Source organism: Miscanthus floridulus, chromosome 2, assembly GCF_019320115.1.
Source record: "Miscanthus floridulus cultivar M001 chromosome 2, ASM1932011v1, whole genome shotgun sequence".
Taxonomy (NCBI): Eukaryota; Viridiplantae; Streptophyta; class Magnoliopsida; order Poales; family Poaceae; genus Miscanthus; species Miscanthus floridulus.
In genome coordinates, this window is record NC_089581.1 from 45,448,712 (window position 1) to 45,520,800 (window position 72,089).

Genomic DNA, 72,089 nt, shown 5'->3' on the forward strand with positions numbered 1-72,089 from the left:
ATGCCCACTTTGCTGTTCTCTTTTTCACAAATTTTAGTTGTTAGTCATGGACAAGCTTCATGTTTTACATGATGGAGTTGTACACTTCTAGTTCATGATACTAAATCTGTATCTATTTTGTTATCTTAATACATGTCAGGCAAAGGCAGATACATATGAAAAACTGGTGAAAGAAATGGTGCTGGATCAACGTGCTCGGCCTTCTGATAGAACTAAAACCCCAGAGGAAATAGCACAAGAAGAGAAAGAACGTCTTGAGAAGTTGGAGGTTTGTTCGATATTAATTTAGCACTGGACTTAAGCATTGTTGCTCTTATTTAAAGCTTCTCTCTTCCCATATGTTGCATACAGTTTAAGTTTCTTATCTGAATTGTTCTAGTGCGAGTACCTTATGATGATCCAAAATTTGATATGATTATTATGTTTAAGCTTGTAATCCCTACATGTCTAATTTTTTTTTTCTGGAGCTATGAAATACTGATACTGAATTGTCTTGATACTGGTCTTCCTTGTAGGAGGAGCGCCAAAAAAGAATGCTTGGAACTGCTGATTCATCTGATGAGGATGATGACAACGAGGACGATAAGCACATGAAGCTAGGTAACTCAAAACCTATATCTGGAGATGATCTTGGTGATTCCTTCTCTGTGGATGAGTCAATAGGAAAGAAAAAGGGCTGGGTTGATGAAATTTATGAAAGGGAAGGTAGAAAGATTGGTGATGATGCAGCAGCATCTGATGATGGAGATGATGAAAATGCTGGTGATGATGGGGCTGATGATGAAGAAGATTCTGAAGAGGACTCCAGTGACAATGACTTTGGTAATATGTCTGCTAGAGATTGGGAGCAAAGTGATGATGATGAGGTTGATGTAGGAGACGATGAAATGGAGGATTTCAAAGAGAAGGAGCAAGAGATCAATGGCAAAGTGGTGGACAAGGATGCACACAATTTGAAAGGGGAATCTAATGTGAAGCCACAAGTCAAGGATGGCAGTATTCCTTTTGTTATTGATGCACCAAATGACCTGAAAGATCTATCCTCTTTGCTAGATGGTTGTTCAGAAGCCGAAATAATTGAGATTATTAGTCGAATACGTACTTGCAATTCAATAAGGCTTGCAGCTGAAAACCGAAGGAAAATGCAAGTAAGTAAAAATTGAACTCCTTATGATATCACATTTACTTCTGACTGACTTATCCTTTTCACAACTTGTTCTCTAATATTCAGATCCCTTTGGTAGGTTTTCTATGGTGTTCTTCTGCAGTACTTTGCAATTTTAGCTACCCAAAGTCCAGTGAAGTTCAGAATAATTGACACACTTGTTAAGCCTTTAATTGAGATGAGTGGAGAAACTCCATATTTTGCTGCCATCTGTGCAAGAGAGCGACTTATTCATACACGTACCCGTCTATGCGAAGATATTAAGGTTCCAGGTTTGTGAGATAATAAATGACATGGTTTATTGGAAATTTATTTTGTTATGATTGATGTGCTTTTTTACCATGCCGCCTCCTTTAAATATTATTTCCAGGAAAGAGTAGCTGGCCAAATTTGAAGATATTACTTCTGCTGAGATTATGGTCTCTTATTTTTCCCTGCTCCGACTTCCACCATGTCGTTGCAACTCCATTGCTTCTACTTATGTGCGAATATCTGATGCGGTGCCCTATACAATCTGGTCGAGATGTTGCTGTTGGTTCTTTCTTGTGTTCAATGGTGCTTGTGGTATGCTTTTGAACTTATCCTGCGATTTAGTTTCTTTTCAGAATGTGTAATGATTGTTATAACTTCTTCAAGATTTTTACCCAATTGATGAATGGATATTTAGAACTTAGAAACTGGAGCTGAATCTCCTTTTCAACTTTCATACAGCACCAAGGAGGACCTTAAACTAGTCCAGAAGTGATTAATCACTTTCCAATGCCTCCTTTCTTATATTGACATGTGTATATATACTAATTTTTCCATATCTTTTTCTGACAGTAGCAAAACTTGTTTCTTTCCAAAATTTACATCTGTAGGTTACTAAAGAATCTAAAAAGTTCTGCCCTGAAGCAATTGGTTTTCTGCAATCTCTTTTGGTGACATCTCTTAAAGGAAAAGTGGGAACTCATCTGCACAATCAGGTGATTACTAATTCAGATGTTGTTCATATTTTTTGTTAGTTGATTGATATTAAGCAAAAATATCATCTTGGTTATAGATTAACGATCAATTTATGGAGCTCAAGACTTCAAAACCATGGCTCAGTATCCATGATCAAGTACATGAGGTGAATCCAGTGAATATCCTAGAAATAGTTGGCATGGATCCTGACGCCCCTTATTTCTCATCTGATAACTTTAAGTAAGTATATGGTTGTAATGACTTCATGATTGTTCGTAGTGGTTCTTTTTTTTTGTTGTCTTACAGTCATTATATTTTCTGGCAGGGCTGGTGTACTTTTATCTGTGGCAGAATGTTTAAGAGGTTTTGTTATTATACATGAAGGGCTATGCTCTTTCCCAGAAATCTTCCTTCCAATATCCTCTTTGCTGCAAGAAATTTTGGAGAGATCTGAGTTGCCTGGCACGTTACAAGACATTTTCCATGAAATCATTGACTTGGTTAAAAAGAGAAGTGATGAACACCATGCTTCAAGAGAGCCCCTCCGAATGCGGAAGAAGAAGCCTGAACCAATCAAGCAATTGAATCCAAAATTCGAAGAGAAGTATGTATTTTTTTGGTATTTTATGTTTTCAGTATACACCATTCTGTCCTGTTTTGTTCTCAACTTCTCATGGGTCTAATTGTTGGTCTAATTTAGAAAAATGTTTAACTTCTTTTGATCAATTTACTTCTATTTTCTGCAGCTACATCAAGGGTCTTGATTATGATCCGGACCGAGAAAGGGCACAAATGAAAAAGATGAGGAAGCGTGTCAAGAGTGAGATGAAGGGGGCGAAGCGTGAGCTGCAAAAAGATAATTATTTCCTGGCTGCTGTGAAGGAGAAGGAGAGGAGGAAGCGAGATGAAGAGAGAGCTGAGATGTATGGAAAAGCCATGGCTTTCCTTCAAGAACAGGAAAGTGCTTTCAAATCTGGACAGCTGGGGAAAGGAAAGGGCAGGAAAAGGAGGCGGTGATACTCTATATTTCAGGAGTAGTTCGGCCAGTGTAAATATACGGCTCATGTTGCCCCTTGCCACTTAGTTTGTTCATCCTCTTCCCGCGGTACTGGAGGTGGATCTAGATGATTACTGTATTGTGAGCTGCGCAGTCCAACTTAAGTTTGTAAGTTTGTCCTGACTACAAAAGCAGAGGGTCAAGATATCCCCTCTTAGTCTTATGGAGCATTCCCACTTGCTTAAGGCATCGTTCGGAATCTTGCCATGGAACTATTCCTGACAGGAATGCTAGTTTAATTTGTATGATCTTGGATGGGCTGGAACTATTCCTGGGCAGGTATCCTCTAACCGAACGCGCCCTGAAGCTTTGCCTAGAACACTGCAATGCCACAAGCACTTTACAAGGCTTCTCCTTGGTAAACTAATACACTTGGCAAAGGCTTTATTTCTCTTGTACCGTGGAGTTGCTCTCCTCTGTGTTATACTGGTGCCGCACAGTGAAGAGTTTTTGTTATTTCCATTTTTCTTGTACTCTATGAATTGTTAGCCCTATGGGCGTGGCAATTTTGGACACAGTTTTATACTAGAAAAATAATTACTATTACTGTTCTATACTACTACCTCGTTTAAAATTATCTCTTTAGTTTTGTTCCAAGCCGAACTTATCTAACTTTGACCATGTTATAGAAAAATATATTAACATCTACCATATTAAATAAATGCACTATCAAAATATATTTCATGATATATCTGATGAATCTTATTTGCGCTTCTAGATGTTTGTTTAGTTTTTAATGAACTTTGTCAAAACTAAAGAAGTGTAACTTAAAGATGAAACTAAACTTACTCTCTATCCCATATTTTCTCTTTGGGCACGGGGATTAACGAGTGAAAAACGTGTGGTCTAGAAGAAGTGAGACGTAGATAGAGATGTATTGGGAAAAAAAAAAGTACTTTAGGAAGTGAGAATAACAACCAGCAGATAGAGATGTATTAGAAAAACAAATATACTTTAGAAAGTGAAAATAACAACCAATTTGAGACAAATGTAAAAGACTAGAATGATAACCGCTAGGCAGGTTTCATCTCTCAGTTCATAAAACTTTCATGTGTTAGTAACAGTGCAGATCTTTGAAACTCATTTTATCATATGAAACTTTTATCATATCTCTTTATTTTATGTTATCAGCTTATTTAATACCATGAAAATTCTTATGAGACTCTCCTTGTGAGATTGTCGGGACGGCGTTAGAGGGAGTACCATTTGGAACTGAGGGAACAATGATTCGCTCTGTTCGTTTGGACTTGTTTGGCTTATAAGCCATGACTGAAAGTACTGTTGGCTGGTTTGGTGCGAGAGAAAAATATTGTTCGTTGGCTGAGCCATGGCTTATAAGCCAAATACGACTAAACGAACATGCTGAATAGATTTTACCGGTATCCAAAGTACGACTGCTTTTGCACTTGTGTTCTTGTGCATCAAAGGTTAAATTTTGTTGGTACTTGGTGCTGCTCAAATGCTGGGTTCCTTACATGTGGAGAGCAACAAGGTTACAATCGTGCTCATGCCGGCATGGCTCTTGACGCCTACTTCTTCCTAACTGCTTTACAGGACATGCCACTTCTTCGTAGTTGAGACGAATCCACTGGATCCCTTGTGAGTATGGCGTGCTTCTTCCAATGGCCCATTTGCGCCAGCTCCAATGCTGCTTTGCTGTTCAACAATGTCATGCTGCTGAGTGCGGAAACTGACAGGCTCCACTTCTGACCTAGTTCTGACCCCGATGGCGCATTATTGGTGTTCTGATATGCCCTCGTGAATCAGATGTCACCGATCGAAAGCACAATTTTGTGCCATGGGCCAATCATCACAGGTGCCAAAAGCAGCACTATTGATGGGCGTTGAGAGGTCCTAGATTGTGACAAAACATTCTGAACCAACTCTTGTGCTGCCTACTTTTAGATTCTTATTATTTCAGCTACCCTACCCTTATGGCTCACCACTGGACTTTCAGGCACAGGTCAGGCCGCCAAACCTCTAGCTAGGCAATGTTGAGCAGGGCGGGCTCGACGTCACCACCTCATCATCGGCGATTGTAGTTCGCATATCGGAGATTATGTTAGATGACAGGATGATAGACTAGCCACGGAAGCTGGATCTCATGTTGAGGCAGTTTTGTCTGCATTAGACAACAACTTGGTGCAATGTGTCTCCATCACCAAAGCTTCAGGTACGGCAATCACCGCTCTTGCTTTTTGACTACTGACTTGCATCTAGCCTCCAGCCACATAACTTGCAGCAGCCATTGCTGTCATGCATATTCCAGTGGCCCAGGACAGCTGCAATAATTTGAAAGCAAAGCAAGCCGACTCGGCCTCTCATTCGGAACAAGATAAAAAGAAGGGTTTTTTTAGGGAAAAGGTAAAAAGAAGTTTACGGATTCCTTCTCCTCCCACGGGAAAGACTTAAAATAGTTGGGAGAAAAGGCACGGGGCTTTTTATGACGTTGCAACAAATCTGGGATCTAATCATATTCTGTACAGCTTATATTTACGTCCTTTAATTTACATGTTACATGTACAAATGCAGTCATAAAGTGAAAATCAGCATATATTTACAGATGATGATGATATATGAACACCCACCCATGCTCTACCTATATTGACCAAGCCTGCACTACTGGGACAGAATGAAGGCTTCCACCTTCTGAAGATCCTCCGTTTCCTGGATTGCTTCATGGACGAACTTGTTACACGGCGATTCTTGGAAACAATCGGGACGACGCGGTCAGCGCATGAACCCGAAACTGTAGAGAGACCTTGGCCGAAACAAGTTGGCAAAGAGGAACCATGTGGGGGACTCTTTCTTCTGCGCCTCCTGTGGCTCAGGCTGGCCTTTCACCTGAAGGCTGTGGCCTATGGCTTGCCTGATGGAGTCTATTGCCTTCTGATCAACATCCTCTCCTGTGGAACCGCGGACGTAGAACGTGTTCACAGCCATCCTGCCCCTCGTGGTCACCTCTGCTCTTGTGACGGTCAGGCTGTTCTCGCGGAAGATGCGGGTAACCTCAGATAGTAGCCCGACCTTGTCATTAGTGCACAGCTCAAGCTTGACACCCTGGGACAACCAGAACAAGGAAACAAGGTGGTTTTCAATTTGAAGCTGCATGATTAGTGGTTTTGCAGGTTTTTTGGTTATGTGATTTCAGATAAGTGCACGGAATTGTTACCTCAGATACCCTCCGTTCAATGGCTGCTTCAAGGCATTGGATGACTCGCAATCTCTCAGTTTCAGTGTTCATTGGTGATCCATTCACATGCCTTACATAGAATTCCTACAACAGAGCGGGCAGCATCCATATAAATATCAAACAGTTTTCTTTGAACCAGAATTTTAATGGAGTAGATCAATAATGTCAATTACTAGTGAGAGACATCCAGATCAGTATACTCACCTGGTATGCCTGATTGTCCTTGGCATCAATGTTGGCATGGAAAACAACATATTGCAGGTCCGTCAGAGTGCAAACCGTGTCGAACAGAAGCTTGGACCTATCCTTGCATCTGATGGTCACCACCGAGTAGTCCTTGTCGTTCCAGTTCCTCACGGTGACATTAGGCCTCTGAGACTGCCCTGGAGCTTGCAGCTGGAGCTGCTCATAGTCACAGTCGTCAAGCATCATCTGGTGCAGCCTTCTCTCTGTGTGCGTGGTGGCGGTCCCTGACGACAACGCCATGGCGGCGCCCCGGGAGAGATTGCCTCCTCGGAGCAGGGACGACAGCTTCTCCCTGATCCTCTCCAGCCTCTCGGCGTCCGTGACCGCCAGCCCGGTGTCCTCGTCGGTGACCCGCATCACGGCCGCAGCTCGGGTGTTGTGGGTCCAGATCTCAGCGCTGACCACGTTGCACTTGAGGCTGGCAAGCACCGCACTGACTTCAGAGAGCAGGCCTGGCCTGTCCGTCCCTGTTAGTTCAATGACATTGTGGTCAGCTGCAGCGGCGACGTCTACTGATCTCCGGCGGGAAGGAATGTATCTTGAATTTGCACCCAAGGACTGCACATGTTCCAAGAACATCTGTTAATCTTTACTTAGGAGGACACGCTAGAGTACAGAGGAGGGAGGCATAATTGATTGGTTGATATGGTTGCAATGAAAAACAAGGCGCGATTCCGCGCTCGCCTAGGCGCGCCTAGGCGAAGGCTTCCCGCGGGGCCTAGGGGGGGTGAGGCGTACATCTAGGCGCTGGGCGCACCTCCGCGGCGCCTGGGCAGCGAGTAGGCGGAGGAGGCGGCGCCTGGGTGGGAGCGCGCGCGCGCGAGCAGGCGTCTGCGCGGGAAAGGAAGCGGCCGCGCGGGAAGGAAAAGAGCCCCGCGCGCCGGTGCTAGAGAGGATTAGAGAGAGACAGAGAGAGAACCAAGTCAGAGAGTCAAGATCTCCTCCTCGACCCCTTGCCTCCGACCCGAGCTCGCTCGCCGGATTGATTCGCCGGCCACGGTACGTCTCTGGCCGATTCGTCGTGCACGAAGCTTCTACTTGATGCCGTGGACCCGTTTTCCGCATCACCGGCCATCTTCTCCCTCCGTGCAGGCCTCCCCACGCCGCCCCTGGAGCTCCCGTGCGCCCGCTCCTCGCCGGCCGCCACTGCTGGTGAGTTCCTCGCTGCCCCTCGCCCCGCCACTCGGGAACCCCAAGGTGAGGTCCGCCCGCCCCCTGCTCCTCTCTCCTCTGCTCGGCTGCTCCCTTCTATCTTCCTGCTCTGTACGCCTGTGCTGTACTGCTGTGTGCCTGTGTGTGTATTTAACTACTGATATGGTCTATTCTCCACTTGTATTGTCGTAGGAACATCACATTAGTATTGTATCAACTATCAACTATAAACTAAGCATGAACATCACTTTTGTATCAACTAAGATATGTCTATTGGACCTTTTCTCTTTTTATAAAATTCACTCGGCTACTATATTTATATAATGTATTCAACTATATATGCTAAAATACAAAAAAGGTCAAAACGCCTAGAAAACGCCTAGGCGCTACGCGATGGGTCACCACTAGAAACCGCGTAGCGCCTAAAAAAAATATTGTATGGTTGTATGACCATGCATACCTTTCTGATGTAGTCTTCGATCTGTGAAAGGGTTGCCTCATCTTTGATCTTCTTCCCTTCCTTATCGGTCACATTGAAGACTGAACGCCGCAGCAGGAAAGCAGATTACCGAGCTTGTTTAGCTCTGATTGGTTGAGATAAAAATCACAAAATGGAACAAGAATAGACAGGTGCAATCAGATTACCATCCATGAACCATCCACCATCTGAAGTTATGTAGGCCTTGCTTATGACAAGGTTGAGATCAATCATGACCTGGATCACTTCCAGCAGTATCCCATATTCGTTTGCGCTATCTACCTACAAATTGTAATGTAATACCATGGAAAAAACAGCAAAATGGTAAATTCCAAAATCGACCGTAGAATTCAATTCAGCAAATTAACCGGAGGAACGAGGAAGGAACATACATAATTACATACCCTTACAATTGTGGCCTCTGCTGAGGACTCATTGTCGATGACGATCCTGCGGTCAATCGCCAAAACTGACCAGGGTTAAGCTTGACACATGCACTTGCCATCTTTCTTTTCTTTTTCTTTTTCAACAGGCAGTGCTGTACTAGGAGATTGGTTATTGCTGTACTAGGAGATTCAGCGGGATGTGGTGAATAATTGAGAGTGCACCTTGGCGGGTTCATCTTGCGTATGAAGTTGTCGTATTCGTCGTCGCTGTCCCAAGTAGGGCCGTAGCCTTCATCTGCGCCCACAGCCAGTACAGCCACACGTTATTAACCATTCATCAGCTCCCTCCGGCGCAGAGCAGAGCAATCCTCTCCATGTACGGTACAGAACGGCAAGAAGCAGAGATGAAAAACATGTGCGAAGACTAACGAAAATTTTATTTTTTTTAATTAACAAAAAAAAGATATAATAAAGAGGAGGAAGGTGTGAACGGAGAGCCGGATGACGATTCAATTAAGGAATCAAAGAGGCATGGAATGGAATCATCATGGGTTTCGCAAGCAGCCGTCAGTTCCAAGAAGGCAAGAACCAACAAGAGGTCAGGATACAGAACAGAACCGAACCGAACCGAACCCTACAGCAGCAGCGCAGAGGAGAAGAAAGGTCACCGAGGAGACTTGGCGCTGCAATCCGTCCAGGAGCGGCAGGGAAGATGAAACAGCAGCCGGCACAGGCATTGCGGCACAGGAAGAGATAAAAAAAAAAGATTCTTGGGGGACATTCATCCAGAGAGAAGAGGGGGAGAGAGAGAGAGAGACCCATGGTGGACATGGCAGGGGGCGAAGAGGCCGCGAAGCCGGCAGCAGGAGAGGCAGTCCTGTACTCCTACTATGAAGGAACACGAATGCCTTCTCCTTCCTCCTGTTGCTCTCTCCCTCACGGAGTCAGGGTAGTATTTGTGTGCAGTGGGGAATGAATGAAGTACGGGTACGGCCGGACGGGGCGTGTGCGCGCGTGATTGGCTGGCGGCGAGGCGACCCTATTCCTAGTCCTCCTGGAGAGAGAGAAGGACAGGGATAAGAGTCGGCGGCGGAGAAGAGAGGGGTGGCCTGGCAGTTTGGCACTGTGAGCCGGGTGCCCGGGTGTGGCGGTGTGGCGGTGAGGGGAAGAAGGGGAGGCGGAGCCGAGGAGGCAGTTGCTGTGGCGTGCGCTTTCTTTGCTCCCTCCCAATATGTAAATAATCCTGGGACTGGACCACGGTTTCTTCCACGTGCCCAGGGGCCAGGCCGCGCGCCTTTGCACGCACGGCCCCTCGGCTTCTCAGGATTTCTGCTCGCGCGCCCCTTGCTTGAGCGACGCCACCGCCACCGCCACCGCCACCGCCAGCAGGCGGGACGGGAGGCCGGAGGCGGCACTTGTTGGTCCCTGCCTACTACTACTACTACTAGCGCATGCCGTCTCTGCCCTTGTGCCGCGTGTTCATCGTCCTTGACGACGGTGCGGTTTTGGTTTTGGTTTTTCTTTCCACTCGATCACGCACGGATCGTTGTTTATGAGTACGCCTGTACGATTATGGATTGATAAAAAAAGAACTGCTACATTATTATTAGAAGACGAGAAGAATTTTAGGTCCTTGGAGAAGTGGATCCTGGGATTCTCACACGCCATGGGATAAGATGAATCAGCAAAACTAGTGATACGAAACATCAAAGACAATCCTGCCTACAAAAGAAAAACAAAAAGAAAAAGACATTGGGACAAAAAGAAATAAGACATGTAGCCAGATTTTGATGATCATCAAACCATTAAATCATGGAAGGATGTAGTACTATCTTCACATATTAGCCGGACACTAGAAAAACAATAAATCTTGTTCAAAATTTTGGAATTAGTAATAATAAAGAAAATAAACAAGAGTACAAATATTATAAGAAGATTCCATGTACAATGCATACAGGTACCAAGTCGATGTACTAACATAATGCCCTTGTACTTGTCAAAAAAAGTAGTACTCCTTGTGGCCCAGACACTATAACATTTAAATTGTCTCTCAAAATGTGTCACTATATATATATACAAAAACATTTAGGTATCACCTAGATACAGTACTATTTACTCTAACTATTTTTATTCTGAGCCATTATTTTAGTTGTTTCTTACTCATTTGGTGACATGCTTTTCTAAAGTAGAATCTTAGTGGGATTAGGAAAGAATCACACACGACATTGGCCCCGTTCGCTTCGCTGAAAAAACAAGCCAAAACACTGTTTCGGCTGATTTGTTGTGAGAGAAAAATACTATTCCGGCTAAAAAAAACAAGCTGAAAAAGATGGATTATAAGAGAAACGAGCATGATCATACTGTTGAGTACTGGACACGGCCCATACTGTTATTTTGGTCATGAAATTAAAGTAGCGCTTGTGGATTTTCTTTCGGTGCATCTAGCTCAACTTTAAGAAAAGTGGAAGGAAATATATGTCATATATACTGTAATGGTTAGGAACATAGTATCATTTTTCCCTGATTCAAGGGTAATAAACTGATCCGTAACCCTAAAATTTCCCAACATTCGTGGACAGAAAATAAGAGGGTTTACTATATTTTGGCCGTATGTTTAGTTTTCAGGAAAGCATGCATTAGACTACAACAATCAACATATCAAAACACTGATACGTTTGAATTCCTTGTCCATGTCGAGGCCCCTCCAGTTCGTGAAAAGAAAGCAGAACCTTTGTTGAAGATTTCATGCGTGCTGAATTAGCAATAAAATATCATCACCTTCGGTGGAGCAACTCTTCTCCTGATGATGAGTCACGATAGGGTCAGCTCTTCACCTCATTTTTTATAGAATAATGAAGAAGATTCGTGTATGCTGAGACCTGAAAGTGCTGCTGAACAAGACAAGTGGTATCAAGTAGTAAGCGTCCGCAGCGTGGGTGTTTTAGCCGGTTCGATTTCATAAATGTCACCATAGCACCGAGTTCTATACACTGCGTGCTTGATTCGATAAAGACATTGCTCCTATGCAACGAATCCAGTTGGATAGAGAGAGGATCAGCATATGGTAATAAATACGGAGTCAGCTATAAATCGACGCCCGATTCTACATATTAGAGGTTGAATACTAGTAACCATCACATTATTATGGGACCCATCGAACGACCCAACCCTGCGCCTATACATTGAGGAGAAGGCAAACTACTATTCTATATATACTTTATTTATTAGCCCTACCACGTGATGATACGGTTGACAGTGACATGTTACCACTGTCGATCGAACTGAAAGTCTGGAAAGACCAGCTAGAAAACGGGACACCTCACTCTGTACCTCCTTAAAGGATATAACTATTAGTTCCATGTCACCAAAAAATGACGCACGTTTAACTAAGTTTTTAATAAATAATATTCATAATAATGTCTTTAAGTTAATTTATTATAAAAATATATTTTATAATTAATCTAATGATATTTATTTAATATTATAAACATGAATACTTTTTATCTATAATTAATTAAATTTAATGTACTAAAATATAATAGAATTATATTTTTTTGGACGGAGGTAGTTCTCCTCTTGAACGTGACAAGCTGCATCAATAGTAAAAAGGACACAACTCGCAGACAGATAACGGACAGAGGGATTCAGACATGAGCTTATCCATTTAGGCCTGGTTGCTCTCCACAAGTTTACTCCCTGTCTTATCGAATATTAGATACATAAATGGAGTATTAAATATAGACTAAAAAATAACTAATTATATAGTTTGTGACTAATTTGTAAGATAAATATTTTAAGCCTAATTAGTCTATGATTTGACAATGTGGTGATACAGTAACACATGTGCTAATGACGAATTAATTAGGCTTAATAAATTCATCTCGCGTATTACTAAAGGATTCTGTAATTTATTTTTTTATTAGTATTCAAAAACCCCATGCGACATCCCTATGTGACACCGATGTGACATTCAAAACTTTACACCATAAATTTAAACAAGCCCTTATCAGTATTTAAACCCTTTTGGATGGATAAATATTGAGAAATGTCTCATCTGTTTTTACCTTAGGTGCAGAAGACAAAACTCGAAATAAGACAAACTGGTCCAGGAATGCTTATAAATATGTAAGTTGGCTAAGTTGAGATGTCTGTTTGTTAACCATTTCAGCTTATATAAACTGGACGAAAAATGCTGATATAAGATGGATTATATGGCCCCGTTCGGCTTGCTGAATCTTGGCTAAAACTGGCTGAAAAACATTATTCTGGTTGAATTGTAGTGAGAGAAAAACACTGTTCCGGCTGAAAAAACAAGTCGAACAAGCCGAATATGAGGTAAGCCGAACGAGGCATATAAGCGTGTCATCTCGAGCATAATGAGCATTGAATCAGTTAGGTCACAAGCCAAAAAGCATAAGTAATAGACAAGTGGATGTTATGAGTCATGACCAAACCTATTGATTTGTGCAGATTATAATTGTAGAGGACCGTGACGCCTAGGAGAGATGTGAATTAGGCAACTTAAAATTCTAACTCTAAACTATAGTCTCTTTTTCTAACCTTAACAAAACCTATGCTAAAGATAAACTATATAAATGTGAAACTACGGTTTTACTAGTGTGTTGCTATCTCTATCGCAAAAGGAGTAATACAATCAATGTAAATGCGGAAGCTAAAAAGCAAGGTAGAGATATGCAAACTCCCGTCGATGACTTTGGTATTTTTACCGAGGTATCGAGAAGTGTGTAAGCTTCTCCCTAGTCCTCGTTGGAGCCCCTCGCAAGGATCATTTGGCCGGTTGGGAGTTGTATTTATAAGCCCCACTAAGAAAGTAGCCATTGGGGACGAAATTCTGCTTTTCTGCTACTGACCGGACGCTGCTGTCGTCCAGACCGGACGCGTCCAGTCGTCCCAACCGTTAGAGCCGCGATCAACTGATCAGACGCTGCTGGCGTCTGGTCACAGGCCACCAGACGAGTCCGGTCGCAATTTCGCCGCTCTGGAACCTCTCTGTTCTCGATCGGACGCTGTTGTTCTGCGTTCGGTCAATTTGCTGCCAGCGTCCGGTTAATGTTGAATGTGTTGCCGGGATGATGAACAATGCTATCGGTGCGTCCGGTCATTTTACTTGTTCAGCATTCGATCGCTGTTGCTAACGCCTGCTGTAGTCGAGTCACTGATCGAAGCGTCTGGTCGATCACCTTCCAGCGTCCGGTCCAGCGTCCGATCACCTTTATGAGCTCGTATCTTCACAATCTTGCGTCCGGCTTGATTCCTATCTTCATGCTTGGACTTTACTTGATATCTTGAGTCTTCTTTTATGCTTTTAGGGCCTTTCTTAAGTTGTTGATCATCGGATCATCACGTCACCTTCGTCCAAGTCACGTCTTGCACCCTATTGAACTATAAAACAATCACTTGCAAATTTATTAGTCCAATTTAGTCGTGTTGGTCATCAAACACCAAAATCCAAAGTAAATGGGCCTATGGTCCATTTTTCTTACAATCTCCTACTTTTTGGTGATTGATGACAACACGACTAAAACAAGTAAATAATAAAAATTTGGAATTTAAAAACTATCTACTTGCTAGGATGCAATGCAAGGGGCAAGGTAATATGATGCTAAAAGATAGTACTTGTAAGACTAAAAGATATCACTTGAAAACTTATCTTGCCCTTACAAATATCCCCATGTAGTATTATGGATTTAAGCCTTGCTTTTGATCCTACAAATTCTTCCTATTACATAGGCTAATCCATAATCCACTATCATCTCTTTCTCGGACCATTACCACTTGTAAATTATTATTATCTAGCTTTTGGTCCTATAAATTAAGGCTTGCTTTTGGTCCTCTAAATTCTCCCCCGTTGGAATCAAACACCGAAAAGGAAGACATTAGTAGCACAAGGGAGGGTCAAACTTTGTGATCCTTTGTATATAGAGTGAAATAGGTCATAAAATTTAACTCTCGCATTATATAGACTAAGCCCCCCCTAAATATATGCATACATATGGTAGAAGACAAAGCATATGCATGATTGGCAAATTATTGCTCAAGGGAATTTAATCTATATAATGCATGAATAAAGCATATAAATATCAAAATGAAATCAACACGATGATATCGGTTTAGAAATATCACATGTGGAAACCAATTTGATTTCTACCACTTGCAATAGGTGATGGATATTTGAAGTATGATGCTTAACTTCGGGGACTCCATTTTCCTTGCAATGAGACTACTGCTCACATGATAAGCTTGAAAAAGGTGTTAGTCTCAAAGCATCCAACTTGTAGAGTAACCTCCCTCTAAATTTGTGCACACAAGTATAGAATACTTGTAGGAAACATGCACATTGATTTTAGAATAAAAAATATCACTTGAAAGAGGACATCACATGAATGTGAGAGTCATTTTCGAAGGAGATATTCGGGAGAAATTATCTATAATTTAGACTTTGGCACATATTAGATAAACAATCGAAAGACAAGCTATGTGCCGTGCTCCTAAACAATTTTAAACCATGTAGGTTTGCATGAAACCGAGCAAGTCTACCATAAGATATACCTAGTGTATGCATGACAAAAGATATAAGCATGCAAAATGCAAACCTAGGCATGAAGAGTAACTAGATGCTTAAAAATGTCACTTGTAGAAAATTAAATCTAGTACCACTTGAAGCAAATTGAATCTAGTTACCTAACATAAGGAGAATTTAGGTCCATAGTATTCACTAACCCACTTGGCAATGATCTTGTCCATCATGATGCACCCCATGAAATGCATCCATACTTTGCCAAGTCTCTAAATTCTCCGAAGTCCATTGGACCTCTCACTTCCCTTTTGGGATCCAAACCTTCTTGGTGCTCTTTAGGTTGGAAATACTTTCCTTTGGCACCCAAAAACATTTAACCCCATTGTTGGCTTGCTTGTTCACCTTGATGGCCACCACCTTGTCATTTTTCTTCTTTTTTAACAAGTATGGTGTGGATGCCTTCTTGTCCACCTTGTTGGTGTAGGTGTTGGAGAGGTTGCTTGTTTGCTTTTTCTCTTTCTTCGCTCCTCCCTCATTCTTCACCTTGCACTCATAGGACTTGTGACTTTCCTTATGGCACACATAGCAAATCATGGTTTGTCCTTCATCAAGCTTCTTCACTCCCTTGACGGTGTTATCTTGATGAAGTTGGGCTTGCTTCGCCTTGCCTTTCTCTTAAGTCAAGTCCTTGGTGAGGCGAGCTACTTCTTGCTTGAGTTGCTCATTCTCCTTTGCAACCTCTTGTGTGTGTGTATCTACAATAACTTTCTCAACACAAACTTGGTTGCACAAGAGTGAGTCTAAACATAAATCATTTCAAAAAGTAGAATCATCATTTTTAGGCATGTTAAAGATAGAACTTTTCTTTTTAGATGCCTTAGTGGGGGTTGTACCGACAGCTTCAAGATTAACAACTTTATTAGTTAGATCATTACAATGTTTGCACATGGTTTCCATTTTAGCAAGCAAACTTTTATAAGCATCTTGTGATTTAACTAACTTTTCTTTTAATTTTTTATTTTTCTTTACAAGTTGCTCATCATTGATTGTGCATGCATTTATTGTTGCACTAGCCTTAAGTTGCTTAATTTTAGTAGATAGTTCAACATTGAGATTAGCAAAGTACTCATATTGTTCAAGCAAAGTTTTATATGCTTCTTGTGAACTATCTAGCTTTTCTTTTAATTTTTTAGCTTCTTTTTATTGACTAGTGTAAACTTTAGCATAATTAAGATTTTGTTGTATAATTTCATCATAAGAAGGCATTTCATTATTACTATCACTCTCACTAGAGGACGAGCTTTCATTATCTCGTGCCATAAGGCACATACGAGAAGAGCTTGATGATGAGTGCTTGCGGCCTCGCCTCTTGTGATGGTGTTCTTCTTCACTTGAAGAATCATCCCATGACCTTATTGATGTGAGGGTTTAGTTCTTGCATGCCTTCTTCTTTATCTTGGTTGTGTGCTTGTTTGGACAAACTTCCATAAAGTGCCCTAACTCGCCGCATCCGTAGCATCCTCTCTTTCTTTGCTCATTTCTTTGATTGGTGAAAATGAGATCTTGAATTTGGATGAGCACACCCTTGACATTGAGCTTTTGGATTATCTTCTCCACCTTATTGATAAGTTTGATTGATTCTTCATCAAGGTCGGAGATGGAGGAGGAAGATTGATCATCATCACTTGAATCTTCATCAACATCATCATCTTTTTCTTCATCTTCACTTGAGGAGCTTGAGCTTGAGCTTGTCTAAACTTGCTTACCCTTCATCTTCTTTTTCTCACTACATGCGAGAGCTTTGCCTTTCCCTGATGAAGAGGCTTCTTCTTGACCCATCTTGCATGATATTTCAAATGCCACTATCTTGCCAATGACTATGGCCGAGGTCATGGTACTCAAGTCCTCCATGTTGTGAAGGATGGTGATGATGTTTGTATATTTCTTTTGTGGTAGCATGGAGATGATCTTCCTCATGATATCTGCATCATCTATATTTGTTAATCCTATAAAATGAAGCTCATTGATAATTAGATTCAAACGCAAATACATATCACGAACACGCTCATCATCATTCATTTAAAGGAATCATAATTTTGTTTAGCTAGACAATATTTTTGCTCATGGACATTACTTGTGCCATCATGGAGTTCTTGAAGTTTTAACCAAATTTCATGTGCCGTATTTAAAGTGAACACTTGGTTAAACACATCCATGTTAAAAGATTCAAACAAGCAATTTTTAGCTCTAGCATTGAAATACATTTTTTTCTTCACTCTTTGTGGGTTTATCGGAATTCTTAATGAGTTTCATCCCGTCACGAGTGACTCTTCAAACACCCAAATCAACCATCTCAAGGTGACAAGCCATTCTAGCTTTATAGTAAGGGAAGTTAGTGCCATCAAAGTCCGGAAGCCTAGAGGTATCCATCCCAACCACTCTAAATATCGTCGGCTCAACAACGGTTAAGCCAAAGATCCAAATTGAGCCAACTGACTCTGATACCACTTGTAGGGGACCGTGACGCCTAAGAGGGGGGGGGGGTGAATTAGGCAACTTAAAATTCTAACTCTAAACTATGGCCTTTTTTCTAACCTTAGCAAAACCTATGCTAAAGATAAACTATCTAAATATGTAACTACAGTTTTGCTAGTGTGTTGCTATCTCTACCACAAAATGAGTAATACAATCAATGTAAATGCGGAAGCTAAAGAGCAAGGTAGAGATATGCAAACTCTCATCGATGACTCCGGTATTTTTACCGATGTATTGAGAAGCGCGTAAGCTTCTCCCTAGTCCTCGTTGGAGCCCCTCATAAGAATCCATCACAAGGGCCAAGTTCCTGGTCGGGTAACTCCGTGGATAGCCTCGGGCCTTTCCCACGCGCAAGTGGGTCTCCGACGTGCCTTCCGGCAAGCCTCTCTCATATGCTCCCCAATATCTTCACTATCAAGCTTTCGGCCAAAACACCACAGACCTTGTTCCCTACGGTACACGGTGGCAGTCATACCACAAACGTGGTTGGTGTGATCTCGTAAGACTACAAGCCCCTCCATTGTACAACAATGGTGCGTGCAAGCACCGAGTGGTAAGAGGTATGCAAACCTCACTAAATAGTAGGCCTAAACCTAGAGCAAGCGCATACGCGGTGGTCTAATCAACCTAAGCACTTCGCAAAGCACCTACGCTAATCACCTAATGAATCACTAAGCACTATGCAAGTAGGGATCACTAAAATAGTGTATCAACACCCTTGGTATGTTTCCTCAGCTCCACATATCTCATTTGGCCGGTTAGGGGTTGTATTTATAAGCCCCACTGAGAAAGTAGGTGTTCGGGATGAAATCCCGCTTTTTTGCTACTGACCGAACGCTGCTGTCGTCCAAACCGGACGCGTCTGGTCGTCCCGACCGTTAGAGCCACGATCAACTAATCGGACGCTGCTGGCGTCCGGTCACATGCCACCGGACACGTCCGGTCATAATTTCGCCGCTCTGGAACCTCTCTGTACTCGATCGGACGTTGTTGTTCTGCGTCTGGTCGATTTGCCACTAGCGTACGGTCAATGCTGAATGTGTTGCCGGTATGATGAACAGTGCCATTGGTGAGTCCGGTCATTTTACTTGTTCAACGTCTGGTCGCTACTGCTGACGCCTGATGTAGTCAAGTCACTGATCGGAGCGTCCGGTTGATCACCTTCCAGCGTCTGGTCCAGCGTTCGGTCACCTCTATGAGCTCGTATCTTTGCGATCTTGCATCCGGCTTGGTTCCTATCTTCATGCTTGGATTTTGCTTGATATCTTGAGTCTTCTCTTGTGCTTCTAGGGTTTTGCTTAAGATGTTGATCATCAGATCATCGCATCGCCTTCGTCCAAGTCACGTCTTGCACCCTATTGAACTATAAAACAATCACTTACAAATTTATTAGTCCAATTTGATCATGTTGATCATCAAACACCAAAATCCAAAGTAAATGGGCCTAGGGTCAATTTTCCTTACAATATGTCATTAGCCACTCGAGTGCTTTGCAATGAAAATTTAGATGTGTGTGCGCGCGGGGCGCATGGGCTTTTGTTTGTTTCTTTTTTTTTGAACCCAAAAATGGGACATAATTTATCATGCTCAGCGTTCCGGAGTATAAGTATTTTCATGAAGGGCCTGATTTTAGTACTCACATTTACATCTTTATGATGTACATTAACGTGCCTACTTTGCTAGAAATTCTGAATTTTTTTCTTCGGTTGTCGTGGAGTTAGAAAAATTCAATATAAGTTCTCAGATGGTTTACAAGTTCAAATATTCAATATAAGAAAATTTTAATATAAGTTCTCAGATGGTTTACAAGTTAAAGAGATCTAAAACTTTGTAGTTGATAATTTTTTAATTTGAAATGGTTTACAAGTTCAAATATTTAATATAAGTTCTCAAATTAGATTTGACATGATTAACAATGTCAAATTGAGACGAAGTCAACATTAAAGTTGTAGTACTCGACGATATGTATAACTTTGCAGTTAACAACTTTTTTATTTAAAATTATTTTGAGTGTCAAATATATAATATAAATTTTATTGTTAAAAAGAATGTGCTTTGCTGTGGTATACCCAAATAACTGTGAGCCGTCCATTTAATTAGATTAGATGGTTAGGATCACCTATTATTTCATAGGAGGTAATAAGTGAAAATTACATTTATTTAATTTTTAATTTTGTTATATAGGATAAATAAGGAAAATTTTAGATATAAAAATAGTTTTTCTAGATCTAATTGATACATGCTGATCCATGGATATGGTAAATCTTTTTTATTTTGTAACATTGGACATGATATTAAGCTCTTTTGTATTAATGTTGCTTGCTCAAACAATTTTACCATGTGTAAATGATTTTGGACAACTACCATGAACCCGAAATGGTAGTATTAGCTCCCCCTACATATGTGCTAGAGTGTTTGGTTTGAATCTCGCACAATGTATAAATTAGAATTGTGGGAGAGTAATTACTACCAAATAATGCTAAGGTGTATAGAATAAACCTTTAAAGTATGATATCAATTGGAGTTGCACTTTTAACACCATCCTTAGCACCATGAGTAGTTAGACTATAAAAATACTAGAAACCCCGTGAGATCAACATTATAATCAAGTTTCTAGTACCATATGTAAACATACAAGTCTAGCTACCATCCTATACTTGCTAGTTATCAAATCATCATTCAAGTTCTACAACTAGCATACACCACACAAGCATGCATATCAAATTTAAAAAATTTATGCAATGCAAGCAAGCACATGACTATGCACATTTCAAATGCAACTAATCAAAGTTCATGAGCTTGCTCCTCCTACTTGTGTACTTCTCTTATCCAAGAATTTTGTTGATCCATCTCTTTTCTTCAATGTTGCTGGGCCTGTTCGTTTAGAGGAATTCTGGAGGAATTTGGATGATTTGGAGGAATGCTGGAGGAATCTGTGAGAGGAAAACACTGTTCCTGATGAAAAAAGAAGCGGATCAAGCCGGGTTTAAGGACACGTCGCGTGTCCTTAAACCCGGCTTGATCCGCTTCTTTTTTTATCAGGAACAGTGTTTTCCTCTCACAGATTCCTCCAGCATTCCTCCAAACCATCCAAATTCCTCCAGAATTCTTGTCCATGTCCATGTCCATCCTCTACTTCTTTTCTTCAATGTCTCCCAAAGCTTTCATATCTTTGTACAATCTCTCCCCCTTTGTCATCAATTTCCATAAAAAGTGTGCTTCTCATTGATGCAAAGGTTTGCATTTGGGGTAGATGGTTGAGGCTTGAATCTTGCATTTTTTATGGACATCACTTGATTGTTGGAATAACACCACTTGTAGCCCTTAAGATACCACATATAGGATCTTTGACCTTGATACCAATTTATGGGAAACCTCCCCCTATGTCATAGCATGGATCATCCATTTGATAAACTTGAGCTCTTGTAGGTGAGGGATGCATTTTTCATTTGATGATCACTTAAAGTTGAGGATCACTTGTGGAACCATCGTCTTACATGATTGATACCACATGTAGATGTGATACCACTTAAAAAAATTCTAGTATGGAACCACTTGTTGGATTTATCAATAAAAAAAAATTCTTGAACCTTTGCTATCTTCATGAGTACCACTTATAGGATATCACTTGTGAGTTGATCAAGACATCACTTGTGAATTCTTGATGAAATACTTGAGTCTAGATATCACTTGAAACAAACTAGATATCCATTTGTATTATTGTCTTGTGCTTGCACTCTTATTACTTATTATGAGCTTCTAAGTTGACTTGAACTAAATTGATTTGCCTAAGCTTCTAAGTCTGATTTGAACCCTCTCTAAGCTTCTTCACACTCATTTGGAGGTTATCTTATCGAGGTTGTACTTGTCACTTGTTGGCAATCCAAATTAAATCAAGTACATGGGTTCACTAGCTCATGAACAAATTCATATACTAACCACTAGATCAACTAATCATTCAAGCAATAGTGATAGACTATGAATTTAAACATTTCATTTGTTATGTATGATCCTATGAAGCATGTACTATGTGCACTAATCGCATACTAGTAAGGGATGAAATGATCATGCACATTACAATAACACCTTTGCTATCTTAGAGTAGAGGATAGTCATATAGATTTTAATTCATTACTCCAATAGCAATATGAAGTCCAATTATAAGCTTGGTGAAGACCAATCATGAATAATGAAATCCATTCTTCACCCATATGATTTGTGAACCACTAATATGATCAAGTGCACTATCTTGTTGTTGTTAGCTTGCTTTATCTTTTGATCAATGCTTGCATGAGAACTATTTAGAATACCACTTGAATTGTCATGACTAGCTTCCTTTTGGGTGTTGCTTGCTTTTCTTGATCAACCTTTTTGATTGCTTCACCTAAGCATCTCAAATGTTTCTTGGATCACCACTTTCATATTAGCCTTTCAAATACCACACTTGGTTTATCTACTTATAGGTGGCAAGCCCCTACACTAGAGAGAAGTGACCTCTCTCCAGGGATCATTCTTGACACTCACTTAAAATAACTTGATTGATTGATCCAAGTGTTGGACTTAACTTGATTAGTGACCTTGATTCCTTCTTTAAGTCATTTTCTTTCTACTTGTTTAAGTCATTTTCTTTCTACCAAATAATTTCTAATAATCACTAGAACTTAAACTTCGTCTTCATCTTAAGTTTGATCTTGATCTTCTAATTTGAGTACCAAATGTGTGTAAAGTACACTCCACAATCAAATGACATTGTACTCTTTGCTTGTCATGCTTTTAGAGCATCTTAAAACCAAACTTAGGTGCCTCAATTACTTATAAACATGTTTCTAATTTGAGAACCTTTTAATCAAAGTAACTATAGATCAATCCAACATTTATCACTTTTCTGGTAGATTTTATACTCTTCAAAGAAAAATGCATATGTTTCAAAGTACAAATATAAATACCACGAAATTTGGTGGAGATGCGCATCACTAAGTTATATACCATCTATAAAAATTTGAGCTTCATTTGACTTCTATATTGCTACTAGATTTTAATTCTTTCACTACTACTACATGCTAAAAACTGTTGCACTATAGCTGACAAGATCCACTCCACAACTGAAGCATCTCTTATCCAATTCTCATAAAATTTGTACAAAATCTTATATCATAAGTCTAGAGCATGTACACCAATTTTTATGCCAATCCAATAAGCTTTTATCACTTAAACATGGCTAAGATCATAGCTAGCTTAGATTTTCAATATATGACAGATTTCAATCACTTGAGCTATAATTCATCAAATATGAATCAAACTTGATACCAACTTGTTTGAATACTTTCACAAGATATAAATCCATTCAATCCACTCACTAAAAGTCATCTCATGAATTTATCCAACATAAATCAATCCAAACTTGATTACTAAGCAATTATCCATTTAGTCATCTTATAGCAAGCAACATTGCATATTTATCCAATTTAATCAACTGATATGCATCCAAATGAAATGATCAACAAGAGGTATACCTTGGTTAGCTCATGATCAATCAATTTGCAAGCTTCAACTCAAATTCTTGCAAGCCATCAAATATATATATCCAATAAATCATCCACAACTTCAATGTGACACTTGTATGTTGTAGCACTTTTAGACTTCACTTATTCTTGGCTTGGCATTAGGATAGGATTGCATTAAGCTTCAATACTTGGCTCAACATATGATGATTAATGTGAAATCAATTGAATCAAACCTCCAATGATGATAGTACCTACAAACAATCATCCACCTTTTGATGGTATCCAAATAAGTTTGGGTCCTCTTAAGTTAGGAGCAACATACTTAGGCATAGCCTTAGTATGAGTAGCAGGATATTTTGCAATAGCAACCATAGAGGTACCATTACCATCCTTTCTAAGCATAGAATCATCATCAATTGAAATAGGCTTCAGAGTGTTACCTAAGGGACATGAATGTGCCATGTGTTTCCTTTCCCGGCATGAGTAGCACTTTCTCTTTGATTGAGCCTTCTCTTCCCTGCTCATGTGGTGCTTCCCATTGCCTTGCCTCTCATGGATTGCTTGAGCCTTCTTCTCAAGCCTGGTAGGACACTTAGAGGTAAAGTGTCCTGTATTTCCACACTTGAAGCACTTGATGTGAGCATAGACTTTCTTCTCATCTTATGTCTTGCTCATCATCTTGGCATCTTGAGTTTGTATTCGATGCCTTGTCTTTCCACCCCTTCTAGTTTTCTTCTTCTTCGTCATCAAGTCACCACCATCTTCATGATAGATCTTGACTTGTTCTTGGGGTATCTTCTCTTGCTCAACTTATGGCTTTGGTTGAGGCTCTTCTAGTTGCTTCACCAATTGCTTGGTTGGGCACATTGAGGTAAGATGATCCCAAGTGCGGCACTTGAAGCACTTCACATGCTTGAGCCTCTTTTCTTCTTTTATCTTCTTGAGCTTCTCAGTGTTAGGGCAACTATTTGCAAGGTGTCTCGCTTCATGACACCGGTAGCACATGGTATGAGAGAGCTTTCTTTGTTGTAGCTTCTTCATCTTTCTTTCGCCCTTTGTCATCTTCTTCTTGAAGCCAAGGCCACACTTGTCACCATAGTTTCTTTGAGTCTTTAACATGTGCTCAAAGGTGATTTTTGAGTTGTAGCATCTCTCTAACTTGTTGCTCAAATTCTTCACTTCATTTTTGAGCTCAATGTTCTTCTTCAAAAGGTTAGTCATAGAAGTAGAACATGCATCTATATGTAAAGAACATGACATTTCTAATAAATCATCACAAGAGGTGGATACATGCTTCTTGCCTATATCACAAGGGTTAGCAACAATATGTGATTGGTCAATTGACCCATATGATGAGCTTTCACTAGTTTTAGTTTTTCCATTGGAAAGCTCCTTAGTGAGAAAAGCATGGTCTTGTACCAAGTTATCATGAGCAACACTTAGTTCCTCATGAGTCAATTTTAGCTCCTCATGTGAATAAGTAGTAATATAAAGTAGATGCTTTTGTTGTTCACATGTGTTCTTTAGAAAAGAGTTTTAATTTTTTAATTTCTCGGTTTTAGCCATCACTTTTTCTAAAGCTTTGATCATGCAACCATATCTATCTAGAAGCTCCTCATATGAATCAAGATCAATCACATTTGCATTAGTTACCATAGTGTCACCTTGTGACATGAAGCAATGTGATGTAGTTGGAGAGGTTGAAGAAACATCACTCTCATAGCCTGAGCATGATCCATCATTATCATCATCAAGTGTGCATGGAGTATTATCATCATTTGCATCACTTGTAGCATCATCATTAATCTTGTCAAGTGATCTTGTGGTATGATCATCATCATCATTACTTGACCATGAGGTGGAGCAATCTTCCACAATCATAAATTGTGGTCATGCTCAACACACTCATGCGCCTCTTTCTTGGGCTCATCCTCCTTGAATTTGCCATCATCCCATGTGGAGGAATCACCAAAGGTGTGTTTGATTGATTCCCATGTCTCACGAGCGGTTCCCATGTAGTTTACTTGTTTAATCAAATCAAAACTCAATGCATCCATTAGAAAACAACAAGCATGTGCATCAAGTTCAAAGAGAACCTTTTGAGCTTTGGTGAGATTTCTATGTTCTAATACATGAGTGAGACCACTAGAGATAATCCACCGAAACTTTGGTCCCTTTACACAGAAGTGATCAAGCATATAGTGTTTCCATCGTGCAAAGTTTGTGCCATAAAAATGCGTGAGTCACACTCAACATCTAGCCCACTAGACGCCATCCTCTCAGGTCGGTGAAGACCACAAATGAGAAATCTGGCTCCGATACCACTTGAAAGGTCGAGATGGCGGACTAGAAGGGGGGTGAACAGTCCTTTCTAAATTTAATCGCGCTGGCTAACCATAATATATGTGAAATTAAAACAATCGGTCTAAGAAGACTACACCCCTCTATCCAAGTTCACAAGCACCTTGTAAAGATCCTAATTAGCCAAAAAAGGTGTCGGGCTAGCTAGAGCTCACCTATCCAATTCTAGGAGCAAGGTAACACAAACCTATGTCACTAGTATTTTGCACATTGGGGAGCTCCTACACAATTCTATTAAGCAAAAGCACAAAGCTCCTAAGCTCACTAGTAATGCTCAATAACAAGGCAACCAATGCCAAATTAGAGAGCGCAAATACTTAGCTACACAAACTAAGCAATGTGATTAACAATGCTACACAAACCAAATTAGCCACGCAAGGGAACTACTTCTATGCTACACAAGCTAACTAATTACAAGAGCAACTACACAAGCACAATGTATATGAAAGTAATTACTAGCTTATGTAAAGGGATTGCAAACCAACAGAAAGAATAATATTGACACAGTGATTTTTCTTCTGAGGTTCACGTGCTTGCCAACACGCTACGTCCCCATTGAGACAAGCTCCAAGGTTGCCACCGGTCCTCTTGCTAGTGGTGACCCGCAAGTCACACTCTCCCACGTGGAGTGCTTACCACAAGCTCTAGCACTTTACCCGACGGGACCACTTGTCGCCCTTCGCGTCTCGCTCTACTAGAGTTGCTCTTCGTGGTTCCCACGGGGCGAGCACAATGCCCCTTACAAAGCTCTTCTCCGGAGCACCGCACAAGCTTCTTGCGGGCTTCAACGGAGACCACCACCAAGCCATCTAGGAGGTGGCAACCTCCAAGAGTAACAAACACCACCGGCTTGCAACTCAATCATCTAGTGCCACTCGATGTAACCTCATGATGCAATCGCACTAGAATCAATTGGACTAGTGCCACTCGATGTCCTCGCTGCCTCAGCTGCCCACGCTACGTCACCATACGCCACACGCGACCGGACGCGGTGCGTCTGGTCACTTCTTTGCCTAGCGTCTGGTCGAAGACCGACGCCTGCGCGCTCTCTGCTGCCACTGACCAGACGTGTCGGTCCTGCCAGTGTTCAGTCACTCACAGTGACACCTTCTCGCCTTCGTTTCTTCACCGAGTTGATCCTCATCAACTCCAACTTTTTCTCCTTTGTAAATATGCCAACACTACCAAGTGTACACCACCATGTGTATGTGTGTTAGCTTTTCACAAATATTTTCCAAAGGATTAGCCACTCAACTTGCCACGCCACTCGATCCTAGCGACGATGCAAAGTTAGATCACTCGAGTGGCACTAGATGACCGATATGCAAACAAGTTTGTCCCTCTTGATAGTACAACCATCTATCCTAATCCCGGTCATCAACTTCTCTACACACCTATGACCGGTGAAATGAAGTGTTCTAGGTTATACCTTTGCCTTGCGTATTCCATTCCATCTCCTCCAATGTTGATGCAACACATGCACCAACACGATCAACAATGATATGATCCACTTCATATCATCGTGTGATCATATTGGTTCATCGATCTTGACTTCACTTGCTTTTCACCGTTGCCTTCGTCCATCGGCGCCAAGTCTTGCTTAAGCTTCACCGCCACGCGGTCCATCGCTCCAAAGCCTCCAACTTGCCCTTCACGCTTGCAACCAGTCCATCAAGCCAAGTCATGTCTTGATCTTCTTCACCTTGATCACATGACTCAATGTCATGTCTCATATGCAATGAGCTCCTCCATTATCACATGTGTGAGCTTTGCAACATCTCCGAGCCATTTCCACCTTTATGGCATATGTTGCTCATACACATGTACCTGTGGACTAATCACCAGTATATCTCATATAAACACAATTAATCTACCTAGGTTGTCACTCAATTACCAAAATCACACAAGGACCTTTCACATGGTCATACATCTGGAATTCTAACATCTTTTCTTGCAAGCGTGCTTATGTGCATCTGATTGGCACCAGACAAGTTCATCCTGTTTATTCTTGGCTTTGGAAATCTTGCTGCCAAAATAAAAGAAAGTTCTTCTTTTGGCTTCTGCTGAAGGATAGGTTGAGTATAAGAGAACTGCTAAGAAGGAAAATAATGGTGCTCGATGATTACAATTGTGTTTTATGCAGCCTGTCAACTGAGGAAACTCTTGTTCATCTCTTGCTAGCTTGTCCTTTCTCAGAAGCCTGCTGGGCAACACTTGGTCTGATCATTCATCAGCCGTCAGACCCTTTTGGAACTCTGGAATCCTTCAGACACCGACTCCATCAGCCTTTCTTCGTGGAAATTATTGTCACAATATCCTGGTCTATTTGGACGGTCAGAAATGATGCAATTTTTAGACATGTGCAACCTACTGTTCAGAATCTTCAGAAGAGAATTTGCTCAAGTTATTCTTAGAGCAAAAAGTAGATTAGCACCTCTGCTCACTCAATGGCTAGAAGCTTATGTGTAATTGTGTTAATTTTCTTTATTTCCTTCTTTGTCTCATGAACAGTCTTTGTAAGAACTGTCTGTTTTAATTCAATAAAATCAGAGTAGGGGGCTCCCCCTCCTGTTTTCATCGAAAGAATTTATAGGTTTGACAATCTTCCATGGATCAAGTTGTATTGTGCGTGTGTTTTATACTTACAAGAGTTGCGCATTGTCATTGTGTGTTAGAAATTTCTTTGGCGAGTAGAAGAAAATGATTTGGCAAGTGGCGCATCAGCCATCACAGTACATCAAGTGGGCGGTGGATGCCAAGGATCCGCCGAGCATTATCGATGCCATGTCTTGTCATGCATGGCCTTATCCACCACGTCAACTGTCACATGAACAATTTAATATCTAAAATAGTATTCACTCAAAATAAGTTTGACCAAATTATATAAAAATATGCTACTATTTATATTAAATAAATATTATTGGATTTATCACAAAATAAACTTTAATAATATAACTATTTGGAAGTTATAAATATCGATATTATTTTCTACTCCCTCGATTCCAAATTATAAAACATTCCAAAAATCTTGGAGAGTCAAAAAATCTCAAGTTTGACCAAAATTATAGGAAAAATTATGGAGATTTATGACACTAAATAAGTATACTATATAAAGATATAATTAATGTGAAATCTAATGATACTTAGTTAACATCATAGATGTTATTATTTTATCATATAAATTTGGTCAAACTTGAGATGCTTTGGCTCTCCAAAATTCTTGAAATGACTTATAATTTGAGATTGAGGGAGTACAAATTTAATTAAAAACAAAATAGTTTGATTTAGCGCTTGTTTGGATCCCTCATCTAAATTTTAGAGCTCTAGCACTTTCACCTTTGAGGTCTAAAACTCTAATATGAGATGGATTAAAATTTAGAGCTAACTTTAGAAACTTTAGCTCTAAAATTTATAGCAAAGATCCAAAACAGGCCCTTAGACTAAACTAAAACGTTACTTTTTTTTTTGTCTAGTACCAAGCTGGTGGCGAAGTTGAATTCGCCCCCGTCTCTGCGCATCGACGCATATTGTTCGCCTTTAATCTGTTGGCATCTCGAATTTTATCACCAACAACCTTTTACTTGAACTCTTTTTTTTTTTTCAAATGGCACAATGTAGTACGTGTAAAAATTAACCAGATCATCATCTATCACAACTACTGTGCAAGCAGTAGAATATGTTCCCAAGAAGATCTACGCGATCCGGCAAGAAATCAGAGTGTGCGTGCTCCTGGCCGTTCATGCATGTTTCGATCAGCATCAAGGAGTGGCGAGGTGGCGAGTGTGACGACACTGGACCTTCTCCAACAACGTTGTGATGTGCAAGTTAATGACCTCAACTGCTTCCAGCAATTTGTCTTCATTCCAGTAATTATTCTTCTGTCACCGTCTCCACCCAACATTTCAGATTCAGTAAGCTAAAACATTGTGAAAAAGCTCACATCAGCATATCTTACGCATGACACTAAAACTGCTGACGTCAGGCTGGCTGTTGCCGCACCTAAGCGATATATGGGCATATGGCCAAATAATCATCGAATTACTACCCATGGATGTGGATGGAATGTAATTTAATTGCAAGCTTTCGTTCACTTTGAATCTGCGGTAAAATTTATCGCTACTGATTTTTAGGCATGTGTTTACTTCACATCATAGCTAGCTATGACACATTACACTAGCGTTATGCTCCACGTATCATAGTCACTTTCATGTCAAATTTTATTATTAGTGTGGCATCTGGTTTGTTTTAGATGCATTATTGTTTAGGAGAACTTTTCCCCCAATTCTTATAACTTTTAGCAAAATACAGACACAAATGTTTATATACACGCTTGCAGTGGTGGACCCAAGATTTCAAACTTGGGTATGCCCAAACCCCAAGCTAAAGAAAATATATTACAAATTGAGCCAATATCAAAGAAGAACTTGAGTTGTTGCCTCAGAATTTGGTTAACAAAGATACAGAATCAAGATCTGTTTGCACTTCCAAACGCCTCCAGTGGTGTGCGCCTGTGCTGGCGACCAGCGTGCCCTCCTACCCGCTGGTATCTAGCGGGGTGTGAGGCGACCCACGGTTGACCGCGCTGGGGTTTTAAGGTAGTCAGGGGGGTGGCCGACATCTTTGCTTGGCAGGCGCTAGGATTTCATCTCGTGGTAGTGTCCATTGGGCTCACAGCTCTTGAGAGAATGGACTAGAATCAGTCTGGCTGTTTTTTGATAAATAAGATGAAGAGAACTACAATATTAAAGCTTAACTATATCATACATATGTGTATACTTATATCTACTAATTTTTGTGACAAAATGTTGGGTATGCCCTGGAATACTCGAGCACAACAACAGGTCCGCCCATGCACGCTTGCACACTCACCACCATAAATACGCATATTCATATCCTGCTGTTTATGCACACATCTGAGAAACTTAGCCGGTAGACCTTAAGATTAACAAATACGTGTTTCTATCGACAAGCACGTCACATAATAATTACCAACAATTTGAGCATCCGTGTTGAGTTGGATACTGACCCGAATGATAAAGTTCCACTACATTTTAAAACTTGCAACTACGGTAATCATGAAAACACTAACTTTATATAGGTGGATTTGGTTTGACAGAATACATTTTCAAGGTATCTTTAGTCTATTGGTTTCTGTAAATATATTTCAATAAAAATAGTAGTCCTATCTATATTTGAAGAGGATATTGGCCAAACCAAATTTATAATAGTCCTACCTCCTGTCAACTATTCACGCCACACGAAAACACCTTGCTTTACTTCTTTCTTAATCTTAAGTACAAATGTCACATGCTAAACTTTTCAAAGTAAAATGGCAAGACCTCTGCTATCCTAGTATTACTAATTAGAGGTCTTAAAAGGAGGTTCCACATTAATTATCATGACACACACTAAGAAAAAAAAGATAAATTACAGAAATTATTATAATAATAAGAAACATATAACCTTTAATTTGGTAGACTCTAATCAATCATCATCAATAATAATTGAAGGATTTATTCTACTTTATAAAAAAATCGCTGCTTCTGTCATTATAAAAATACATAAATTTACATTAGATTACCCACCTCTACCATTATAAAAATTAATTCAAATTAAACCTCTAAATTACTTGTCTTTACTATTATGAAAGATAATTTAAAATAACCGAATATGTTTTTTTTGTAAATTATCAACCCTTATAGCTAAGAAAGATAATGCAAAGTAAGCCCTAAGATTGCCTCTATATCCCACACCTGCCAATATGAAAATAATAAAAAGCAATCACTTTAGTTTGTTTATAAATCACCCTGTCTGCATGTACTAGAGGACCATAGCCCATTAAGGTATTCAACAAACAATCACACACAATTGAACAAAAAAACAAATCTATTCTCTCTCTTTTGTCATAATCTCTTTCAACCTCCATGTTGATACTCATCGCTTGATCCGATGATCAAAGACGATCAGGTAACGTCACCGAAGGTTTGTGCGACGCACAACAAAGGTTTCAACTCATGAAGAATTCATGTCAGCAGCAAACGTTTTGAGGTGTAATACAAATACCATAAATTATTATATGACAGAAATTAAGGCAAACAAACAAATGGTTCCGCAGGTACGAAAGGACATTCACAATTCATATCCAAATGTTTAACATGGCAGCATTGCCACTATGCAATCCCTTGGACTTTGGAAGCCCATTTCTGTCAAAGTATTAGCCACTTGCAATTCGTTGCCAGCATAAGGTAAAAATAATAAGGACATATGACTCAGAAGGTTTCCATGTGTAGCTCAGAGCATTGATACATAAATTTTTTCAAACCTCTGCTTATACTAGTAAGCTTCTTAGGTCTTAGTTGCCGTCATATGACTCAGAAGGTTTCCATGTGGATATTGCTTTCAGTACCCTTCCCATCCATCCCAGCAGTAGCCACTGATCATCTTCGTTTATTATATATTCTTTGTGATATTGACCCACCATATCTCTTATTACTTTCACAATGTCCGGATTCAGTGGGAGCTGCTCAAGGCCAGCCTTCTTGTTTCGTAACTTCCAGTTCTTATAGCTCTCTGGCCTCTCAATCCTTTCGGATCCTTCACATGAAATGGCATCGAGAATTGCACACTGATAGATATCCCTCTCTAAGGTCATTCTTGCCTCATTGTCTCGTGGAACAGTTCTATCAAGGATATCAAATAATGCAGAGTAGTGGTACATGACTTCTTTAAAACGTGGTAAAAAGAAGGGGGTACTATATGATCCATTCACTACCCCGTGCACAAAAACTTTTGGCTTCATCATTCTGATGGTATTGAGCACCCTGTTCCTGGCACTATTAAGGGATACTGTCTCATCACCAAGGTTCTTCATTCGGAATAGGCAGTTAACTATCAGCACGTCATCTTCCTCAATGTTGAGATCCTCTATACGGATGGTTTCCCATTTCGATGATATTCCTTTGTATTCAAAAGGCACATTGAACATGCTAGCATAATCAGCTAATAGCTGCCCTGCGTTCTTATTCATTTGATTTGGTCGAAATCCTGGCTGGGGTAGCTCAATACCTGTGATTCGAACCTTAAGAGGCCCATCTTCCCTCCTTGCGAGTTGCTCAAACAGTGATGGCCATTGAAATCCAAAGCAAATGCCAAAGTCGATAATGTGAACCTTTGGTTTTCCCTTTGAGACATCAAGGACTGTCTTATTTGAAAAATAGTATGGTGCCCGCATGAAAGGACTTATTGCTAAACCCAATTGATATACCTTTAAAGTGCCCACAGCATTGCAGGTTTCAGTCATCAACTCCAGCCAATCGTACTTGAAGGCAGTCAACTAGGCAAGATGCTAGCCTCTGGGTATCATCCCCGCTTACTGAGGAATGCTGTCTTATGATGTTCAGTCTATCACTAGCTAAGGTATAGTCATTCACAGATACTGCTTGTGCACAATGGATAAGAAGGGTTCTTCGATCCACCACCTCTTTCTTATGTTGCTTCTTAACTCGTGTCTTCTGACAAGCTGATGGTCTTCCTTGAACATTCTGTGAATTTCTGTTTGATTTGTTTGTCATCATTTCTCGCAAAACAATGCCTTCATTCGTAAGCTTATGCTCAGAGAAAAGTAGGACCCTGTCAAACATCTCATCTCGGGTTGTCTCGTTGAATGAAACAGCAAACTGCTTGCTACACCTTCCTTCTAACAATTGAAAATCTTCTGTACGTGAATAATTTCCAGTATGAACATCAGATAATGCATGCTTGCTTTTATCTGCAACATTCAGTTGAAGTGATTGATTATCTCGGCTACGCTTTTCAGCAATTGAAAGGCCACCAACGTTCAAACCAAGCTCCTTGCTGAGTGTACCTTGAGTGAACTGTTTTTTCTCTTTGACAATGTCAGATAGACTCCATGGAGCTTCAAAAACTTGCACGTTGTGATTAGAATGACTAGTACTTGAGTCAATAGCAACAGAGCAAATGCTGCATGATTTGCTGATGCTGTCATCGATATTTTTCAGATGGTCACAGTTACAAAGTGGTAGTTGCTGAGGATAAACTGGATTATTCTGTCCGAGGAGTTTGTAGAATGGCTCTTCCATGGCTCTAAGTGCATATTCTCCATGATGTAATTTGACCCTGTCATCGCTGTACTCCTGCATCAATAGCTTGTTTATGTAGTCGAGTGTTATATCCGAGGTGATCCAACTGTTCCCAGAATTTTTTTTTTGAAACGAACCGGCAGGAGAGCAGCCCGCTATATTAAAAAGAAGGAACGTCCAGACGGACACTGTACAAACTCAGTCAACTTGACTCTGTACACAACTAGAAAATCAAAAAACACAATAAACACAATTGAAGACTAGGAGAGAAGTTGAAGGAAAGTAGAAAGTTGCTTTGCTCCCGCCAAGATCCACAGTCTCGCCTCGTCTTTGATTCTCTGAAGAACCATAAAATTGGTGGACTCTGTGTGCTCAAAAACTCTCGAATTCCTCTCCTTCCAAACTTCCCAGCAAACTAGTATAATGAGCGAACGTAGGCCTTTCCTCCTCGTACTCGGCGCATTTGACATCGCCGTCCACCAGTTCTCAAGTGTCTCGCTATGTGGCCATGCACTCGGGTGTAGGTTGGAGTTTTGTGCCCAGGTGGCAATTTCCTTCCAGAGGCGCTTAGTGAATCTGCAGTCCCTGAAAAGATGCAGGCCTGTCTCCGCATGAAGCCGGCATAGTGTGCAGGTTCCTTGGTTTGGCCACCTCCGAGCTTCCAATCTATCAGCGGTCCAAACTCGGTTTTGAATCGCAAGCCAACTGAAGAATTTGCATTGGTTCCATACCAATCTGATTTTACATTGCTACTGACCTCACATGGATCGGGACCATATATTTTAGTTGAAGAGGAAGTGCTCGATGCAACATGGACATTACTGTTAGAACTACTTGATTGTAACACCCTAAAATTTGCTACTTTGGAAATGTAGTTAAATCGATTTAATTACGAATTTTTGTGCACATGAAATATTGGAAAAAGAATATTTTTTATTATATTAAAATTCATCATAAGGAGTAGCAACATGGATGTGCATACATGCCGGTGCATTTGATTTATTGCAATGAGTGGTTGAATCCAAAATTCAAAATAAATTCAAATCGTTTTGAAAATAAGTTTGAAAAGGGCTCGGAAAAGAAAAGAAAAAGAGAATTGGAAAATAAAAGAGTTTTCAAAAGTTTGTAAAAGTTCAGTATTGGAAATCTCCCAAAAGTTCTCATCTTGAAAAGTACATTTGAAACTATATTTAAATTTGATTTATGTCATATTTGAATTTGGATTGAAAAAGAAAAATGGGAAAAAGTTTGAGAAAAGGAGAAAACCTCTCCTCTCTCCCTTTCGGCCTACATGGCCCAGCTTGCTCCTTCCCGCCGGCCCATTCCCATGCAGCCTCGCAGCAGCCCAGCCGCTCTCTCCCACCTCAACTCCGTGGCTCAGCTCACCGAAGGAAAGCCTAGCGTGCGCCCTCTTCCCTTTCTCTGGCTAACAGCTCGACCCCGCGCTCTCCTCTCGCTGACCGGTAGGGCGCATGTGTCAGTCGTCTCCCACCTCTAACCTTGCCCGAGTCGGGAGTCCGCTGCTGCTCCAACTCCGCCCCGTATCCGCCTGATTTGGTGTGATCTCCACGCCAAGCTCCCTATAAAAGCCGGAGACTCTACGCCGCATCGCCCCGCATAGCTCTAGCGCAAGTCGCCGCTTCCACCTGAGCTCGTAGCGCCGCCGCCGCTGCGAAACCTAGCGCCGCCGTCCGTCGTCGTCTTCGTGCCTCCTCTTCCGTCGAGAATACCATAGGTGAGCTCCCTATCATCTCCTCGCTCGCCCGGTACCCTCGTTTTGTGCAATCGTGAACCGTAGGCCGTTTCCCGCGCTCCCCGGCGACCTCATTGCCGTCGGCAATGGCTGCGCCGCCGCACTAGTCCTCCCCTCCGACCGGTCGTGCCCCCAACCAACCACAGCCGTCCAATCTGAGATATATGGCTCAGATTAAAACATACCAGTTCGTCGGTATTTTTGCTAAAGAGCCCCTGCGTTTCTCTATTTTCTAACCCGCCGTCCCTGATTTTATTCTAAAGAGCCCCTACCCGTTCTCCTATTAGTACCCGCGGTCCATTGGCAGGTTTAAAAATCAGATTTTATTTATTTCAATTCAAAAATTAAGTTTCATCTATTTACAAAATTGCCACTATCTTCTGTAGGCCATATCTTCTTCGTTTTAACTCCGATTTGACCCGTTCAAGTTGAGTTAGATTCGTATTTTCATAATCTATGTATTAGTAATATGTAAGCCACAGTTTTTAGAAATAAAATTTGATCATTTTGTTCTTAACTTCGAATAGTTATAATTTGATCCCCGTAACTCCGATTAGCGTGATCTTCGCGTCTATGTGATCATAGTGATGCGTAGAATCGTGTTTCAAACTCTTCAACTTCTATTTCATTGATTGGTGTACTGTTCTAATATAGATGTAATTGTATGCTATGCATGTATGTGTATGGATGTTTGTGTGGTGAGTACATCCAGTCGGTGAGATATACGTGGTGATCGAGAAGAAGAAGAAGGACGTTTAATATTAAAGCTTACCGAAGGATCGGTGTTTTAAGGCAAGTATAGCATGGGATCTTCCTTGTTGTCCTACACACCTTTAATCATTTAATTCATACTGCATGTGTCTACCTTGACTGCCACTAAGGATTTCCTAGTGCTTTGTTACCTTACGCCTTGTTACCTATGGGGTATTGCATTGGGTAGTATGATGCTAGTGCTCAATTAAAGACCATGTGAAAGGATCTAACAATGCCTAGAGGGGGGTGAATAGGCGTATCTAAAAATTAACTGCAAATGCTAAGTTCAAATTTGTCAGTCAATGTCGGAAGTCCCGGAGTTTGGGTCGGAACTCCCAACGTCGTTAGAAGTTCTAGCACAAACGTTAGCAGTCCCGATGTCTACGTGAACTACAAAAGCAGTGCCAAATTTAACTTTATGGATAAATAATCTTACAACCCCACTTCCTTGTGGTTTAGTGAAGAGGTTAGGTCACTCCCTTGATATCGTAATGCCTTTAAACCATAGATCGAGTCCAAACCCTAAAATAAAGTTCAAGAGAGAGAGACAAACAAATACAAGTAATCTCTAGCAATCACAACAACAAGCATACGGGACACAAGGATTTATCCTGAGGTTCGGCAACCCCACAAAGGAGCTCTACGTCCTCGTTGTTGAGGTGACCACAAAGGTCAGAGTCTATTCCACCTCCTTGTCTCTCTCAAAGCGATTACAAAGGTCACTTGAGCTTTCCACTAAGTAATCAAAGGGTAATACAAACTTCCCAAGGCTCTTCCATAAGATGGAAGCTCTTGGCCAACGCCTAGCCGGCTAGGGGCAAAGCCCCAAGAATAAGAGACATAAAACTAACTGGCTTCACGAAGAAATCAAGTGCTCAAGCTTGCCAAAGTGATTCTCTCACTTAATCCACTCTCCTTTCGCTCAAAACCCTAAGGGAATCAAAGATTGGAGCAAAGGAGGGAGGAGAGGGTTGCCTTTCTTGCTTGGGAGCTATTGGGACGAAGTTGGGTCAGCTGTGAATGAGTCCGTAACGGTTAGAAGTGAAGAGAGGGCTATTTATACTCTTAGTAAAAATCTAACCATTCAGATCTATGTTAGAAGTTCAGACGCAGATCTTGGGACTTCCGACGTTAACAGAAAACACTGTTCACACAGGGCCAGAAGTCAGCACGTGCAACTCAATGTCGAAACTCCGACAAATGTCGAGACTTCTGACGTGCGCAGTCAGTCCACCAGCAAAGCCCCAAGTGTCGGGACTTTCGACTGGCGCAGACAGCCGGCCAGCAGAGCCACATGTGCCAGGACTCCCATCTTTGGTCGGGACTTCTGACTGTCGGGAGTTCCGACTCACGTCGGGACTTCCGACGTCCACAATCACCGCGCCGGCTAAGTGACTGGGAGTCAGAACTTTCAGCATGAGTCGTGACTTTCGACAGTTGGGAGTTCTAGCTTACGTCGGGACTTTCGACACCGACAGTCACAGAAAAATATTCTACATGCACGTGGAGTGCTAGAGAGTCTCTCTTTTGATTTTATTTTTATGCTTGAGCAGTCTATCTTCCTCAAACCAACTAAGTTTGCATCCCTCTTTATAGTGCGGCAGATCCTAAACTCAAAAACAAAAATAAAACCTTTGGAGAGCGTTTTGAGTTCATCCGCCTTTACAACTTCAAGAATTGAGGGATACTATTTTATCTTTATCAACTCTTTGAATCTTTAATGGGACTAATAGCTGCGACATATCTCATTAAGATCACATTAGTCCCTAGTTTGGATGTCATCAATACACCAAAACCCACATAGGGGGCAAATGCACTTCCAATCTTCCCCTTTTTGGTAATTGATGACAACCAACTTAGTCTTTTATAAGAATGAAAGAATTTAAAGCTTTTGAACCCCAAAATTTATGAAGAGCTCCCCCTTGATGTATGCATGAATTTGAATTTCAATTAGAATCATCTATATATGATTTGCATACATCAAGACAAAAGCTCCCCCTAAATTTTACAATCCGTGGGGTGCAACAAGTGTGTGTGAACAAATAGATATCCATGAAAAGAAATGCAATATGACATGTTATTTCACACAACAAGTAAAAAAAAGAGTATGATGGCCAAGATTTCAAAGTAAAAACTTGAAGCAACACTTGGCCATCCAAAAACCATCCACCATCACAAGTAGAGACAAGCACAAGCTAATAAGATAGATAAAAAACATTACTTATCCTACAATCATTCATCACAAACACATATAAATAGATGTCCATCACAAGCTAGCCACCACATGACTTAGTGCATACAAGCTAAAAGTTTTAAAGTCTCAAAACAAAATTACTAACTAACTTATTACAAGATATCATGAAAGCCTAACACTCCCCCTTTGTCAACAAGTGCCAAAAGGGGTAGGCCGCATGAAGAGCCAACTAGTCTTCATCATAGTCATCATCATCATCGTGGTCACTGTCCTCACCACCATCGTCATCTTCTTCATCATCCTCCTCTATGTATTCCTCATCTTCTTCAGTCACCTTGCCCTTGCCATGAGGGTGAGAAGTCACATCATCTTCATATGCCGCACAAGCCTCATCATATAAAGCCAATGGATCACGGGGAGGCACAAACGGCGACGGAGGAGAAGACACAATGCCTACATGCTGTTCCAACCAATAGAGCCTCTCTTGCATATCGTGCTTATGTTGAACACTAGCACAACACTGTCCAAACATGTATGTCATGAGGAACTTGAACTTGTTTGGCTTCTTACCAGAGGAGGAAGAAGAGAGGTGCTCGGCACTAGAAGAGCGAACAACAACAACAGGTGGTGAGCACCACGCCGAGAGTGAGAACCCGAAACACCTTTCCCTTTTGCTTTGGCTACAACACCTTTCTCCCATAGTTCTTTTGCAGTAGTGATCGACGTCTTGTTGGAGATCTTGAGGAGGTTGTGCTGAGTGTCTGTGGGGAACCGGATGCCGGACACTTGCTCAATCACATGCATAATGTATGGGGCATAGGGAAGATGCTTCATCGGATCCTCAGTAGCATCATGTATCTTGTTCCAAATATATCTACTGATGAAAAATTTCTAAAAATCATCTCCAAATCGCTGAAGCACCTTCTAAGAATCATCACGAAGGAAGGTGGAGTCACCTTGCTTCAGATATAAGATCTGTCTCAGAATGTTATTGAGGACATAGTAATAAGGCTTCAGATATACTGTCTATCCATCAGCTGTATGTCCATCAAGATACATATGTTGGTACTCCTCCAAAGTGACATCCTCATACTCAGTCAATTCAGGTGTAGTGTGGTCGGCTTGACTTAAACCAAGAAGGCGAGAGAAAGTAATGAAGTCCACCTTATAGTGCTTGCCTTCAGTGGTCCAATGAACAAAGTCAATAGCACTGGTAGGGTCTCGCTCATGATGATAGGAAGCATAAAACTGACAAATAAGCTCATTGTTCCAATGCTTCCTGAATTCCAGCAAGTAGGACAGCCCCATTGAGCGTATATCACAAACCATCTGCTCTAGCTAAGGCTCCTTGAACTTACCAAGAGAGTATGCATCAACGCACTTCATCTAAAGGACCGATGGCTCCCTCTTCTTCAAAAACTTTAGATAGATGATGGAATCATAAAAGTCATAATGGAACGGGTGCCAGAAGCGATACTCAAGTCAGAGATCCTTCTCATCCTCAGCATAAAGGTTTCTTCCCCTCCCAGACCTGATGTCCCTAACCCGATGACAGTAGTCAACTGGTAGAGGAGGAGTCCATCCACTAGTAGGATTAGGAGCCATGGTGGGCTCCTGCATGATCGGCGAAACACCTAGGAAGGGAACAAGCTCAGTGACGAAGTCCGGGCCACGAGCCGGGGTGCAAATCGGTGGAGCAACAATGGTGCGTCTAGCACACTCAAGAGCTTCTTCTTCAGCATCAACAATTGGAACATCTCCAACATAGGCCAGAGCAGGAGGAGGAGCGACAACAGATGATCCTTGATCATCACGGCGATGGGCACAAGAACCACCGGCAGCAGCAAGGGGACCACCAGCAGCAGCATGGGGATATGCCACTTTAGTGTGGCTAGACAGCTTGGGGACAGCGGCATGGTCTTGATTCTTCTTGGACCTCTTCTCCTTGTGACGCGATGGACTGCCACCGTCCATGACCACGAAAAACATGAAGGGGAACTAAGAAACAAGATAACAAGAAGCAAAGGAACATTGACAAGTGAAGAAACATGAATGGAGTGTTCACTATTGGGTTAGGAGTCTCGACCATTTTTGGGAGTTTCGATAGTCGGGAGTTCTGGCAGACGTCAGGAGTTCCGACGGTCGGAACCTCCGACGATCACCGGGACTTCCGACACACATGGTGATCATCCCATTCATGGGGCTTCAAATCACGACACACATTCATACAAGGAAGATAGAGGAGTAGAGAGGGAGAAAGAATAGAGGCAAATCACAAGGTACATAGCATTAGGGTTAGGGCACCATGGTAGTTCCTTGAATCGAGGAAAGAGGAGACAGAGAAAGATGAAATTCATAGACAACGAATGAATCGACGAGCCCTAGCACCACCACGAATAGAATCCGCACCACACCAATGAGCCGAGGAAGAAGATCGAAGCACGGGCGGTGGGCGGAAGAGCCGGCAGGACTCCCGGTAGTGCAACCGGAAGGAATGGAGGCCGAAGCTTCCGGTAGGCCAGAAATGCAGGCGGGCAGGCTAGGCGTGAAGTGGCGGCACGAGGAGGAGTGAGGGTAGCACGAGGAAGGGTGCGGGCGGCGCGAGGAGAGGTGAGGGCGACGAGAGTTCGGGGAGGAAGAAAATAACCACAGTAAAATAGGGCTGGACTAGGTATAAATGGCGCAGTCAAACAACGCGGCGTGGTCAAAACCTAGATCTACGTCGGGACCCCCGGCACTGGGTCCAAAACTTCTGGCAGTCGAGAGTCCCGGTGTGAGATGTGACTTCCGGTCGTCGGGAGTTTTGACCTACGTCGGGACTTCAAACACAGGGAAACTAAAAAACACCTCAACTTGAACTCACTATACCATGTGGGGAAAAATATGATGGACACTAACATTTTCACAGTGATTAGATTTCATTCAATCAACACCAAGCAATAGTCACTCATGAAAATTATAAAATAGATTTTGAAAGTGTCACACAATATTTTCTTGATTCTTTTCTCCTAACTAGATCAAACAAAGTGTGTGTGAGACATCAAACCACATTACGAGAATCAATGATATTTAGTTCACTCCTCAAAGCACAAAATCTTGACTCATCTAGGGGCTTTGTGAAGATATCGGCTAGTTGTTTTTCGGAGCTCACATGGTGAATGGCGATATCTCCTTTAGCTTCGTGGTCTCTCAAAAAATGATGCCGGATGTCTATGTGCTTTTGTTTGAGAGTGGTTTACAGGGTTGTTTGCCAACTTAATGGCACTCTCGTTGTCACACAAATGTGGAATCTTGGTTAACTCACATCCAAAGTCCTTTAAGGTTTGCTTCATCCGTAGTAGTTGGGCACAGCAAGCATCGGTCGCCACATACTCAGCTTCAGCGGTGGACAAAGCAACAAAATTTTGCTTCTTAGAGCTCCAAGACACTAAGGATCAGTCAATAAATTGGCAAGTCCCGGTAATACTCTTTCAGGTTACTTTGCAACTGGCATAATCCAAATCAGAATAGCCAAGTAACTCAAAAGTGGAGCCCTTAGGATACCACAAGCCAAGATTAGGAGTGTGCACTAAATACCGAAAAATTCTCTTAACGGCCATTAAATGACATTCTTTCGGATTAGCTTGAAATCTTGCACACATGCACACGCTAAGCATAATATCGGGCCTAGATGCAGAAAGGTAAAGAAGGGATCCAATCATGGAGCGATATACCTTTTGATCGATGTCCTTTCCTCCTTGATCAAGATCAAGATGTCCATTGGTTGGCATGGGTGTCTTGATGGACTTGGCCTTGTCCAAGTTAAACTTTTTCTACATGTCGTTGGTATACTTGGTTTGACTTATGAACGTGCCATCCTTGAGTTGCTTGATTTGAAATCCAAGGAAGAACTTCAACTCTCCCATCATGGACATCTCGAACCTATTTGTCATAATCCTACTAAATTCCTCACAAAAGGCCACATTAGTACTACCAAATATTATGTCATCAACATATATTTGGCAAATAAAGATATCATTATTGATTTTGCGAGTAAACAAAGTAGCATCGGCCTTTCCTATCTCAAAACCTTGTTTGAGTAGGAAATCCTTCAAGCAATCATACCAAGCTCTAGGGGCTTGTTTGAGCCCATAGAGCGCCTTGTCGAGCTTGTAGACGTGGTTTGGAAACTTGGGGCCTTCAAAGCCTGGTGGTTGCTCTATATACACCAACTCAGATAGGGGGCCGTTGAGAAATGCACTCTTCATGCCCATTTGATATAGTTTAAAATCATGATGAGCAGCATAGGCAAGTAGAATGCGAATTGATTTTAGCCTAGCCACCATGCATAGGTCTCCCAAAAATCCAAGCCTTCGATTTGAGTGAATCCTTGAGCCACCAACCTTGTCTTGTTCCTTGTTACCACGCCATGCTCATCTTGCTTGTTGTGGAAGACCCACTTGGTTCCAATCACATTTTGCTTGGGCCTTTCCACCAAGGACCAGACTTCATTCTAAGTGAAGTTGTTCAACTCCTCTTGCATGGCTATCATCTAATTCAGATCATCAAGTGCCTCTTCCACCCTATGAGGTTCCAAAGGAGAAACAAACGAGTAATGTTCACAAAAACTTGCTAAACGAAAACATGTAGTTACCCCTCGTCGAATGCTCCCTAATATGTTATCAACGGGATGGTCCCATTGAATGGATTGATGCACTCTAGGATGTGGCACTTGAGTTGATCTTTGGATGGGGCCATCATCATCAACATCATGGTCATGATCGATTGGAGGATCACAACCATGAGCTTGTGGAGGGTTGACTTCACTTCTTTCTTCATTGTTGAGTTGATGTTGAGCTTGCTCATTGTTGACACCATCTTCATGAGAATGACCTTATGCTTCATTTGATTTCCCATCTTGATTATTTCTTGTTGCGGAAGCTTCACCATGTTCATTGGATGAAACATGATGAATGGTTGGATCAAGTTCATCATGCACAACATGATCTTCATCTTCGTCTTTGATGGGCTTTACTTCACCAATGGCAAGCTTCTTGATTGCTTTGTGTGTAGCTTCTTCATTACCTACAATCTCAACATTGACTTGTTCCTTTTGAGAGCCGTCGGTTTCATCAAAAGTCACGTCTATCGCGATTTCAATCAAACCGGTGGTTTTATTAAAAACACGATATCCATGTTCGTTAGTACCATAACCAAGCATGAAACCTTCATCAACCTTTGGTGCAAACTTAGAGCTTTTTGGATTTCTTATTAAGTATGAAACACTTGGATCCAAAAACTCTAAAGTAGCGCACCTTAGGCTTTTTATCGGTTAGAAGTTCGTAGGTGGTCCTTTCTCTTTTCTTGTGAAGATATAAGCTATTGATGGCATGTCATGCCATGTTGACTGCTTCTGCCCAATAGTTGGTTGGAGTCTTGTATTCATCCAACATTACTCTTGTGGCTTCTATGAGCATTCGGTTCTTCCTTTCCACAACACCATTTTGTTGTGGAGTGTATGGAACCAAAAACTCATGCTTGATTCCTTCTTCATCAAGAAACTCTTCAATGTTGGTGTTCTTGAACTCCATCCTATTATCACTTCTAACTCTCTTGATTTTGACATCAAACTTATTTTGGGCTCTTCTTGCAAACTTCTTAAAGATACCTTGGACTTCACTCTTTTCACGCAAAAAGAATATCCAAGTGAAACAAGAATAATCATCAACAATAACAAAACCATATTTGTTACCACCAATGCTTATATAAGCGATGGGTCCAAATATGTCCATGTGAAGCAACTCCAATGGCCTTTCGGTTGTCACAACATTCTTGACGGGATGTTTAGCTCCAACTTGTTTTCCCGCTTGGCATGCGCTACAAATCCTATCTTTCTCAAAAGAAACATTTGTTAGTCCAAGGATGTGTTCACCTTTTTGAAGTTTGGCTAAGTTCCTCATCCCAACATGGGCAAGTCGGTGATGCCATAACCAACCCATGCTAGATTTTTCCATTAAACAAGTTTTAGGATTTACTCTATTTGATGTGAAATCAACTAGATAGAGTTTCCCTTTTAAATGACCCGTAAATACAATAGAGGAATCCTCCCTTTTATAGACTTCCACACCCTTATCCATAAAGAGACAATTGTAACACATCTCACAAAGTTGTGAGATGGACAACAAATTGTATCTCAACGAATTCACAAGTAAAACATTTGAAATGGAATTATCATTTGATATAGCAATTTTACCCAAACCGAGGACTTCTCCTTTTCCATTGTCACCAAACACAATATTCCCACTTCGATCATGACTTGGTTGGAATGACGTGAACATGTCCTTCTCTCCGGTCATATGATTGTTGCATCCACTATCCAACACCCAACTTGTTCCACTGGAGGAATATTCGTACAAAGACAAATTAAGCTTTTGTTTTAGGTACCCAAAAAGATTTGGGTCCTAGGGGGGGTTAGTCACATAAAACTTGGACACCCAAACACTCCTCATAATTTCCTTTCTCTTTTGGGCACCAACATACTTAACCATAATCTTGCCATCCTTGCCCCAACAACACATATAGTCACTAGCATAGCACTGTGGAAGTGGTGCTTGTGGTTTGGGGGTCTCTGATTGCTTCATCTTGATTGTCTTGTCACTTGTAGGTTGGATCTTTAGAATATAGACCTTGTTGTTGGCCTTGCATATAAGCTCATTAAGAGCAACACCCTTGTTGAACTTCACACAAGGCACACCATTGATCATGTTCCTTCCATTGGTCTTTCCATCATACCTTTTGTAACCAATGCCTTTCTTGATTGATGGGTGCCTTGATGATTTGTATATAGTCTTATTGGATTGCTCTTGACACTTGCACCCATTCTTCAAGATCATCTTCAACCTATGAATCTCCTTGTCTTTCTTCTCTAACTCAACAAGGTTAGTTGTATATGTATTCACATCAATTTTATAGCATCTTTCACAACCATTGCTAGTGGAGACATTAGAGTCTTCGGTTGCCTTAAGAGAAGTTGAAGTGCTAGCCTAAAGAGTACTATAGTTTAGCTCAAGATTTTGGTATTTTTCTTCCAAGCATGTGAGGCTTTCTTGAGCTATACTCTTCTCATTCTTGAGGCTAGCTACTTGATCATTAATCGAGGAATATTCCTTAGTCAATTTCCCAATTGAGACATTGGCTAAAGACAAATTTACGGTTAACTTCTCAACCTTCATCTTTTCCTCGGCGATAGATGCTTCAAGTGCAAGGTTTTTCTCTCTCTCTCTTGAGTGATTATATCTCCTTGCAGCTCTAAGCATCTATCCCTCTTTTCTAATTTCTTCATTAGCATTTTTATTTTAGTGAAGGCCTTTTTACCAAATTTCTTTATCATGGTTGCTTCAATTTCTTCTATGTTCTTATCACAACTATCATACTCATCACTAGAGGGATTGGGTGTAACATGTACCTTCTTCCATTTTGCCATGAGGCAAGTTGGAGTGTAGTAGTCATTGTCGATGAGGTTGGAGAAGAGCTTCGGTGGTGAAGATAGGTTGGGGAACAGTTTTGGTGGTGAAGTTGATTCGGGGAAGATCATGGTCGGTCAAGAAGAGTGGTGGATGGTGATGTTTGTGGCTCCCTTCTTCTTCTTCTCATCATCACTTGAGTCACTATCATTTGACTCCCATTCTTCCCCAAGATGAGCTTCACCTCTCTTCTTGCCTTTGTTCTTCTTGTCTTCATCCTTATCATGCTTGTGCTTCTTCTTCTCATTAGGACAATCGGCTATGAAGTGACTGGTTTGACCACATCCATAGCAAAATCTCTTTTTGAACCTTCTCTTTCCATCACCATAGGTCTTGCAGTTGCTCTTCTTCTTCATAAACTTTCTAAGATTTCTCATCACAAATGCAACCTCCGCATCAGAATCTTCTTCTTCACTTGAGAATTCATCCTTCACTTTCTTATTCTTTTCTTGACTTAAACCTTGACCTTCATGTTGTTGAGTTGCTTTAAGGGCTGCACTCTTGTTGTATCCCAATGCATTAGGATTTTGATTATGAGCATTGATTGCATCTTCATCTAGACACTCATGATGCTTGAGTTTTAAAAGAACTTCTTGGGGTGTCATCTCATCATAACCGGGCCTTTCCATGATCACGGATGCTAGCATGTTGTTCTTTGCTATATAGGTTCTCAACATCTTTCTAGCAACCTTGTTGTCATCCCATTCGGTGCTTCCAAGAGCTCTTATGCGGTTGATCAATGCCATGAGCCTATCAAACATGGATTGTGTTGTTTCATTTTGCAAGAACACAAATCTTTCTAATTCACCATGAAGTAACTCAATGTTGCCTTTTCTCACACTTCTATCTCCTTCAAATGACACTTTCAAAGTATCCCAAATTTATTTTGCACTTTCCATTCCATTCACTTTTCTAAACTCATCCGGAGCTAGGCTTGACACAAGCAATGCTACGACTTGTGCATTTTGATGGAGGTTGTGCACTTCTTCTGGAGTTATCTCTCTATCTTCATCGGTAGGAATCATCACACCAACATCCATAACTTCCCAAAGTCTTACGGCAATGAGATGCATCTTCATCTTGTAAGACCAATCGATGTATCTTGTTCCATCAAAGTGAGGTGGCTTGCTAATGTTGATGGACGGAGTATGTAGCGTTGAACCTTTTATGAGTTGTCCATAGTCAAAGCTCATGGTTGAATATATTCCCTTTCTATGAGCATGCTCACCGGCTCCAATATCACTAGCGGCATCTTTGTTTGCTTCATTCTTGTCACTTGTTGTATCATTCTTGCCACTTATTGCATCATCAACCTTTTTGCTCAATTCTTCCTTCATCTTGCTCATCTCATCTTGCATCTTCTTCATTTCATCTTGAAAGAACTTGACTTGAGCAGCCATCAACTCTTCAGCTATTTTCTTGGCCATCTCGGCGGCAACGGCTTGCATCTTGTCAGACTCCGACATTGTTTCTTCTTACGTGGTGAAGCGCTAAAAGAAGACCTAGCTCTGATACCAATTGAAATGATCTAACAATGCCTAGAGGGGGAATGAATAGGCGTATCTAAAAATTAACTGCAAATGCTAAGTTCAAATTTGTCAGTCAATATCGGAAGTCCCGACATTTGGGTCAGAACTCCCGGCGTCGTCAGAAGTTCCGACACAAACGTCAGCATTCCTGATATCTACGTGAACTACAAAAGCAGTGCCAAATTTAACTTTGAGGATAAATAATCTTACAACCCTACTTCCTTGTGGTTTGGTGAAGAGGTTGGGTCACTCCCTTGACGTCGTAATGCCTCCAAACCGTAGATTGAGTCCTAACCCTAAAATGAAGTTCAAGAGAGAGAGACAAACAAATACAAGTAATCTCTAGCAATCACAACAACAAGCACATGGGACACAAGGATTTATCCCGAGGTTCGGCAACCCCACAAAGGAGCTCCTACGTCCTCGTTGTTGAGGTGACCACAAAGGTCGGAGTCTATTCCACTTCATTGCCTCTCTCAAAGTGACCACAAAGGTCACTTGAGCTTTCCACTAAGAAATCAAAGGGTAATACAAACTTCCCAAGGCTCTTCCACAAGATGGAAGCTCTTGGGCAACGCCTAGCTGGCTAGGGGCAAAGCCCTAAGAGTAATAGATGCAAAACCAACTGGCTTGATGAAGAAATCAAGTGCTCAAGCTTGCCAAAGTGATTCTCTCACTTAATCCACTCTCCTTTCTCTCAAAACCCTAAGGGAATCGAAGACTATAGCAAAGGAGGGAGAGGAGGGTTGCCTTTCTTGCTTGGGAGCTGTTGGGACGAAGTTGGGTCAGCTGTGAATGAGTTCATAACGGTTAGAAGTGAAGAGAGGACTATTTATACTCTTAGTAAAAATCTAACCATTCAGATCTATGTCAGAAGTTTCGACACAGATCTCAGGACTTCCGACGTTAATAGATAACATTGTTCACATAGGGTTAGAAGTCAGCACATGCAAGTCAATGTCGAAACTCCCGACAAATGTCGGGACTTCCGACGGTCAGGACTCTCGATGTACGTCGAGACTTCCGACATGCGCAGTCAGTCAACCAGCAAAGCCCTAGGTGTCGGGACTCCTGACAAGGGCCGAGACTTCCGACTGGTGTAGACAGCCGGTCTGTAGAGCCACAGGTGTCGGGACTCCCAGCTTTGGTCGTTACTTCCGACTATCAGGAGTTTCGACTCACGTCGGGACTTCCGACGTCCACATTCACCGCGCAGGCTAAGTGACTGGGAGTTAGAACTTCCAGCATGAGTCGTGACTTTCGACGGTCGAGAGTTCTAACTTATGTTGGGACTTCCGACACCGACAGTCACAGAAAAATATTCTACGTGCACATGGAGTGCTAGAGTGTCTCTCTTTTGATTTTATTTTTATGCTTGAGCACTCTATCTTCCTCAGACAAACTAAGTTTGCATCCCTCTTTATAGTGCGGTGGATCCTAAACTCAAAAATAAAAATAAAACCTTTGGAGAGCGTTTTGAGTTCGTCCGCCTTTACAACTTCAAGAATTGATGGATACCATTTCATCTTTATCAACTCTTTGAATCTTTCATGGGACTAATAGCTGCGACATATCTCATTAAGATCACATTAGTCCCTAATTTGGATGTCATCAATACACCAAAACCCACATAGGGGGCAAATACACTTTCACCATGATCTTGTAACTTGACTAATGGTACATGCAATAAAAATTAAAAGATGTTTTTAGCAACATGGAATCAGGGGGCTAGAGCATTGGACTATTTTTATGGTGCTCTAGATTCCTCTCCCTAAGGACTTATCTGTAAGTGATCATCCGGGACTTACTGTACAACTGTGAGGGCTACATGGCTCTGACTTTAGCTTAGTATGAGGACCTTTTCTAGCTTGTTAGTGGTTACCTTTATTGGCGTAAGAATGGCTTACTGAATCGGGTATTGTGCGGCCTCTGTCCCCTTATGTATAGGCTGCGCGTCATTGTGCCATCAGGAAGGGGGGCTCTACATCTGTTTGCCGAGTGAATCTAATGGCCCTAACTTGATAGACGAACCTTTGAAAGGCTTCATAGTGAACCCTGCCGACCTTCCTTGGAAGTGGGTCAAGAGATTAGCTACCTCGGGCAAAAGTGTACAACCTCTGCAGAGTGTACAACTGGTATATCAGCCGTGCTCACGGTCATGAGCAGCCTTGGAACCCTTATGGAATAGATGATGAACACTGATGATACTAATGATGAAGATGCTCACTAATGATTACTGTTTATGCTATTCATTATTCATGTTTACTTGATCATGTGTTTATATGGGCTCGTGAATAAACTTGTTACCACCCAATTGCTAAAAGATGACTCATTAAAAGCTAATCATAGTTAAACCAGTGTCAACCTTTTGAGCCTTATGAACCCCATGTTATATTTGTTGAGTACGACATGTACTTACGCTTGCTTTATTTTTTAATTATTTGGATAAAAATCCTGGATGAATACCCGATTGCTAGAGTTTTGAGGAATTAGGCTTGTGATCAACCAGTTAGTTGTCCCTGTGGATTTGGAGTCTTCACCCAAAGATCAGAGTTGTCTTTCTGTTGTTTGCTATCTAAGGTTATATTCTTTATACTAGGTACGTTATATATTAAGCATTATCTATTGATATTACCTTTATTTGTAGCTATATGTGAGAATTGACTTTCTGATCTCACATATAGTGTGTATCTGGTTTTGCTCTTAAAACTGGGTGCTACATTGATACTGGAGGATAGTTGGAGTTTGGAGTGTGCAAACATAACTCCAAATCGTTATGTCTGTTGGTTCAATCATCGATGAATATCTGGGAAGTGGCATAGCACCCAGGATTATTCACCATGGTGCTTAGGGAGTCCTAAAAACTTGAATTAGATTTGTCATTGGACTCCATGGATTTGGTGTTTGATCATTGAAGAAAGTCAAACGTGCAAGATTATCCTGAACTGCATTGTCAACAATGAAATTACTATGTAAAACCAAAACAGAATGTTATATGAATCTGGAGTTCCTTTTTCCACCCTAAATATAGTAGCTAATTCATCTTTCCATAACATTTTTCTTATATGTGAAGTTGTGAAACATTAAATTGATAGCAGAAGTTATCGATGTTTCATGTATAGTTATTAGTCTAAGCAAATCATACTATTTATTTGTTCATATTCTCCATGTAAGATGAAAGGTCCAATCTAACAACAACAAATAGGCTGAAGAGAATGTGCACTGTGTCGCAGTTCCTTTTTGTAAATGTCGTGAACAACATGAGAACCTTTTCATGGGACAAAATGGCTTGATCATCAAATCAGGAGTTTAAGGAGTCAATTGAATAAATTTGTAGCATGGAGCAACTTGTAAAATAATCTTTTAGAAGTTAAAACAAAATTTGTCATGAAAATGAGAACCTTTTAAACTTTTTTGAGGTGATATTTTTAGGTGAAAACCTCCTTTACCTTGTGGTGGTACAGTTAATTAGGCATAGTTTACATGGTAAAAGAATATCTTCTCAGTAAGTAACATGAGAAGACCAAATAAAGTAGTAGAAACTACCACAGAGAATAGTTTCTGATATTTGGCATTAGAACTCAGCTGTTGAGCTTAAGCTTGAATCACCTTTCATGTTATGGCTCTGTTAGATTGTTCAATATTGCGCGCACATACATATTAGTCTCTGGAAGATGCTATATGTTATATTTGCTTTACAATGAGCAGCACAGCAGAAGAGAAGAGGGTGACTGTTATGTTACCTTTGTTTTCCTACAGGAAGGTACCGTACCACTGAATCTGCAAAGGCCCCAAGACTGGCCAAGATTAAATGACAAACTGAGCCATCACGGCAGGGCAACTAGTTGGAGCCAATCTCAGTTATATATATGGTGCGTGCAAACAACTATGCTGTTAGATAATCTACTGCTACCTTGTGTGGACACAACAAGGGAAGGTGACACCGAAAGGCCCCCTGTTGTGATACTGTAGCCGCTGCAGATGCAGGCGTCGCATGGCTCACCTGCAGCACTATAGCCACATGTAGAGGCCGACGCAGAGTCAGCCCTGCTGTGTTATCTAGTTACTGTTGCAGCATTTGTGTTGTACTAGGACTAGATGGATAGAGTTGTATAAATAGACATACACGGCAACTCAGTAAAGAGAGTTTAGATTTACCATCTCCTAGATAGGGCTTCGGCCAATGCTGGTGTCTTGTACTATGTGTGCATGCTCTGTTCTCTCTTTTTCTTCTAGCTCTAGCTATAGTGTGTGGGGACGAACAATGCTTGTTCGTAGTCGGCACAGCACCTGAGCCGGTGATCCTGTGGGCCAACAAGTGGTATCAGAGCCGTACAAGCGCTGTCGCTAGACTAACCGCTGGCGATGATGGGCGGTTCGGAGATGGGCGATAGTAGTGGCACTGCTGTGGCTGTCCAGCCACGATTGGAGGTCATTGTTCGCATGATGCGGGAGGTCAGCGGCACTAGTTTGTCGACGCTGACTCGCACCAACTATGGAGAGTGGTCGGTGACCATGAAGGTCAAGCTCAGGGCCCGATGGCTCTGGAATGCTGTTGACAAGGGCACCGACAATGAAGAAGATGACGGCGGCACTTCCTCCTGCTCGTGGATGATTACAGTCACTACATGTGGCTGTAACTCCTGATGAGCAAGGACGAAGCGGCGACGGCAATCAAGAAATTCAAGACGCGTGTGAAGGCCAAGAGCAGCAAGAAGCTCTGCGTGCTGAGGACTGATCGCGGTGGCGAATTCACTTCGGTGGAGTTCGTTGCGTACTGCGCGGATCAGGGTGTGGGGCAACACCACACCATGCCGTACTCGCCACAATAGAATGGCGTGGTGGAGAGGCGAAACCAGATGGTGGTCGGCATGGCCCGATCCATGATGAAGGCCAAAGGCATGCCGGCAAGGTTTTGGGGGGAGGCAGTGACCATGGTGGTGTTCATCCTCAACCGCTCTCCGACCAAGTCCCTGACAGGCAAGACATCATTCGAAGCTTGGTATGGGTGCAAGCTGAGCGTGTCCTTCCTTTGGACATTTGGTTGCATCAGCCACGTTAGGAAGACGAAGCCAAACCTCACCAAGCTGGAGGATAGGAGCACACTGATGGTGTTCTTGGGCTACACGAAGGGTACCAAGACGTACTGTCTCTACGACCCACGTGGAGACAAGGTTCTTGTCTCGCGTGACGTCGTGTTCGACGAGAAGGTAGCTTGGGACTAGAGCAGTCCGAGCACGGGGGAAGCTGGCAGCTTCACCAACACTTTCGTCATCGAGCACTTGGTCATCCACGGTGGTGGAGACGCTAGGGAAGAGGTGCCGAGCACTTCGGTGGTAGAGTCGAGCACTCCTAGAGCAGTGCCGAGCACTTCGGGAGGAATGCCGAGCACTCAGGGAAGAGTGCCGAGCACTCCTAGAGGGATGCCGAGCATGCCAGGAGTGGTGCTAGGAGGTTCTATAGTGGTGGCGACCACTCTAGGACGGGTGCCGAGCACTCCCATGGTAGAGCCAAGACGTCTTGCAGTGGTGCCGACCACTCCAAGACTGAGGCTAGGCACTCCTACAGTGTGGCCGAACACTATAGGAGTTATGATGAGCTGTCTAGAAGTAGTGCCGAGCACTCCAGGTGCTGTGCCAAGCACTCCGGCGGAACAGGGAACTCCATCGATACCGATCGAGTTTGCCTCACCTCCAAGTGACATCACTGAGTTCGTGGATGCCTACCACGAAGGTGAGGAGGTGTGGTTTCGCAGGCTGGACGACATCGTCGGCAGCATAGGTCCCTTAGGTCTGGCGGGTAGGCTGCTCAACGACGTAGAGCTGCTACTCGTCAGTGCAGAGGAACCACCCACATTCGCACTAGCCGAGCGCGATGGAAACTAGCGATGGGCAATGCTGGAGGAGATGAAGGCGATTGAGGAAAACGAGACTTGGCAGCTCGTCGATCCACCTCTAGGATGCCGTCCGATCAGCCTGAAGTGGGTGTACAAAGTCAAGCGGAACGAGCTCGGCGCCATTGTCAAGCACAAGGCGTGCCTCGTCGCCTGAGGCTTTGTTCAACGTGAGGGCATAGACTTCGGGAGGTCTTTGTGCTAGTAGCGCGCATGGAGTCGGTCCGTTTGCTACTTGCTTTGGCAGCAGCAAAGGACTGGCGTGTCCACCACTTGGACATTAAATCGGCCTTCCTCAACGGCGAGCTGGCAGAGATGGTCTTCGTCAGACAACCTCTGGGTTTCGCCGTCAAGGGAGATGAGCACAGGGTGCTCCGACTGCGCAAGGCGCTCTACGGGCTGTGGTAGGCCCCACGAGCATGGAACACCAAGCTTGACGTCACACTGGGCGAGCTTGGGTTTCAGAGGTGCGCAACCGAGCACGCGCTCTACACACGGCGATGGGGGGAAGGAGGAGCTCGTCGTCGGCGTGTATGTGGATGACTTAATCGTCACCGGCGTGCGCACGAAGGACATCAACAGCTTCAAGCGCGAGATGGCGGCTTGTTTTCGAATGAGCGATCTCGACGCACTCTCCTACTACCTTGGCATCGAGGTGAGACAGGGGAAGGAGGAAGTCACGCTCGGTCAGAGCGCGTATGCCTCCAAGCTATTGGAGAGGAGCGGCATGGCTGAGTGCAAGCCATGCGTGACTCCGATGGAGGAGCGGCTAAAGCTGACAAAGGCCAGCACCGCGGTGAAGGTGGATGCAACACTCTACCAGAGCATCGTCGGCGGTCTACGCTACCTAGTCCACACGAGGCCGGACATCGCGTTCGCCGTGGGCTACGTCAGTCACTTCATGGAGGATCCCAGAGAGGATCACTGGGCTGCGGTGAAGTGGCTACTATGCTACGTCAACGGGATGGTGGATTAGGGGATCATTTTCTCTAAGACCGGCGGGAGTAGGTTGCAGCTCACAGTGTTCAGCGATGCAGACATGGCGGGGGACATCGACGGACGACGGAGCACCTCTGGCGTGCTCGTCTTCCTCGGGTCGGCCCTAATTTTATGGCTATCGCTGAAACAGAAGGTGGTGTTGCTATCTACGTGCGAGGCAGAGTACATAGCGACGGCCACAGCGGTGTGCCAAGTTATGTGGCTGCGCCAGTTGCTGGGCGAGCTGACCGGCGTGGAAGCTCACCCACCAGTACTGATGGTGGACAACCAGCCCACCATCGCCCTCGCGAAGAATCCGATTTTGCACGACCGGAGTAAACACATCGATGTGAAGTTCCACTTCCTTAGAGACTATGTTGATGGATGGCAGATCGTCATCGATTTCATCGAAACTGATCGGCAACTTGCGGACGTCCTCACCAAGCCGCTCGGACGTCTTCGACTCACGGAGCTGAAGGAGATGATCGGCATGGATGGGGTACAAGGGTTAGCAGTAGGATTAGAGAAAAATTGTTAGATAATCTACTGCTACCTTGTGTGAACACAGCAAGGGAAGACGGCGCCGAAAGGCCCCCTGCTGTGATACTGTAGCCGTTGTAGGTACAGGCGCCGCACGGCTCACCTGCAGCACTGTAGCCACATGTAGAGGCCGACGCAGAGTCAGCCCTGCTGTGTTATTAGTTATTGTTGCAACATGTGCGTTGTACTAGAACTAGATGGATTGAGTTGTATAAATAGACATACACGATAATTTAGTAAAGAGAGTTTAGATTTGCCATCTCCTAGACAGGGCTTTGACTAACGCTGGTGTCTTGTACTGTGTGTGCATGCTCTGTTCTCCCTTCTTCTTCTAGCTCTAGCCATAGTGTGTGTGGACGGACAACGCTGGTTCGTAATCGACACGGCTAGTGGGTGCTCGACAATACTAACGAATGCTCGACAAGACCGATGAGTGGTTCACTCATCTGAGCCGATGATCCTGTGAACCAACATATGCTAAGGCAAGCGAGAACGAGTCAATGTCATATGGCTGACGCTGGCAGTATGAGCCGTTCACTGGCGAGTCTGACGTGGCTCCAATGTTGATAGGACGAAAGCTAGGGACAAGACGAGCTCAAGAGCATAGGTGTCGTTTCAGATGTTGCCATTGCCGCTGGTGTGCTCACAAGTTTGGAGCCTCGGACTTGCAGTTGGGTTGCCGCCTTGCCGGCGACCTTTTCCTTTCCTAAATCCCTTTCTTCTGCTGCTGTGACTCCAGGTAAATCTTGCTCTTCGCATTGTTATGTCCGTTGGTGGTGGTGCGCTTGGAGTAAGAGAAGGCGCCGCTTTGAGCCAACTACTTTATTTGCAACAATCTTGTACTCCTACTAGTTTGGATAAGCTTTGCAACGATAATGCGATATGAGGATGATTGATTTCTTGTTGGATGTTTAGAATGTTTTCCCTACTTCCTGCTATTGATGCGTGCTCTTTCAAGGCATCAGATGGTGCGATGTTTGGATTCCAAGACTAGAGAGGGCGAGGCACCAATGTGTTGGCAGTTGGTTTCTGCCTCAAATCTTGAAAGGCTCACAAACTGGGTGTCAAATATCAAAATCTCTCCATATTCATCACCATAATTTGGTGCCATCTCTAATATTATGGTCACGAATAACCTCAACATTTACCTGAACTTTTCAGACTGCCACGATGTATAAAAGCTTACCAGATCGTCATCACAACTGTGCAAGCAGGAGAGTACGTTCAGTTCAGAAGATCTACGTGATCTGGGCATCCAGCATGAAAGCATAGTGCCTGATACTGGCCGTTCATGCATGTTTCGATCAGCACCACAGAATGGTGAGGTGGCGAGCGTGAAACTGGCTTTCTCCAACAACTTTTGAGTTCTCTTTAGTCTTTATTAGGAAAGTGATCTGCAGGTTAACGATCTCTACTGTTTCTAGAATTTGTCTTTATTCTCAGTAAATTAGTCTCCTGTCAGTGCCTTAACCCAACATTTCAGGTTCAGTAAGCTAAAACAATGCCAAAACCTCACAACAGCATATCTTGTGAATATACCAATGTGTAGCAGTTGACGCATCTAGGTGATAGGAGTGTGTTGCCAAATCATAAAATTGAGCACCCATGGGTGAAATGGCATTTAAGGTTTGTTTGCCTGAGTTTAGCTTTTGTTCTTTTGGCTTGAAAGTTGGCTTTTGCCTTTTGGCATCTAGTTGTTGGTTTTGGCTTGAAAGTTGGCTTTTGCCTTTTGGCATCTAGTTGTTGGTTTTTTGCTATAGGTTTTTATAGTAAATTTTTAGCTTCTCATTCCACCAAAACTGAAAAGCTCTTCGGAACATATTTTTCAGCTTTTAGTTTATCTTTTCAAAAGCCAGTTTTCTAGCTTTTAAAATGCCAGCTCAATAACTAGGTTGTTTGTTTCAGCTTCTGACTTCTGGCTGGCAGAAGCCAAGGATGAAGCAAACATGCTCTTTAATTGCTAAGTTCTCGTTCCTTTAACGTCTGCACTAAAATAATCTATAGCTATTCATTTTTCATAGCCTTCAGATGTAAAATTTAATTCCCATGGCCTCTGAGCCATATATATGCATATTTTGAACTTCGACTTGATGTACATAATGAAACTATTAAACTCAATATAAGTGGTTTGGACTCGACATCATGCACTTTCAAGTTATCTTGAATTTACTGTTTCTTGTAAATATATATTTTAATGAAAACAGTAGTCAAGCCATAATAATTTTAAAGAAAAGAAAGGGATATCGTTGGCCAAAGTTGAAGTATTTGTAACTACGTAGTGAGGATACTAGCAATATACGGTGTCAATTCATACTAATGGTAGTATGAAAATTGGGACAAACAAACTTATTTTACCTCTCTAACTTTCGTCAAAAACATCGTATATTAATGGCCAGAGATAGTACAATACTTTTTGTTTGAACTTTAGTACAATACTTTATTAATCCTACTACAATTGTACTCTTCCGTATAGTCGCGAAAAAAGAATCATTCGGGCAAAAGTAAGTCACCTCCTCTGACGATCCCAGGCACTTTCATGGTCGGTGGTCGCCGTCAAGATCGCATCCAATGCTGGACCCGACGCCTCTCAAGAAGCTGCGTGGTTTGTCTTGACTAACGCGGGCGCGCTGCGGCGAGGTGGTGGAGGTCGAGGTAGCTCTCAGGGTGTCTGACATCAACGACGGGTGGATACTCCGGAGCTGTTCGATAGAATGCGTGACCGGACCGGCGACCGGCCACTTCTGGATGCTGACGGATCGGAGAAGACGGCTAGAGCCAAGGATAAGATGCGGCCGTTCCAGACTCCACCAAGGTACTTGTCCATTCCACGCCTCCTTCGTTTCTTTCATGCTCTGCGGACATGACTGTGCCTCGTTGTTATACCGCTAGTAACTACCAACTGGTGATCTTATCTACTAGTTACGAGGATCCACAATTCAGCATTGCCCATAGCATCCTCAATTCTTTCCTTTCTCCCTCTACTCACATAGAAATTGAGCATGCTTGGGTGTAAAGATACTCTGAGTATTGCCTATGTATGAACAAAGGTTAAATAATTAAACTTACACAGAATTCGTCCCACCAGCAGGCAACATTTTGAGGTGTAATGCAAACGCCATATATTATATGACAGAAAGGAAATTGAACAAATTAGTTCTGTAGGTAAGAAAGGATATATTGGCAACACAAATTCAAATGTTTAAAAGCAGCACTGCACTACGCAATGTATTACCAACACACAGTAAAAAAATTAAAAATATATCATAAGTTCAGAACATTGATACATAGGATTGTCAAACCTCTGCTTGTACTAGAAAGCTTCTTAAGTCTTAGTCGCCAACATATAACTCACTAGGTTTCCATGTGGATATTGCATTCAGTATCCTTCCCTTCCATCCCAGTAGTAGCCACTGATCATCTTCGTTGATAACATAATCTTTGTGATATTTTCCCACCATATCTCTTATTACTTTCACAATGTCTGGATTCAGTGGGAGCTGCTCAAGGCCAGCATTCAGGCTTCGTGACTTCCATTTCTTATAATTCTCTGGCCTCTCAATCCTTTCGGATCCTTCACATGCGATGACATTGAGAAGTTGGCACAGCAACATGCCCCTCTCTATGTGCATTCTTTTCTCATTATCTCGTGGAACAGTTTTATCAAATATATCAAATAATGTAGAGTAGTGGTACATGACTTCTTTAAAACGTGTTAAAAAAGGGGGGTACCGTATGATCCATTCACTATTCCATGCACAAAAACTTTTGGCTTCATCATTCTAATGGTATTGAGAACCGCATTCCTTGCGCTGTTTATGGATACTGTCTCATCACCCAGATTCTTCATTCGGTCTATGCAGTTGACTATCAGCACATCATCTTCCTCAATGTTGAGATCTTCTATACATATGGTTTCCCACTTTGATGATATTGCTTGATATTCAAAAGGCACATTGAACATGCTAGCATAATCAGCTAATCGCTATCCCATGCTCTGCTTATTCATCTGGTTTGGTCGAAATCCTTGCTTTGGTAGCTCAATACCTGTGATCCGAACCTTGGGCGGCCCATCTTCCCTCTTTGCAAGTTGCTCAAACAGTGATGGCCGTTGAAAACCAAAGCAAATGCCACAATCGATAATGTGCACCTTAGGTTTTCCCTTGGAGACATCAAGGATTGTCTTATTCGAGAAATAATGTGCTGCCCTCAGTAAAGGATTTACCGCTAAAGACAACTGGAATACCTTTAAAATGCCCACAGCGTTGCTGCTTTTAGTGATCAAGTTGCAATACAGCTGACTCCCAGTTCCAGCTAATCGCACCTCAAGGCAGTCCACTAGACACAATGCTAGCCTCTGGGTATCATCTCCAGTTATTGAGGAATGTTGCCTTATTATGTTCAGCATGTCGTTTGCTAAGGTATGGTTATTCACAGATACTGCTTGTGGACAATGGATGAGAATGGTTCTTAGATCCACCACCTCTTTCTTCTGTTGCTTCTTACCACGTGTCTTCCACCGAGCTGATGTTCTTCCTTGTTCATTCTGTGAATGTCCGGTTGATTTATTTGTCATCATTTCTTGCAAAACAATAGCTTCATCCGTAGGTTTATGCTCAGAGAAGAGTAGAACCCTGTCAAACATCTCATCTCGGGTTGGCCCATTGAATGAAAAGGCAACTTGCTTTCTACTCCTTGCTTCTAACAAATAAGAATATATCTTCTCTGTGTGAGTAATTTCCACTGTTAACCACAGATGATGCATGTTTGCTCGTATCTGCAACATTTACCTGAAGTGACTGATTATCTCGGCTACGCTTTTCAGCAATCGAGAGGCCATCAATTTTCACACCAAGCTCCATGTTTCGTGTACCTTCAGTGGAACGTTTTGTCTGTTTGACTATGTCAGACAAACTCCATGGAGCTTCAAAAGCTTGCAGCAAGTTGTGATTAGAATGATTATTACTTGAGTCAATAGCAACAGAGCAGGTACTGCATGACAGCCCGGAAGACTTGTTGATGCTGTCATCGAGGTTATTCAGATGACCACAGCTACAAAGTGATGGTGACTCAGGATAAGCTGGATTATTTTGTCCAGGAATTCTATAGAAAGGCTCTTCCATAGCTCTAAGGGCGTGCTCTCCATGATGTGATTTTACCTTGTCATCATTGTCCTCGTCCATCAACAGCTTGTTTAAGTAGTTGATGGTTATATCTGAGTTGATCCAACTGTTATTAGAAGAGTCTGCCACACTGGTTCCATACCAATCTGGTGCCGCATTGCTACTGAGGTCGCAGAACTGAGGACCATCTGTTGCACTCGAATAGGAGGTGCTCGATGTAATATGGTCACTATCATTAAAAGTATTTGATACAGGAGGATAATGATGCATGGATCTTGGTTGGTCCAAAAATAACTCCAAATCATTTGACTCATCGGCTGGATCAACGAAGGCATAGAACCCAGAAGTAGCCGACATGTTGCTTTGGAAATCCTGAAAGTTAGAACTAGATTTGTCGTTGAACTCCATTGATGGGGTTCTTGATCCTTGCCAAAAGTCAGACAGTCCCTTGCAAGTCCCCTGTAAATAATGAACTTAATATGTTAAATGGAAACAGGTAACAAACTATGTCATATATATCCTTGTACTCTAGTTTTTTATCGTCAAATATAATTATCAGTAGTGATTACTATAATTCCTTAATAATCTCTAGGAAGAGAAATTCTGAAAACATGCAATGGATCACATTATTGACATACTTATATATAGTATATATATGATGCATGTAGACTATGGAGTGTCAGTCTCCTAGCTAGTCAGAGCAGTTTGATTTTCAGGAACTTTTTAGGAGTGTAAAAGGCCCAATCCAAGCACAAAAATTAGGTTGAAGAGAATGAGCTTGCTAAACTTTTTTTTCTAACCCTCAAAAAAAATCTCAGAAGGGTTTAATAATCTTCAAACTTTTGAGTTCAAGGAGTAAATTAAACAAAGCTTTTTAAAAAATTCGAAAGGTGATAGGAACTCTGCCTTTCAATTAAGATAGAAAAGAGAGTGTGTTACATACAAGCTCTAGCCATGATATCAAAGACAGGAGACCTAGAGAGGCACACATATATTCCACATCCCAAAACACTGCTGGGCAACTGCAAGAGACAAATCAACACAGGTGATATGAACGCTCTCCTACGTTGCTCAGTGTTCTTGTAAATTGAACAAAGGTATAGACTGCAGGAACTTGGAAAACATTTCTTACAAAATTAAGAAGATCTTCATGAAAAATGCATGACAGTTTAAAACAGTAACCAACTAAGATGTCACCTTTCAACTTTGATGTTAGAGCGAGAGAGGGACTCTCTCTCTCTCTCTCTCTCTCTCTCACACACACACACACACACTCATCGTGCTTCACAATAAGCTAGTATGTATTTGTCAAGAAAAGTAAAGTAAAAGTATTCCCCGACCATCTTAGTCACTGGTTCTTTGATCACTTATTCAATTTGGCACACAAGTAACATTATATTAGTCATGGCATTAATTCAACATGGACTCGATCAAGAAATGGCTGGGAGATAAGAGGGCCTTATTATATTTACCATTGTTTCCCTACAGGGATATATAGCGCCTGATGGGATCAGCAGGCCTGGAAATTGAATTCCATACGTACGTGGAGACGGAACTGCTGTACTGTTGTGAGATATGAATGGAAGACTGATCTATCTTGCTGCCGTGAGAGCGAAGCTTCATTCAAGTACCACGATGCAAGTCTTTTATAGGGAGGATTTGGCTTCTGGCTGGGGCTGGTGCCGAGGCAAGCGAGAGCGAGTCAATTTAATTTGTCAGGTTGCAGTATGAGTTTGCTCACTGGTGGGTCTGACGAGGCTCCCCAACGTTGATAGCTACGGTTAAATTCGTCCTCCAGTGCCCATCAGGAAAGCCAGGGACAAAACGAGCTCCAGAAGCGGAGGGGTCGATGCAGATGCTGCTTCAGAGGCAGCTATGCCTGGCACTGGCAGATGTGCCATCGCCGCTGGCGCTGGGGTTGTGCTCGCAGTTTGGAGCCTCGGAGTTGCAGTCGGCTTGCCGGCGACGACATGTTTGCTGCTAGCTACCTCCTCAAGTAAACCTTTCTTTGTGCATTAGTATTTGTAATTATATCTGTCAGTTGGTGCAAAAGAAGAAGAAGGCGCTTTTGAGCCAGCTAATTTAATTTGCACGCGAATCTCTTGTACTAGTTTGGATAAGCAGCTTTGCCTAATTTGTGACTTTAACACGTACAATATCATGCTCTCTTGATCGGAAGTCACACGAACAATACACAAATTACTTTTATTAACGGCTCATAGGAGTGAGTGTGCGTGTTTGTTATGGACGTCTCCGTTATACTATGTAATTTTTTTTAAAAAAATCGATTTTTAGTGAGTACTACTGGAAACAGAGACTTTGCCGAGTGCAAAATTCTTTGCCGAGTGTCAAAAATCGGGCACTCGGCAAAGATCTTCTTTACCGAGTGCTGCACTCAGCAAATAATTACATTCGGCAAAGATTTCTTTGCCGAGTGCCGGAAACTCGGCAAACACGGGCACTCGGCAAAGGACTTCTTTGCCGAGAGCCAGACTCTCGGCAAAATCTCTACACTCGTCATAGGCTACCCGTGAAACGGCGCTCTGCCACGGCCTTCTTTGCCGAGCGTCTGCGGTTAGGCACTCGGCAAAGATTTGTTTTTTTTTGTTTTTAATTTCTTTGCCGAGTGCCTCAGATCTGGCACTCGGCAAAGATTTAATTTTTTTTTTAAATTCTTTGCCGAGCGTCTCAGATCTGACGCTCGGCAAAGAAAATTTTTTTTATTTTAAAAATACTTTGCCGAGTGCTCCCTGGACGGCACTCGGCAAAGATTTAATTTTTTTTTAATTATTTCTTTGCCGAGTGCTCCTGTGGATGCACTCGGCAAAGAGGAAATTTTTTAAAAAAATTTAAAACATTCTTTGCCGAGTGCCTGATGGCTGGCACTCGGCAAAGAGACCCTTTGCCGAGTGCCATGCCGCGGCACTCGGCAAAGTTTTTTTGTTTTTTTTTGTTTTTAGCCTCCAATTTTTTTGTGCAGCCTTTTTAAAGCACCAGGAACTCCTAGTTACAATTTGGGGATTTTTTGTGGCTTTTTGTTATATTTAGTTACTTTATTTCGTTTACTTGAATTTTTCCGGAAATTAGAAATTTGAACTGCACGTGGTACGAATAATGGGGTTTAATTATTCGAAAATTGATAGTCATGTTAGTGAGTGTTGTGAGAGGCCGTATCCAGGAACGGACCCAAAATTTCGGACATCTTGTTCACGAAACATGTCCGCGAAATTGCGTGTGAAGTGTTTATAAATTCTATAAAAAGCAAACGAAGTCCGAAAATCATGAAACTTGTTGAGATGTCGTGATATCATATGTGGAGGCTATCATAAAAATTTCAGAAGATTTCGTGCACGTTGTCACGTACGATGCTTACAAACCAGGACATCCCCCAGCCGCGCTGCCCGCGCACCAGGCCGCGCCGTGCCCCCGGCTGGCCCTTCCCCCGGCCACGCCGCCCTGACCCCGGTCGGCCCTGCGCCCCGGCCGCGCCTTTTTTCTGGCCTTGCCCTGCCCCCGGCCGCGCCCCGTGGACCACCCGCCCCGACGCCATCCGTGCTCGACCCCGTCCCCGACTCCGCCCAATCCCAACGCCGCCCACCCCTACCCCGTCGCCCGTCAGGTATGCCTTCTCACTTATTATTGTCGAGGTAGTGGTAGTTGTAGTAGTATTAGTTGTACTAGTGGTAGTATTAGTACAACTAGTGGTAGTATTAGTAGTAGAATTAGTGGTAGTAGTAGTAGAAGTAGTGGTAGTAGTAGTAGTACAACTAATGGTAGTAGTTGTAGCAATAGTGGTAGTAGTAGAAGAACCAATGGTAGTAGTAGTAGCAATAGTGAAAGTAGTAGTACAAGTAGTGGTACTACTTGGATATATTCTTCTGCATGGATTGATATCCAAACTACATGGCTTCTGTTGAGCCATATGTGCTTGTCGGCCATCGTGCCGTTGTTTTTTGCAGGTTTTGGAAACCTCACCGTGCAGGAGAGGTTCTGCCGATTTTTTTTGTAAATAACAGTATTTTGTTCCATTTTTGTAGAGAAGAGCCCGTCAGAGTTGAGTCGAAGTTCTCGCCACCGTGTCGGTCTGCCTGCACCGCGTCGTCTCGCCACTGCACCGACCCGCCACGGCCCCGCTAGCCTGACTCCGTCGCCACCCTAGGTATAACCCCTCTTTTCGTATCATTGTCATAGATCACGTAACCCAGTTAGGCGTCTCCCATTCAAAAGAGATACGGTTGGAGGTATGCAGATCTTTGCATATCTATGACCGTATCTATTTCGGATTGTCCACGCTTTTTGGACAGCCCGCGGATGCGTAGATGGGTTAGTTTCCATGTTCTGCTCTAGTCCGAGACAGAGTTTCGGCATCACCTCCCTGTTGTTCTCCGGATACATACTCTTCTTTGGCAGGACGTGTATCTAGAGAACAGCGGGGAGGTGCTGCCGAAATTCTGTCTCGGATAGGAGTAGAGCATGGAAACTAACCTCATCTACACATCTGCGGGTAGGGTTAGGACCTATCCTCACCTATTAGACAGTAGGAACACCATGTAGATGCAATTGATGGTTACATTACTCGCCGATACATATGTTAGAGGATGGATGACCGTCAGTGGATGTACACGGGCTGGAGAAGTTAGAGTGATTACACCACGGAATGGATGAACAAGACCGATGCTTTCTTGAACAGTGCATTTGGCAACGCTGCTAAAGGACATTGCCTAGTTTTGTGTCCCTACAGCAAATGTGGAAACAGGAGAAGGGTAAACAAGGTGAAAATGGGTAAACATCTTGTGAAGAATGGATTTACGCCGGACTACACCCGGTGGGTCCACCATGGTGAAGCCCATCGTATGAGAGAGGAGGTGGTGAGACCACGGGTGGAGGCTTTTGATGCTGATGCTGGGGTAGCAGACATGTTAGATGACTTTCACCAAGGATAGTTCGATGAGGGATGTGAGAAGGAGGAGATGGAAGCAGCCGCATAGGCGTTCTACGATATGATGGACTCGGCACAGAAACCCCTTCACGATCGGTCAATGGTGTCTCAATTGGATGCCATTGGACGCTTAATGGGGTTGAAGTCTGAGTTAAACTTAAGTCGACCTGGCTTCGATAAGATGTTGGCCGTGATTGGCACCTTGCTTCCGGAGGGCCACATTCTGCCGAAGAGCATGTACGAGTCATAGAAACTCCTTCGAGCACTTAAGATGCCGTATGAGCAGATACATGCTTGTCCAAAAGGGTGCCTCCTATTTAGGAAAGAACACGAGCATGCAAAGTTCTGTCCAAAGTGTAAATCCTCTAGGTACCTGGAGGTAGACTCTGATGATGGCCAGAAGAGGCAACTTACGATCCCCATGAAAATCCTACGGTACCTTCCGTTCCTACCGAGGATCCAACGGCTATACATGACCGAGGAATCCGTGAAACAGATGACATGGCACAAAAATGGCAAATGGTACAATCCTGACAAGATGGTACATCCATCCGATGGTGAAGCTTGGATCCGCTTTAATGACAAACATCGTGACAAAGCAGATGAGGCTCGTAATGTACATGTCGCATTGGCAACAGATGTGTTCAATCCTTATGGAATGATGGCTGCCCCATACACATGTTGGCCCGTCTTTGTTATCCCCCTTAATCTCCCCCCCCCGGTGTCTCCTTTCAACGACATAACGTATTCTTGTCGTTGATAATTCCTGGACACCCAGGGAGGAATATGGGTGTGTTCATGGAGCCCGTGTTTGATGAATTGGTCCGTGCTTGGGACGAAGGGGTATGGACATACGATCGAGCTACAAAGACAACCTTCAAAATGCACGTTTGGTACCACTACTCCCTGCATGACTTCCTGGCGTATGGGATATTCTACGCCTGGTGTGTTCACGGGAAGTTCCCATGTCCAATATGCAAGGAAGGTGTGAGGTTTATTTGGTTGCAGAAGGGTGGCAAGTATTCGTCGTTTGATAGACATCATCAATTCCTACCTCTTGACCATCCATTCAGACAAGACATCAAGAACTTTACGAAAGGCGTCAAAGTGACAAACCCTGCACCACGGATGATGAATGGTGCCGAGGTTCATGCTCAGATAGGTGCTCTCGTGCCCAATGAAGAAGGTGGTTTTGTGGGATATGGTGAGCAGCATATGTGGACTCATATCTCGGGCATGACGAGGCTCCTCTATTTTGATGACCTTCTTCTACCACATAACATTGATGTAATACACACTGAAAAGAATGTCGTCGAGGCACTTTGGGCAACACTCATGGACACTAAAAAGTCTAAGGACAACCCAAAGGCTAGAGTAGACCTGGCAACGTTGTGCGATAGACCAAATCAAGAGATGTAACCTCCTAGTCATGGCAAGACCTGGAGAAGGCCTAAGGCTGATTTCGTCTTGAAAAAGGACCAAAGGAGGGAAGTACTTGAATGGATCAAGAAGCTAATGTTCCCTGATGGGTATACAGCGAATCTAAAGAGGGGAGTTAACTTAGGCACTCTGCGAGTCAACGGGATGAAGAGTCATGACTACCACATATGGATTGAGCGGCTTCTTCCGATGATGGTTCGAGGCTATGTCCCGGAGCATGTCTGGCAAGTGCTGGCAGAGTTGAGCTACTTATTCCGCCAGCTTTGTGTCAAGGAGCTCTCTCGGACCGTCATTGATGACTTGGAAAAAGCGGCACCCGTGTTGCTCTATAAGTTAGAGAAGATCTTTCCACCCGCCTGCTTCTTGTCGATGCAGCATTTGATTGTGCACCTCCCGTATGAGGCACGGATGGGGGGGCCCGTGCAGAACCGTTGGTGCTATCCAATCGAGAGATGTCTGAAGACTCTTCGCAAAAAATGTAGAAATAAAGCCAAAATTGAGGCTTCCATTGTAGAGGCATACATTCTAGAGTAGGTGTCGAACTTCACAGAGAAATACTACGCTGAGAAACTTCCTAACGTTCATAATCCATCCCCTCGTTACAATGCTGACGAAAATGAATCGAACCTCAGCCTTTTCCAAGGGCAACTTGGAAGCGCAAGTGCATCGACCACTAAGCAATTGAAAAATGAAGAGTGGCGCATTATCATGCTATATGTGTTGACCAACCTTATTGAGGTGCAACCGTTCATTCGGTAAGTTCTAAACGAACTTGTTTCATTTCGCCGTATGTCCTTGTTTCGTCGTCCAACCCCCTTGTTTCTTGTTGGTACAGGGAATTTCTTCGTCAATCCTGGCATGGATCAAGGCAACCTACCCCGCAAGAAAATGATACCCTTCTTTCACGGGGTGCGGGACCAGGGAGCCCCGATTTCATTTGTTGGTTCAAACAGAAAGCCCAAACTGATGCGCCTATAAGTGATGAGTTAAGACAGGTTGCAAATGGCTGTGCCGTTAGGGTCAAGTCATTTACCGGTTATGACGTGAATGAATATCGTTTTCACACAGCAAGCTACGAGCAGAGTCAGCCCAATCGACAAACCACAAACAGCGGAGTTGTTACGCCCGGTACTGATGGACTCGACTATTATGGAAGAATTGAAGAAATCTACGAACTATCATTTTATGGTTCCAAACCTCTTACTCCTGTCATATTCAAATGCCACTGGTTTCATCCTGGTGTAACGAGACAGACCCCTAAGCTTGGGCTAGTCGAGATTCGACAGGATTCCATCTATCCAGGAAAAGATGTCTACATTGTGGCTCAATAGGCCGTCCAGGTTTATTATACGTCATACGCGTGCAAAGATGCCGAGCATCTTAAGGGTTGGTCTATTGTGCATAAGGTATCGCCACATGGTAAACTACCTGTCCCAAACGATGAAGATTATAACTTCAACCCAAACACATATGATGGAGAGTTCTATCAAGAAGAGGGGCTATAAGGGAGGTTTGACATAGACTTAACCGAAGAGATAGGAATGGAAGTAGATAATGAAAGGGATGATGACGAGGACGCTGGAGACGAGGTGCGAAATCTAAAGGATATACAAATGCTTGAGCGATTACATTTCGGCAATGACAATGAAGACAACATTCCTCCTTCGGATAGTGTTGATGAGTTGGACAATGTTGATAGTGATGACGAGACCTATGATCCAGCTAATTTCAATCATGAAGATTATTTCTAATACATGTAATATTATGTTTTTTGTAATTATGTTTTGTTCATTTTTGCATATATTTCTAATACATGTAATACTATATTTTTTGTAATTATGTTTTGTTTATTTTTGCACCTATTTCTAATTACGTCTTATTTTTCTTTTTTATTGCAGGTGATTGAACAAAGATGGCGGGCGACCGTCATAGGTCTGTGAACTCAATTTACCAAAGACCACGCCGGTCGCAGGAGGGGGCGGAGGGGGCGGCAGAGGGATCGAACAGGAGGAGGAGGACAGCTAGCCGCAGGAGGGGGCTGTCTCCTCCCACGCCATGTGAGGAGGACCGCCAGCCGCAGGAGGAGGTGGCGCCCGTGGATGAGTCAGACAAGGAGTTGGTTCGGCAGACGGAGGAGGAGGAGGAGGAGGTGGAGGAGGAGGAGGAGGAGGAGGGGGGGAGGCGGCAGGCATGGGTTCCGCTTCCTCCAACTCCTCTTCGAGTGTCTACTTGCGAGGTCCCGCGAGCCTCCCACAGGTTCCGCTTCCTCACCAACGCCCAGTGATTCGCCCCAAAGGACAAAAGTAAGTAACTGTATATGTTATCACCACTACTTCATATGATATGATGAAAAAAACTAATAATTTTTCTTAATTACTTGTGCAGGAACTGGGTGGTTGTGTCGGGTGGTAGCGCACGGCTAGTCAACGGCATCCTGGGTCTTCTGTGCAGGCAGCACTTCCCCGGCATTGTCACGTACGCATCGAAGACGGATCCGGCCTACTCGTTTGACCACTACGTCGTCGCCTCTGATGCGGAGTACCCCAACAAGGCGGCGCGGGTGAAGGCAGAGTTTTGGGTAAGTCTCCCTTGCACAACATTGCTCAATACGTCGCATTCATTAGACTTTTCTTGAAATAATGAATTGACACATCGCTTTTGTATGCAGACTTATTACAGATGCGAGGAGGAATTTGATGCCAGGGCGGAGCAGGCGACTACCAAAGCCTGTAAAAAACTCATCACCGACATGCATCATGAGGCACGCATCTAGGACATCGTAACCTACTATGGGTCGAAGCTTGGAGAGAGGAAAACCAAGAAAGACGCAAGAGAGATGCAGCTGACCCGGGAGCAGTACCTTGAGGTAAATGAAGAACATCAATATTGATTCGATTTGAGATTAAGTTGGTTTAATTTGATCTTCTTATATGTCCAATACTTGATGACGTGTAGGTGATTCCCTGGTGGTGCCAAGCGTATCCCGAGTGCTGGGCGATGATGGTGGACAGGTGGTTCACGGAGGAGTACCTCAAGATGCACAGAGATGCCCAGGACCATCGTTTACTGATGCAAGGTCTAGCACACCATCAAGGCAGCCGCAACCTCGCCGGATACAAACAAGCATGGGTACGTGATTTGATTTATCTATTGTCACGCTCAGTTCTGTCTGATTTCTAATCATCGTGCTGTCTTTCTCGCAGTCGGCGTCACATAGTGGCCAGGCTTGCTCGGACTTCCAGGCATGGTGTATGGCCCACAAGGGTAAGGCAATGTCCGACGTCTCCTTCAACCTGGAGGACCTGCCCGAGGCATACACGAACCCGAGCGTCCACTCCCGCATCAGTGAGTACACTGAGGTGGCAAGGTCGCTCCATGGGGCAGACCACGATCCGAGTACCCAGGACTTCGATGGAGAGGCCATCATGAGAGCGGGGCAAGGCAAGAAGCATGGACGGTTCTGGCTTGGCGACGGCGTCATCGACACGGCCTCTACTCCCTCTCTCTCCTAGATCTGAGCACGGAGCATGAGCGAGAGCCCAGCCATTCGCACACGACCGACCGCTGCACAGCACCGGGTCGACGCACTCGAGGTTATTCCTGTTTTACTCGTCATACATTGATCTTTACACACCTTAATTAGCTTTGCATTACTGAAACATTGGAGTGAAATATTGCAGGCCCGGCTGGAACAAGAAATGAAGGAACGTCAGGAGCTGGGGGCCTAGTTGGAGGCCGAGCGGGCCGAGCGACAGGCCCAGGCGTAGAGGCTGATGGACATTACAGATTTCCTACAAGGGCTTGGGCAACGTATGGGCTTGTCTCTGCCACCTGGGCTGTTGGTTCCACCTCCGCCTCCGCGTCCTGTAGCTGCAGCTACTCCTGTGAGTATCAAAGTTTTTTACTTTCACTTGTGCTTTGCTTGTATGGCCTCTATCATCCTAGATTAGCTATCAAAATAATCTTGTCTTACATACAATCTTTTCTCCTTTGTGCAGTCTCTATCTGACGGTGGTTCGAATAATCCACCTCATGCACCTACGAATGATGCATCTGGGCCTTCACCACAGTCGCAGTGGCCGAGATGAGTGCATGTTGTATTTTTTACATTTGTTGTTCACTTGATGATGGACTTGTGATGCACTTATGGACTTTGATGGACTTGTAAACTTATTTGGATGGACTTGAGCACTTATTATTATATATTGTGATGGATGTGATATGGGCGGATGGATGTGTGGATGGATGAGATATATATGTGATGGATGAGATATATATGCGATGGATGAGATATGTATGTGATGGATGAGATATATATGTGATGGATGAGATATATATGTGATATATGTTTGTATGAATGTATTTGTCATGATGGAATGCAAAAAAAAATTTGCTGTTTTGGGTCACTTTGCCGAGTGTTGCACTCGGCAAAGGACCCCTTTGCCGAGTGCAATGGTCACAACGCTCGGCAAAGCTGGCAAAATGGGCGACCAGAAAACAGATTTTCCAGCTTTGCCGAGTGCTGTGACTATAACACTCGACAAAGAAATTTAAAAAAAAATTTAAACTTTGCCGAGTGCCTGCCGTGGTGGCACTCGGCAAAGAGTTTTAAAAAAAATCTTTGCCGAGTGCCTAGAGTGGTGGCACTCGGCAAAGAAAATTTTCAAAAAAAATAAAAGCTCTTTGCCGAGTGTCTTCCGGGTTGGCGCTCGGCAAAGAATTTTTTTTAAAAAAATAAAAAATCTTTGCCGAGTGCCTGGAGGTTTGGCACTCGGCAAAGAAAATTTTCAAAAAAAATAAAAGCTCTTTGCCGAGTGCCTTCCGGGTTGGCGCTCGGCAAAGAATTTTTTAAAAAAAATAAAAAATCTTTGCCGAGTGCTTCCGGGGCACTCGGCAAAGAAAATTTTCAAAAAAAATAAAAAATAAAAGCTCTTTGCCGAGTGCCTCACGGGTTGGCACTCGGCAAAGAAATTTTTAAAAAAAAATTAAAAAAATCTTTGCCGAGTGCCTACAGGGTTGACACTAGGCAAAGTGACCGTCAACGGGACCAGCGCCGTGACGGTCGCTTTTCTTTGCCGAGTGCTTCCGGGGCACTCGGCAAAGCCTTTGTCGAGTGCCCGATAAAATACACTCGGCAAAGAGTGCTTTGCCGATCAATTTTTTGCCGTGTGTGCTTTGCCGAGTGCCGCACTCGGCAAAGGCTTTGCCAAGTGCAATATAGCCTTTGCCGAGTGCCTCAGGCACTCGGCAAAGAACCTGAATCCAGTAGTGGAGGATGGTTTTTTTTACCACAGGTGTAGTAGGCCATGTAAAAGTAGGCTATTTCCATTTGTGATCGGCTGTGCCGCTAGTAGAAGGCCGTACCACAGATGCACCCAATGTTCGGGCCGAATTTACTACTACAGTAAGTATTTGTACAGGCGGTTGGCGATAGTACGTAGATGCGATTTTGTCAACCGCCCCTACCACACTGTCTCTACAAATCAAGGTTTGTAGGGGCGGTTCCAAATCGATTTGTAAATGCGGCCTCTACAAATGTATGTGTAGGGGCGACTGGTAAAATGATTTATAGGGGTAACTGTAACACTAGCCGCCCCTATAATTTTTATTTGTAGGTGCGATTCTTGGAGGTTTAATCTAGAACTGCCCCTATAGTATATTTTTTCGCAATAAAAAAATTCAAACTAAACTGCCCCTACAGTATATTTTTTCGCCAAATTTTTTTAAATTTCATCAAATCTGACCCGAACATATATACACACATGCATACATAATTTAAATATTGTATC

General features: G+C 42.7%; 2 protein-coding genes and 2 pseudogenes across 8 annotated transcripts in view; 1 reads left to right on the top strand and 3 right to left on the bottom strand.

Moving 5' to 3' along the window:
- The window catches only part of LOC136538663 (uncharacterized), a 7,092-nt gene extending 3,762 nt beyond the window's left edge, over positions 1-3,330 (top strand). For both annotated transcript variants that reach the window (XM_066530626.1, XM_066530627.1), the window contains exons 7-14: positions 140-268; positions 516-1,148; positions 1,245-1,437; positions 1,536-1,729; positions 2,026-2,130; positions 2,208-2,350; positions 2,436-2,714; positions 2,857-3,330. In XM_066530626.1, the coding sequence (XP_066386723.1) occupies positions 140-268; positions 516-1,148; positions 1,245-1,437; positions 1,536-1,729; positions 2,026-2,130; positions 2,208-2,350; positions 2,436-2,714; positions 2,857-3,127 (1,947 nt within the window). In that variant the 3' untranslated portion in view covers positions 3,128-3,330. The remainder of the gene's footprint in view (positions 1-139; positions 269-515; positions 1,149-1,244; positions 1,438-1,535; positions 1,730-2,025; positions 2,131-2,207; positions 2,351-2,435; positions 2,715-2,856) is intronic.
- A 2,271-nt stretch (positions 3,331-5,601) lies between these two features.
- Positions 5,602-9,816, bottom strand: LOC136523087 (ACT domain-containing protein ACR4-like). 6 transcript variants are annotated; one of them, XM_066516868.1, is made up of 8 exons: positions 9,441-9,816; positions 8,845-8,917; positions 8,629-8,686; positions 8,404-8,518; positions 8,219-8,298; positions 6,565-7,164; positions 6,340-6,444; positions 5,602-6,227 (listed from the first exon to the last, which is right to left on the bottom strand). In XM_066516868.1, exons 1-8 carry the CDS (start codon positions 9,451-9,453, stop codon positions 5,898-5,900), a joined length of 1,374 nt encoding a protein of 457 aa, XP_066372965.1. In that variant the 5' UTR covers positions 9,454-9,816; the 3' UTR covers positions 5,602-5,897. The 6 variants fall into 6 exon arrangements, with proteins under 6 accessions (XP_066372965.1, XP_066372970.1, XP_066372981.1 ...); XM_066516873.1 differs by having other exon boundaries at positions 8,641-8,686; positions 9,441-9,815; XM_066516884.1 differs by lacking the exon at positions 9,441-9,816 and adding an exon at positions 9,291-9,434 and having other exon boundaries at positions 8,641-8,686.
- Positions 9,817-31,912: 22,096 nt separating this feature from the next.
- Positions 31,913-35,268, bottom strand: LOC136536458 (scarecrow-like protein 34; annotated as a pseudogene).
- A 22,862-nt stretch (positions 35,269-58,130) lies between these two features.
- On the bottom strand, positions 58,131-63,471 carry LOC136536459 (scarecrow-like protein 34; annotated as a pseudogene).
- Between the last annotated feature and the right edge of the window lie 8,618 nt (positions 63,472-72,089).

Bases quoted from the DNA above. Each gene is read 5' to 3' on its own strand.
- LOC136523087 (XM_066516868.1), bottom strand. The intron at 7,165-8,218 runs GTATGCATGGTC...GAACATGTGCAG, and splicing joins TCGAAGACTACATCAGAAAG to TCCTTGGGTGCAAATTCAAG. The intron at 6,445-6,564 runs GTGAGTATACTG...GCTCTGTTGTAG, and splicing joins AGGACAATCAGGCATACCAG to GAATTCTATGTAAGGCATGT.